This window comes from Caenorhabditis briggsae, assembly GCF_000004555.2.
Source record: "Caenorhabditis briggsae complete genome, chrIV, whole genome shotgun sequence".
Taxonomy (NCBI): domain Eukaryota; kingdom Metazoa; phylum Nematoda; class Chromadorea; order Rhabditida; family Rhabditidae; genus Caenorhabditis; species Caenorhabditis briggsae.
The window spans coordinates 11,741,204-11,804,260 of NC_013487.2; the positions used below are offsets into that span (position 1 = coordinate 11,741,204).

At 38.7% G+C, this 63,057-nt stretch overlaps 16 protein-coding genes and 2 non-coding genes across 18 annotated transcripts in view; 7 read left to right on the plus strand and 11 right to left on the minus strand.

Moving 5' to 3' along the window:
- The window catches only part of CBG17660, a gene marked incomplete at both ends in the record, with an annotated part of 10,985 nt that extends 2,087 nt beyond the window's left edge, over positions 1–8,898 (plus strand). The window contains 16 exons of the mRNA XM_045235961.1: positions 10–186; positions 517–577; positions 724–823; positions 2,290–2,332; positions 3,393–3,503; positions 3,554–3,842; positions 3,888–4,052; positions 5,207–5,297; positions 5,342–5,467; positions 5,515–5,644; positions 5,694–5,830; positions 5,875–6,197; positions 6,247–7,573; positions 7,635–8,131; positions 8,173–8,542; positions 8,569–8,898. Coding sequence (XP_045096280.1) covers positions 10–186; positions 517–577; positions 724–823; positions 2,290–2,332; positions 3,393–3,503; positions 3,554–3,842; positions 3,888–4,052; positions 5,207–5,297; positions 5,342–5,467; positions 5,515–5,644; positions 5,694–5,830; positions 5,875–6,197; positions 6,247–7,573; positions 7,635–8,131; positions 8,173–8,542; positions 8,569–8,898 — 4,277 coding nt within the window. The remainder of the gene's footprint in view (positions 1–9; positions 187–516; positions 578–723; positions 824–2,289; positions 2,333–3,392; positions 3,504–3,553; positions 3,843–3,887; positions 4,053–5,206; positions 5,298–5,341; positions 5,468–5,514; positions 5,645–5,693; positions 5,831–5,874; positions 6,198–6,246; positions 7,574–7,634; positions 8,132–8,172; positions 8,543–8,568) is intronic.
- Cbr-col-14 lies at positions 264–1,288 on the minus strand (the record flags this gene model as incomplete). Its single annotated transcript, XM_002634273.1, has 2 exons — positions 264–972; positions 1,017–1,288. 2 exons carry the CDS (start codon positions 1,286–1,288, stop codon positions 264–266), a joined length of 981 nt encoding a protein of 326 aa, XP_002634319.1.
- A 271-nt stretch (positions 8,899–9,169) lies between the features above and the next one.
- Positions 9,170–14,238, plus strand: Cbr-klo-2 (the record flags this gene model as incomplete). Its single annotated transcript, XM_002634271.1, has 7 exons — positions 9,170–9,257; positions 10,139–10,404; positions 10,458–10,711; positions 10,772–10,916; positions 10,963–11,104; positions 13,454–13,840; positions 14,036–14,238. 7 exons carry the CDS (start codon positions 9,170–9,172, stop codon positions 14,236–14,238), a joined length of 1,485 nt encoding a protein of 494 aa, XP_002634317.1.
- CBG28885 lies at positions 9,845–9,916 on the plus strand. Its single transcript has one exon. It is a non-coding gene (tRNA).
- Positions 13,865–13,936, minus strand: CBG28684. Its single transcript has one exon. It is a non-coding gene (tRNA).
- A 304-nt stretch (positions 14,239–14,542) lies between the features above and the next one.
- CBG17657 lies at positions 14,543–16,800 on the minus strand (the record flags this gene model as incomplete). The annotated part of the gene is made up of 6 exons (XM_002634270.2): positions 14,543–14,714; positions 14,764–14,891; positions 14,938–15,090; positions 15,140–15,322; positions 15,368–15,597; positions 16,509–16,800. 6 exons carry the CDS (start codon positions 16,798–16,800, stop codon positions 14,543–14,545), a joined length of 1,158 nt encoding a protein of 385 aa, XP_002634316.2.
- Positions 16,801–23,178: 6,378 nt separating this feature from the next.
- CBG17656 lies at positions 23,179–23,859 on the minus strand (the record flags this gene model as incomplete). Its single annotated transcript, XM_002634269.1, has 1 exon — positions 23,179–23,859. One exon carries the CDS (start codon positions 23,857–23,859, stop codon positions 23,179–23,181), a length of 681 nt encoding a protein of 226 aa, XP_002634315.1.
- Positions 23,860–25,413: 1,554 nt separating this feature from the next.
- On the plus strand, positions 25,414–26,563 carry CBG17655 (the record flags this gene model as incomplete). The annotated part of the gene is made up of 4 exons (XM_002634268.2): positions 25,414–25,547; positions 25,594–25,738; positions 25,784–26,037; positions 26,086–26,563. The coding sequence occupies 4 exons, from the start codon at positions 25,414–25,416 to the stop codon at positions 26,561–26,563; spliced, it is 1,011 nt and encodes a 336-aa protein (XP_002634314.2).
- A 244-nt stretch (positions 26,564–26,807) lies between these two features.
- On the minus strand, positions 26,808–28,243 carry CBG17654 (the record flags this gene model as incomplete). The annotated part of the gene is made up of 5 exons (XM_045235962.1): positions 26,808–27,066; positions 27,115–27,449; positions 27,513–27,947; positions 27,996–28,110; positions 28,221–28,243. 5 exons carry the CDS (start codon positions 28,241–28,243, stop codon positions 26,808–26,810), a joined length of 1,167 nt encoding a protein of 388 aa, XP_045096281.1.
- Positions 28,244–28,919: 676 nt separating this feature from the next.
- CBG17653 lies at positions 28,920–30,654 on the plus strand (the record flags this gene model as incomplete). The annotated part of the gene is made up of 3 exons (XM_002634266.1): positions 28,920–29,031; positions 29,077–30,111; positions 30,434–30,654. 3 exons carry the CDS (start codon positions 28,920–28,922, stop codon positions 30,652–30,654), a joined length of 1,368 nt encoding a protein of 455 aa, XP_002634312.1.
- A 129-nt stretch (positions 30,655–30,783) lies between these two features.
- CBG17652 lies at positions 30,784–33,151 on the minus strand (the record flags this gene model as incomplete). Its single annotated transcript, XM_002634265.1, has 7 exons — positions 30,784–31,002; positions 31,045–31,414; positions 31,456–31,544; positions 31,674–31,810; positions 31,859–32,186; positions 32,240–32,334; positions 33,106–33,151. The coding sequence occupies 7 exons, from the start codon at positions 33,149–33,151 to the stop codon at positions 30,784–30,786; spliced, it is 1,284 nt and encodes a 427-aa protein (XP_002634311.1).
- Positions 33,152–33,397: 246 nt separating this feature from the next.
- Positions 33,398–34,810, minus strand: CBG17651 (the record flags this gene model as incomplete). The annotated part of the gene is made up of 4 exons (XM_002634264.1): positions 33,398–33,502; positions 33,606–34,264; positions 34,309–34,629; positions 34,750–34,810. 4 exons carry the CDS (start codon positions 34,808–34,810, stop codon positions 33,398–33,400), a joined length of 1,146 nt encoding a protein of 381 aa, XP_002634310.1.
- A 1,150-nt stretch (positions 34,811–35,960) lies between these two features.
- Positions 35,961–37,879, plus strand: CBG17650 (the record flags this gene model as incomplete). The annotated part of the gene is made up of 6 exons (XM_045235963.1): positions 35,961–36,092; positions 36,140–36,191; positions 36,233–36,538; positions 37,079–37,169; positions 37,221–37,470; positions 37,541–37,879. 6 exons carry the CDS (start codon positions 35,961–35,963, stop codon positions 37,877–37,879), a joined length of 1,170 nt encoding a protein of 389 aa, XP_045096282.1.
- Positions 37,880–38,031: 152 nt separating this feature from the next.
- CBG17649 lies at positions 38,032–41,888 on the minus strand (the record flags this gene model as incomplete). The annotated part of the gene is made up of 5 exons (XM_002634262.2): positions 38,032–38,208; positions 38,725–38,859; positions 39,343–39,483; positions 39,744–39,854; positions 41,667–41,888. 5 exons carry the CDS (start codon positions 41,886–41,888, stop codon positions 38,032–38,034), a joined length of 786 nt encoding a protein of 261 aa, XP_002634308.2.
- A 5,930-nt stretch (positions 41,889–47,818) lies between these two features.
- Cbr-grl-21 lies at positions 47,819–48,571 on the minus strand (the record flags this gene model as incomplete). Its single annotated transcript, XM_002634261.1, has 2 exons — positions 47,819–48,001; positions 48,218–48,571. The coding sequence occupies 2 exons, from the start codon at positions 48,569–48,571 to the stop codon at positions 47,819–47,821; spliced, it is 537 nt and encodes a 178-aa protein (XP_002634307.1).
- Positions 48,572–49,404: 833 nt separating this feature from the next.
- Cbr-cyb-1 lies at positions 49,405–50,606 on the minus strand (the record flags this gene model as incomplete). The annotated part of the gene is made up of 4 exons (XM_002634260.1): positions 49,405–49,497; positions 49,543–49,645; positions 49,693–50,501; positions 50,550–50,606. 4 exons carry the CDS (start codon positions 50,604–50,606, stop codon positions 49,405–49,407), a joined length of 1,062 nt encoding a protein of 353 aa, XP_002634306.1.
- An 854-nt stretch (positions 50,607–51,460) lies between these two features.
- On the plus strand, positions 51,461–53,438 carry Cbr-orc-5 (the record flags this gene model as incomplete). The annotated part of the gene is made up of 8 exons (XM_045235964.1): positions 51,461–51,604; positions 51,650–51,789; positions 51,835–52,055; positions 52,105–52,220; positions 52,270–52,518; positions 52,692–52,862; positions 53,005–53,114; positions 53,393–53,438. 8 exons carry the CDS (start codon positions 51,461–51,463, stop codon positions 53,436–53,438), a joined length of 1,197 nt encoding a protein of 398 aa, XP_045096283.1.
- A 3,415-nt stretch (positions 53,439–56,853) lies between these two features.
- Positions 56,854–57,218, minus strand: CBG17645 (the record flags this gene model as incomplete). Its single annotated transcript, XM_002634258.2, has 2 exons — positions 56,854–56,968; positions 57,037–57,218. 2 exons carry the CDS (start codon positions 57,216–57,218, stop codon positions 56,854–56,856), a joined length of 297 nt encoding a protein of 98 aa, XP_002634304.2.
- Positions 57,219–63,057: the final 5,839 nt, after the last annotated feature.

Here is a 63,057-nt window from a genome sequence, read left to right on the forward strand (position 1 = left end):
GAATTCCAGGAATTTCTACACCTCGATCTAGTAAATCCGGTCAACCTTTGCCATCATCTCGTGCTCTATCAGCTCTTTTCACTCCATCTCCATCTGGACATGCCACGTGTTCTCTTCTGATTGCTCCGTTCCTTTCATTCATCTATGATGACATTGTTCATGTTCCGAGCAATAGAATTTTCAAGCGTAAGTTCTTTGGATTCGAAAAAAAAACAACAAAAACAAAAAAGATAGAAATAGAAAATACTTTATTCGATTCAAATCTAATATCCTGGAGCCAAACGAGCTGGTGGGCAGTGATCGCAGCTTCCTGGAGCTCCATTGTCTCCTGGTTGCCCAACCTCTCCTGGTGCTCCATTCTGTCCTGGTTGTCCTGGTGGTCCTGGAAGTCCAGATGGTCCTTGTCCTCCTGGCTTTCCATTCTCTCCTGGTGGCCCAGCTGGTCCTGGTTGTCCCGGTGGTCCTGGTCTTCCTGGTGCTCCAGCTCTTCCGGCTGGCCCAACCTCTGTCTTGTAGGTTCCTGGCTCTCCTGGTGGTCCTGGACGTCCTGGTTGTCCTGGGGCTCCTGGGATTCCAGGTGGTCCACGTGGTCCTTGATCTCCTGGTTTTCCGTCTTCTCCTGGGTTTCCTGGTGCTCCTGGTGGTCCATCTGGTCCTGGTTGTCCAGGTGGTCCAGCGTCTCCTGGTGGGGCTTCGCATGGGCATTGTGGTGGGAACAAGGAGTGTGGATCTGGTCCTGGTGGGGCTGGTGGTCCTGGTGGTCCGATCTCTCCTGGAGTTCCATCGACTCCATCGGCTCCATCGCGTCCTCCATCTCCAGCTGGTCCTGGTGGTCCACGATGGCAGGTACAGCAACCTCCTCCTTCAGAATTAAATGATTCAACTCCAACGGATGGGTTGTCATATCCGACGGGTTGATCACGGAGCTCTTGATCGTGAAGACGACGAGCCCAGAAGTCTTGAAGAGTATCACTGAAATATGATGGTTTCAAAAAGTTAAAAAAGGAAAAACTAACCGTTTCTCGAGCCTTCTGTGGTTAAGAACAATATTAGCCAACTTGGCGGAATCCTTCTTTCCTCCAGTCTCAATATCCAACATCTCCTTCCACATATCTCTTGCTCTAGCTTGGCAGAACTCCAAATCAAGTTGAACTTGACTTTCCAAAGTTTGAATGTAATGTAAAATCAAAGGGAAAGTAATAAGGCATGATGTGATGGCAACCGTTGAGAATACCACAGCCACAAAGGCAACTGGCCGAAGGGATCGTTTTTCTTTCTCGTCAGACATCTTCCTATAAAACCTTGAAAGGTGAGACGAATACCACGAAAAGAAGAAACACTTACATGCAGACCAATTTGGCAAGAATGAAGCAGTCAGAAGATTCGCGCGGTTTGCCCTCATTTATATACTGGAATCCGTTCCGCCGCACCGTCCGTTGAGATGACGTCACGCTGCGTCTCTCCGCGCGGAACGGTATTTCGGCGAAACGGCAGCCCGTTCACTTCACACTGTAGAAAGAAGCATAGGAATAAGAAGTACCTGACAGGAGTAGGCAGAATATGAAAAAGTCAGAGAAATTTGTTTGAGGGATGATGGAATCAAAAGTTAAAAAAATTAAGATGGAGAGTGAATGATTTAGTTTGTACTAGCATAAAACTTGAATAAATCGTTGTACTAGGATCAATTTTAGAGTGCAGAAATTCAAATAGTTCATCAGTAAACTGGCTGAGTTTCAAGTTATTTTATCAATTTTAAGCTGGGTTATTGCTAGTCAAAGTTGCTTCATGTCAATCACAGCGACATCTTCGGAAGATCATAAAAATACATTTTTTTTTTGGAAATTTCAGTAGCTTTGCATCAATTGTAAAATTATATTTCTACCAATTTTTGTGCTTTCAAGATACTTATGTCAAAAGATATATCCGTTTTATCAGCCCCTGTAATTTCGAGCTTCAATTAAAAAGCTAACACAATTTTTCTCATGGAAATTGTTTATTTGAGATAGAAAATGATACGAAAAAAATATGGAACCGAAACTGAATACGAAATATAGTTAATTGCGACGTTTTGGTTGTTGGACAACTCCGCCGAACTGATTCTTCTTCGAGAAGATGTTGCTGTTCGATGCCTTCGAGGCAGTCCATAGAACTGGAACTTTCTCCGAAATCTTCCTGCTTTTCGAGACACGCTCCTTCTTTGGACGTTCTGGAGTCACTGGTGGACTCATCGAATCTCTTCTCTCCACTTTCACAACGTAGACGTCGAAGTCCTTCTTCATTCGATTGTAGACGAATCGACGAAATGGACGCATGCTGTCCGGTTTTGGTTTTGGCTCAACGGCTGGAGACAAGATAGCCTGGAAAAATTCGATTTAGTCAGAAGATGATAGCATTATTATTATTCTGGTATGCACAATGAAGATGTGGAAGAGAAAATCTGGTGGCTACGTCCCGGCCGAACTACCGTAATTGACTAATATTTTTTACTTCCACAAATTTTTATCGATTTTTGTCCGTTTTCTGGCATTTTTTAGATTAAAAAAAATTTTATTTTTCGACTTGTTTGGGCGAAAAATCTCCTTAAAATAACCGGTTTCTGTTGTGGGACCTTGGGCAAAGCTCACTAGCTTTTCTATTCCACGGCTCCGATTTTTCCATACAAAAATATTAGACTCACCTTGATTGCTACCTGGGAACAGATTCCTACTGCTTCGAAAAACTTCCTGATGGTTTTCTTGTCTTTCACAATAGATCCGCCGTACTGATCGATGGTAGCCATTGTATTGATTAGTACAGATAGAATAGAGGACAAGGAACAAAACGAGACGATCTTCCGGTGAAGAATGAGGAGATGAATGAGAAATAAAGTAGTCTACCTTTTTGATCTCCAGGTGGGGCGCGAAAAAAAAATCAATGAGGAGAAACTTCCCATCGAGACCTAATAGTGCTCCTGGGAAAAAGGGTTATTTGAGGGCAACCTGCATGGGAAAAAACAATCTTACAGAAGTGTAGTAGAAAAGTAGAAGAGGTCCTTGTAGTCCTAGAACATCTTTATTTGGAAATTTTATTGAAAAATTGGAGAGCAGAGAACAGTATACCGTACTTCTTCTAATAGAAAGCAGCCCAAATCGTCAACTTTGAGTCCATATATCTCATTTCCTGTAAGAGATATCAACAAGTGGTTAACTAATAAAATATTCACCATAATTTCAAAAATATTTCATTAATTGGCAAACTTTTGATATCTTTTATGGGAATTGAGATAATTGAGCTCGACGTTAACGGTTTGGCTCCTATCAGAGGAACTACGGTGACTGTAATCAATCAGAAACAGTTCTCAACATTCTCGATGACATCTAGAACACACAAAATCTTATTCAAAAAAATTTCAGGTGACTTCTACGGAAATGAAAAAGCGATGCCACTTCCATGCTGCCGTGGAAACAACTCGCATCCGGAATGCTTTGAGATTCCCGTTCCGGACGATGACTCCCTTCAATCAAGTACATTTCGATCTTCTCATCATCGTAAAAAGATATTTCCAATCTTCCAGAGAATGTAAAATGTTTACCGTACTCCCGTTCTCTTCTCGTTCCAAACCCAAAATGCTCATTTGGTCAACGACAACAAGCCAACATGGCAACATCCTATCTGGATCTCAGTCAAATCTATGGAAACACAAATGGGTTTGTTAACCGAATGAGACTGTTCAAAGATGGAAAACTTGCACTTCGAGCTGTGGGTGGATTCAATAATCAAATGGGTGTTCCGCCAGCAAATTTGGATAACTCCATTTGTAGATCAAGCACTGGGAAGCCTTGTTTGTTAGCTGGGAATAATAGGTATCAGAAGACTAGGTGAAAAAAATGAAAGATTAAAATTTTCAGAATAAACTTCTTGCCAACATCCGGTGCTATGTACACGATCTGGATGCGTCAACACAACCTGATTGCTGAAAAATTGAGCTTGGTGAATCCCCATTGGGATGATCAGAAGCTGTTCGAAGAGGGTAGAAGAATCACTATTGCTCAATTCCAACATGTCACTTTTAAGTGAGTTAAATTGATACCGTAAGACCTGTAATAGAAGGGTCCTCTAACTTTTAACTTTGAGCCAATATATTTCGCTTCCTGTTAAAGATATTTAAAAAAGTTATCAACTGATAAAATGGTCGTGATCTTATTTATATGTTATATAAAACTAGGCTTGGTCATGCTGAAGGCGCACCAGCCATTAAGGTTTACAAAAATTTATTTTTCAGTTGATTCTTATCCATTTAGACTATTTTCAAAAGTCTGGAGCTCGGCCGATTACTTCAAAATTTTTGGAGTGATCCGACACTTGATAGGCGAGTTCCAGACTCTAGAAAACTGTCAAAACCAACTGAAAAACACTGTTTTATGAAAAATAACAAATGTACTGATTAGCCAGACTTTCGTCTGTTGATCCCTTTCGCCGCGTAGAGGCTTAGTACATGAAAGGGTCCCCGTCCGTGGCCTCCGAGGACCATTGTTGGATAATTTCCAAAGTTCCTTTTCCCTTGTAAGAAGTTATGCGTACGCTTTGTATTGTTATTTGTTCATTTATTTTAATTTTTGATTAAATCTTTTGTAAAAAGGGGACCTTCAGTGGAAATGATTTTACCTAGCCATGAACCCCGAAACATGGCGACCCTTAGGGCCTTCTTGTATTTTTTTCGCATTCGACCAACCAAAATATCAAAAAGAAAATGAACCAAAAGAGTAAGCTTATGCAAAGAGCTTCTAACCAGAGAGAAAGTGCTTGTGAAAATTATCCAGCAATAAAATTCAAAAAGTGGGATTTCACAGAGTGTTTTTTTTCAATGCGTGGACTTTTTTCAACGGAGACAGAAGGAGGGGATGTGAAATTATATTGATTGATTTATAAATTTTTGCGTCACGTGAATAAAAATAATAAATTTTTTTGAAAAGCTCGAAAATTAAATATAATTTAACGTGAACTAAATAGGTCAAAGTAAATTAAATAGTTTAAATCGCGCCGAAGGCGCACCTGTCAGCTTTTTGAACTTTTCGGCAAACATGCTGGTGTTATGATAAATAATTCATTAGTTGACCACTTTTTCATATCTTTAACCGATACAAATTGGCTCAAAGTTGAAAGTTAGAAGGCCCTTCTATTACAGGTTTTACGGAAAGTTGTACTTGGGCTTATGATAGAGTTTCAGCGAGATGGTGCCAGTATTGGTTGGAAAAGAACAATTGAGAGTAATGGGAATCAAATTGCAAAACAGTGGATATGACTCGGGATATGATATTGTGAGTTTGGATTCCAAATCAGAAGAAAAAGTCCTGAAATTCAGAACATTGATGCATCTGCTTCTAACGTGTTTGCTGCCGCCGCTGGTCAATTCTTCTTGACTCTTCTTCCAAGCAAATTCAGCATTGAGGATCGAAAGTTTGCTTCTCGAAGCGAATCTCTTTTGAAAGTAACTGTAGTCAGAATATGTTTTTAAAATAGACAAAAATATTCCAGCACTTTAATGATCCTGCTCTGATCTACGAGAAGGGGAAGATCGATGGAATGCTAAAGTTCTTGTTGAATGCTCCGATTGAAAAACCAGGACTTCATAGCTCTCCACTATTGAGAACTGCTTTCCAGAAAAGTTAGTATTATGCTTTGGGTTTTTCGTGAATCAGAAGGATTCATTTCAGAAGACGAAGCAGATTCCGTGGACATCATCGCAATGGTGATTCAAATGGGAAGAGACCATGGACTCCCCAGCTATCTCCAATGGAGGCAGTTCTGTAAACTCGAAGATGTCAATTCATTCCTGGCTCTTCAATCTATTGTATAACTTCTGAATAATCTCTCAAAATCAAGTTTAATTTTCAGTTCAAACCGTCCGTCAACATCTCCGACTTTGAACGTTTGTATGAGTCTCCAGAAGACGTTGATGTATTCGTTGGAGGGCTCTCCGAGCAACCAGCCAAAGGATCTCTCCTCGGACCAACATTCGCATGTCTCTTCGCTCATCAAATGGCTCAAACCAAAAGAGGAGACAGGCTCTGGTATGAGAATTTTGTTTCTCCATCAGCGTTCACTGCTCCACAAATTGATGAGATTCGGAAGACAACGATGGCAAGAGTGGTTTGTGATAACACGGATACAGTAACCCATGTTCAGCATCATGCATTCTCCCTTCCGGATGACTATGGGTAATTGAATTAGGTTCCATTTCAAAAATTAATAATTCATCTTCTACAGAAACTGTCCATTGAGTTGTAACTCTACCGGAATCATCCAACCATTTGACGCCAAACCATTCAAAGACGATGAGAAGCTAGCAACCCTTCCAATCACCAAAGAAACAATTGAGAAAGCGATTCGATTAGGACTCAAACAGTGGCAGAGGTACGAAGAAGGAGAAGGTAGAAGAATCAGTGCCCAACTTTCTGATTCCTCACCATCTGCTCTTGTATCTCATGCTCTTCTGATGGCTCCAAAGAAGGAATCAATCGATATTGCAAGAACTGCGTCAGTTCTTCGAGAAGCCACAAATATTTTGGTTACTGGAAATGGGTTGAATAAAGATGAGAAATTGCCGGACCTGGATGTAGAGACACTTCAGAAGATTCTACCACAGATTGATATTGGAAGCGTTATTGGAAATTTTACGCCGTTTTTGGGTCAGTTTAGGTTAAGGGAAACTAATCTTCCACTAATTTTGTTTTCAGCTCGAGATCCCCTTCCCAAAGAACAATGCCTTCCTGAACCCCTTCCATGTGATCATACATCCAAATATCGTTCCTATTCTGGATGGTGTAACAATTTGAAAAATCCAAAGTTTGGAAACGCCTTCACCCAAATGCGACGTCTTCTGGATCCAGCTTATGATGACGGTTTTGACACGCCACGAACTCGTTCCGTACTTGGATCGGAACTCCCTTCCGCCAGAAAAATCTCAAATATTGTTCATAGTGACGCTCCAAAGTTCCACGTCAAATTCACCCACATGTTGATGCAATTCGGTCAAATTCTAGATCACGACATGATGCATTCTCCAATTTCTCGTGGACCAAAGAACACAATTCTGAATTGCTCATCTTGTGACTCAGCTCAAACTCTTTCCATCCATTGCTTCCCTATTAAAATCGAACCGGATGATCCGTTCTTCCCAGCACGACACAGTGACGGAAGACCCAGATGCATGCCATTCGCTAGAAGTCTTCTAGCTCAAGTTTCTCTCGGATACCGTAATCAGTTGAATCAGTTGACATCATTTTTGGATGCGTCTACGATTTATGGGTCCACTCAATGCGAGGCAAATAAGTTGAGATTGTTCAGTGATGGAAAGTTGAACTTCACGGATTTGGGATTTAACAAAGAGGCTCTTCCACAAGGAAATCAGGAGAGGGATTGTCGTTCGATTCTTCAAAATCGACAAAGAAGATGTTTTGTGGCCGGAGATGAAAGGAGCAATGAGCAACCAGGACTGACGGCAATTCATAATATATTCTTAAGAGAACATAATAGGATTGCAAGATATTTGAAACAAATCAACAACTTTTGGAGCGATGAGAAGTTGTTCCAGGTAGGAGCTTTAAGGAGCTTCTCAGCTTTAAAAAAATTCAAAACGTAAAATCATTTTCTAGGAAGCCCGTCGTATCAACATTGCACAGCTTCAAAACATTGTCTACAAAGAATGGCTTCCAGTAGTTCTTGGATGTCAGAACGTGGAAAAATGGGGCCTAATGCCGCAGTCATCCGGATACTTTGAGGGATACGATGATCAGTGTGATGCCACGATTTCCCAGGAAATGTCAACGTCGGCATTCCGATTCGGACATTCACTAATTCGTGGAGTATTCACAAGAATGAATGATAACTTCCAGAATATGACAAATCATGTGAATTTGACGGAGACATTCTCCAACCCATCACCAGTTTATGATAAGAACTCAGGACATATGGAATCGATACTAATGGGATTGATTGGAGCAAGCAGTATGGCATTTGATAGACACATTGTCACTGCTGTTCGAAATCATTTGTTTGCGAAACCAGGAGGTCCGTTGACTGGATTAGATCTACCAGCAGTCAATATTCAGAGGGCTAGAGATCATGGTGTACAGGGATATAATGCTTACAGGTATTTCAACACTTCAATTCAAATTAACTAAATAAATTCAGAAAGTATTGCGGTCTTCGAAAAGCATCAACCTTCTCGGATCTTCGTGACACGATGACGTCTGACGCTGTAACTGCGCTCGAAACCGCTTATGCTCATGTAGATGACATTGATTTGTTCCCTGGAATTATGAGTGAATCGCCAACTCGAGGATCTCTTGTGGGACCAACACTTGCTTGTTTAATTGGAGAACAAATGCAGAGATTGAAGAAATGTGATCGATTCTATTATGAGACAAATGATGCGATGGTCAGATTCACTCCGGATCAATTGGTAGAAATTCGGAAAGCGAGTCTTTCAAGGATCATTTGTGATAATAGTGAATATGCAGCAAATATTCAACCAAATGTATTCTTAATGCCGGATGACTTAGCGTAAGTTGGACTCTTGGGTGCTAGTTTGTGAACCTCCGCGTTGATTCCATAAATATAATAATGCAGCTCGATATTTTCAGAAACTCGCCAATGTCATGTTCGGAACTGCCAGAAATGGATCTGAATAAATGGGTGGATCGTGACTACTGTCTTGTGGATGAACGAGTTGTAAACCGCGGAAAAACCAAAAGAATAACTCCATGTGTTACCTGTACTTGCACTCTTGAAGGTCCCGAATGTCATTCGATCACAATCAACGACTGTTCCCGTCTGTTTCGTGATTTCTCACTTGCCGATGTTCAAAAGGATCCCGTATGCCTCATTCAATGCTCTCAGCAACTCAAAAAGCTTTGAAACAACTTCTTTTAATTTATTTATTTTCTCTGATTTCTCTGGTATACCAAGACATGTACATAAATAATTTATTTTCTTTGAAAACACTTGATTTGCAAAAGATCATACATATAATCCCATTGTGTCCCAAAATCAACCAAACAAACAACAAACATTTTCATTTGCATAACCCGATTTCGATAACGGAAAAAAGGTTGTGACTGGCCACCAGTCGTTGTGTTCTCTTATCAGTTTTCTAGCATCATTCGTGTCGATTTGTTGTTGAAACTAAATGTCGTTGCCAACTAGATTCCCGAAGAATTTCCAGCTGGCAACTGCCACCGCTGCATACCAAATTGAAGGAGCCAAAGAATTGGATGGTGAGTTTATCGAGAATCGAGGAAATCCTGAAGTTATAATATCTCTAGTTAGCTGATCTAAATGCTGAAATTTATGACCCGGGGTACCTATATTGTACTCCAGTCATTATGTCATCATATTTATCAAATTCCTGCTAATACTGTTTTAACAAATTGCGTCATTAGGAGTCTAGACTACAAAAAAAAATTTGAACGGACGATTGGCGGCTGAACGGCGGCTGAGTAGAAGCCGGGACATGCAGCTACGGACGGGTGAAAGTCGATAGTCGTTAAAAATATGAATTTTTAGTTTAAAAATAAGGAAATTTCAGAATATGCTTTAAAATTTGTCTTCTCTGGTGACTCAAAATCCACACAACAGATTCCGAATCTCAACTCGAATCCATCATTCCATTCGAGGTTATACATAAGAGTCTATATGACTTTGCATTCCTATTCGGTAGCTGAAAAGAAGAATGGTCTTTTTAAAAGTCTATAAAATATCTCTTTTTATCAATTTTCTCTCTTCTTCCTCTCCCAACACCGATATCATTATTTTTCTTCTTTCTCAATCTCTCCTGTCTCCTTCTCTTTCTTTTTTTTCCGTGTCCTCGGTAGTATAGTGGTGAGTATCCGCGTCTGTCACATGCGAGACCCGGGTTCAATTCCCGGCCGGGGAGAAACCTTTTTTATGCGTTGTCAGTTTCTAAACCCTCACACCTTCTTCAACAGTGTTCGAAAACCCATTTCAATTACCCGGAGAAAACTGTCATACTGTAAACACTATAATAGGACGCTAAAATATCTTGCACTGGAACCGAGATAAACTGGCTCAAAGTTGAAAGTTCTTGAGCATACTCAATTAAAATATTCATTGCCTTCCAATAATTAAACTATTCCAGGCCGTGGATTCAGTACTTGGGATGCAATCCGCTCGGAATACGGGCGAATTCGTGATGCTTCTGACCCAAATCTCTCTTGTGAAAGTCGTCTGAAATACAAAGAAGACATTGCGCTTCTCGCGAAAATCGGCGTCACGAGCTATCGATTCTCGATTTCATGGTCCCGTGTCCTTCCGAATGGAACACTTTCTGAAATCAGCGAAGAAGGCGTCCAATATTATCGTGATGTTTGCCTCTTGCTTCGAGACAATGGAATTGAGCCAATTGTATGTTTGATTCTAAAAAAACATGAAAACAGAGAATAAGGAAAACATTTTAGGTCACACTTTTCCATTTCGATATGCCTCTGGCTATCTACGACAATGGAACATCATGGTTGAACAAGGAAAATTGTGATCATTTTGTCAATTTTGCGGATTTGTGTTTCCAAAAATTCGGGGATTTGGTGAAGACGTGGATTACATACAATGAAATCAACATGCAAGCATGGTCTTCAGTTGTGAAGCTTACAGGAGAACAATGGCTTTGTCCAGATAGACCAGAAATCGAGAATCATAATCAATCGCCATACATGTTAGTCAACTATTTGAGATTGAAAATACGCAACAAATGCTCTAATTACCGTAGTTTCAGAGCTCTCAAAAACATGCTTCTTGCTCATGCGAAAATCTACCGTAACTATGAGAAAAACTACAAGAAGATCCAAAATGGAGTTGTTGGAATCACCAACGGAGGTCATTTCTGCTTCCCGGCTTCTCATTCTCCAGAAGATCAAGCGGTTGGTTTGTTCTTTCTTATTTTGAGTTTTACGTTGAAAAGTTTAGGCTTCCGAGAGAGCTCTTGACTGGTTTTTCAAGAGCACCATTGACCCGATTCTCTCTGAATCTGGAGATTTCCCAGTGTCTATGAGAGAGAACCTTTCATTTTTGCCAAACTTTACCGACGACGAAAAGGCAATCCTTAAAGGTTTGTGAAGAATGCTAATTGGTATTGAACACGATTTTTTATTGAAATGATGATTTAATCAATTGGAAATATGGCTGAAAAGGTGGATAAAATATATAGATTGTTAGTTATGAAGTCTCGGTTGTTGAACAAGTCCGTTGAACTGTTTCTTGCTCAAGAGATTGACTTTTGGCGCCTGTGGAGCAACCCATAAAACTGGTGTCTTCTTTGACACCTTCTTTTTCAATCCTCGCTTCTTTTTTGGAGCTGACATCGGTTTGGCTGGTTTTTTCATTTCGATTTCAATCTCAATATCGAATGCTCTTTTCATCGATTCATAGATGTGGAAGCTGATTTCATTCTTCTCGATTTCGGATTCCGATGGAAGAATTGTGGATGGGGTGTGACGAGTCTAGGAAAAAGAAGTTTCCGTAAAACCTGTAATAGAAGGGTACTCTAATTTTTAACTCTAAGCCAATCTATCTAGGTCTCTATCAAAGATATAAAAAAGTTATCAAGTGATAAATTGTTTATCATGATATAAGACGGTAGAAATTTGAAGAATTTTTTTCTCATTTCTGAAAACCGCAATTTCTCAAATTTTATGTACAAAAAGAACAGAGTTAATAGAAAGAACAAAAGTTTTTCGAAAAGTTTGTCTGTTCCACAGACTTCGTCCAGTTTCGCCTTGGCTTTTTACAATTCAAAAATTTTCTGTATGAATATTCCAGAAATCAGTCAAAGTTATAGAAAATGTTTATTTGATGGATCTGAAAATGATCTTGAACAGAGAAATAGGTGGACAAATTAAAATTGGACAGTGTGCACAGTTGGGACAGTGGTAGTAGTTTGCTCAAATCCGGGTGACAACCAATCTTCCTGCATTTTGAACTTCTTGATGCTCTGTGTCTTCTTTTTTTCTACAGGTACAGAATCGGTTTGTCTCCCTATTTTGTACTTTTTTAAAGGAAAAAGTGGTCATGCCAAATTCAAGTATTATTTGAATTGTGCCACGAGAGGGGACAAAATCGGTAGGCAAACCGATTCTGTACCTAGTGAAACAATTCAAATTTTCTCTGATTTCACGTGTCTTTTTGTGGATTTTGAAACATTACTCATGAAATCCGATTTTGAACCAATTTTTTGATCGACACTAACTTTCCACAATACGCTTATTTGGATGAGAGTGATATCTGAAATTTTGGATATTTTGAGACTGCTATCCAATATCCAATCAGCTAGCCAACAGTCAATCCGATATCAACAACAAGTACCATCAAAAGATGAGAAAGAATTCGGATCGAGTTTACTTACTGTTAACGTCGGATTAGCTTCAAAATATCCAAAATTTCAGATATCACTCTCACTCAAATAAGCGTATTGTAGAAAGTTAGTGTCGATCAAAAAATTGGTTCAAAATAGGATTTCATGAGTAATGTTTCAAAATCGACAAAGACACAAGACACGTGAAATCAGAGAAAATTTGAATTGTTTCACTAGGTACAGAATCGGCTTGCCTACCGATTTTGTACCTCGTGGCACAATTCAAATAATACTTGAATTTGGCGTGAACACTTTTTCTTTTAAAAAAGTACAAAATCGGGAGACAAACCGATTCTGTACCTGTAGAAGAAAAGCAGGTACAGAGCATCAAGAAGTTCAAAATGCAGGAAGATTGGTTGTCACCCGGATTTGAGCAAACTACTACCACTGTCCCAACTGTGCACACTGTCCAATTTTAATTTGTCCACCTATTTTTCTGTTTAAGATCATTTTCAGATCCATCAAATAAACATCTTCTATAACTTTGACTAATTTCTGGAATATTCATAATTTTTGTACAGAAAATTCAGACATCTGGTGAAACTGAAATAAATGCTACATGGTACATGAAATCATCAATTTGAGCTGTTTCTATACACGCGAAAAAAATTCTTCAAATTTCAACCGTCTTATATCAACAGTGTTTTTTCAGTTGACACTTTTTTGATATCTTGCACAGGAACTGAAATAATTTAACTCAAGCTTGACAGTGTGGGGCCCTTCTATTACAGGTTTTGCGGTATTTTTGAAAGAAAAAAAAGATGCTTACCATGATTTTGACGAGTTCGAAGTATCCCTTGTTACGTTTCTTGACATGATCTATGACTTTTTGAACAACAGGCATCGCGATGAATCGACCGATTAGTACAGATAGGGAAATACAATAGAAAAGAAGAAGAATAATATTCTCTGGCGGACTGGAATGATGATTTTGATTTTTATTACAAAAACGCGCGGGGAGGTAGATCAACAGGCGGTACCACGGTAGATCAAAACTTCAGTTTTTGATCTAGAGCAATTTCTGAGATTACGATAAATAATTTTCAGGTAGCACCGACTTTCTTGGAATCAACTACTATTTGAGTCATGTGGTCCGAGGTGTTAGCGATAATGAAACCCCACCATCGCAATCCGAAAGAGACGGATCATATGCATTCGTTGAAGGAAAATGGGAAAAGTCTCTAGTCACCGTGCAAACTTCAATAAAAAATAGAAATTTCAGAATCTGCGGTGATACTTGGATTCGTTATGCTCCAGACGGATTACTGGCTCTCCTGGAGTACGTCAAAGAGAAGTATAACAATATCCCGGTGTTTATCACGGAGAACGGATGTCCAGACATCGTTGGAGAGGAGAAGAAACCTGTGGAGGAGATTCTGAACGACACACATAGAATCAAGTACATCACTGGACATTTGGAAGTGGTAGCGAAAGGTAAAAATCAGGTGAAAAAAATTTCTCCCCGGCCGGGAATTGAACCCGGGTCTCGCATGTGACAGACGCGGATACTCACCACTATACTACCGAGGACACGGGAAAAGAGAAAGAGAAGGGGCAACAGAAATAGAAAAAATATGATAACGATGTTAGGAGAAGAAGAAGATTGAAAATTGATATTTTCCTTTTAAGCCATCGACGAGGGTTGCAACGTCATCGGCTACACATTGTGGACACTCATGGATAACTTCGAATGGGATGACGGATTCGAATTGAGATTTGGGATCTGTCGTGTGGATTTTGAGTCTCCGGAGAAGACAAGAACCATGAAACAATCGGCGAAATTTTATCAAAATTTTATTCGCGAATTCAAGAAGCATCATAATCTCTTGTAATCTTTTTTCTTCCGAAAACTTTTTCTGATTATAGTAAAGTAATTTTTTTTCGTTTTCATGTCAATTAACACGGCATCGCGGAAGGGAACTCGAACAATTTTGGGCGCGTCGCGTGTTGGCGTAGCGGTCGCCCGAACTTTGCAACAGGTGCAACAGAGAAACATTTCTTTAGGTGCCAGTCCGCGATGCCGTGATATTCAAGCGATAGGAAAGTAACAACACGTTTAAGTCGAAAACCGTAGCAATAAGAATGGAAACGGGGTGGTTAATTAGAAAATAAAAATTTCTAATAGAAAAAATGAAATTAGCAATCAGACACAGATCGTTCTACTTGTTTTCCATCTGGCTCAATTAGCAAACTAGATGCTCCACACAGATTCGTTGGCTCTGCTCCAAAATTTGACATTGAAATTGTCGCCGTGGATTTGCCACCTCTAGAGTGCCGTCGAAGAATCGTGCTCCGGACCCGTTCATATCTAAAACTTCGGAATTTTACTGTCTGAATGTCTGGAGTAGCTAGCTCACCTCGTTTTGCATGGCATCAAAAGTATACTTTTGAAAGCTCTTCTATATTTATGACTGTAGGCAATATAAATTATGGGATTCAGCGAGCTAGATAATAGGGACATCCATTGAAAAATTGGGCGGATCAGCTGAAAATTTTTAGATTCATATTTTCAAGTTTTGGTTCCTATTTACCATAGAAGTGATACGAAACACTTCGGATCTCTGATCGGCAAAAAAGAAAAAGTAGGTGAAAATACAGTAGAGAGGAAGCCAACAACAAGCGAACACAATGATGACAGTGAGCATCATTGTAGCTACCCGGAGCTTTACTCGGTCTTCTCGCGCCTGAAATTTTTTTTTACAAAATAAAAAATTGTAGAGAGAAATATAATACCCTTGCATCAACAGCTAAACTTCTATGAGTGGATACGGTAATAAAGATTTTCGTGTAGAGACCCGATATTAATCCGAACGGAACAATGAAAGCCAGAAGGAGATTCACAAAAAGGAAGTATAATTTTTGATCTGTTTGTGATGTGCATAACCGATAGCCGTAGTTACCCTCCTGCCATACTATCTGAAAACTTTCCTAATTAAAAAAGAAGTTATCATAAAGACCCACCAAATCATAGTTATACCAATTGGGGATTCCGAAGATGGCAGCCACAAACCAGACAGTGAAAATGACGTATTTTGTGTACTCTCGATCCCAGCTAGTATTGTATTTCAGAGTATGACAGATTGCCAGATATCGATCAGCTGTTACTGCGACCAAAGTGTAGACAGAAGCGAATGATGTTGATGCATTCGCCCACGTGGATAGACGACAGAAGAATTGACCCCAAAGCCATTCTGGAAAACATACTCCGACTTTTTGATTGTAAAAAATGATGGAAATTAGGTTAACCCTAACAATGATACATTGTCCTTAAAAATCTTTCGATGATTTTTTTGAATGTTTTTTGCAATAGTATTAGAAAAATATATATTTAACTTTTTAAACATTTTAATGCATTGAAAATTTTTGATAGCCCTCTTTGAAATCGAAAAACTAGCTCTAGATTACCTTAAACATTCCAATAGAACGCCACCAAAATCGTCAACTTTAAGCTCAGTTATCTCACTTCCTGTAAAAGAAATCAAAAAGTGATAAACTAACAAATGTTTATCATAGTATCAAAAATATTTTATCAGTTGACACATTTTTGATATCTTTCATAGGAACCGAGATAATTGAGCTTAAAGTGCACAGGGTGACATTCTAATAGAAAACCACTTTAACAGAGTGCCACCCAAACCGCTTTGATACCTTTGATACCACATACCACTTTGATACCACATATATGATTTTCTGTGGAAGATATCAACAAGTAATCAACTAGTAAATTGTTTATCATAATGTCACAAACATTTTATCAGTTGCCCAATATTTGATATCTCTCAAAGGAGCCGAGATAAATTGGGTCAAAGTCGACGATTTGAGTGGTACTCTATTAGAGTGTTTACATCTCAATCGCAACACTAGAAAACGTTTTAAAAAGGAAAACCAAAAAAAGTTTGACCCCGGTAGGGTTCGAACCCTTGATCTCTAGATCGCCAGTCACCCCTCTACCCAATTGAGCCAATAATACAAAAGCCGGCAAGAATGTAATTGCGATGAGGAAATTTATGAATTTTAGTCCAGCTTTTTGATAGTAATGCAAATTGAATCAAAAATTTGAAGTTCCAATATTCAAATGAAAATATTCAAATAAAAAAATTACCTGTGAATATACTGTTGATCAGAGTTGTCGGAAGACAAATCCACAGAATGAACAAATCCGCCAGAGCCAACGAAAGAATCAAATAGTCAGTGGTGATGTTGAGATTCTTATGAGCCCACACTGCCAACACGACAAACGTGTTTCCCAGAACGCCGGTGAAGAATACGGCTCCATAGGCTACAGTATACAGAACAGTGAGTTGATAAGAGTGTCTAAGCAATGGGACACCGTCGAATTCCTCTTCAAACAGTACAGTAGGCTCAGTCGATGAGACGAAAGACGAAGAGTTCATAGTAGAGAGGAGCCGTCTTCAATTTGACATTGGTATAGAAGTTTTTTTGTCTGGAAAAGGAAAGAAAGAGTTGATTGAAGAGGAGACAAAAGAAGAAGATGAAGATAACCCAATGACGAAATGCATTAGTCGGGGCCCCCAGAGGCATGTTTCTCAATGAATTAAGGACAATCAGAGGGAAGAAGGAGGATTGGGGCGGCGGTGAGCTCACAGAGCCCAGATCACTTTTAGAAAAAAGAAAGAAAAAGAAAAATTTAGTGAGAAGAAGAAACCGCCTTTTTTTCTCGCCGCCAGGAGGAGGACAAGGGGGAACTATATTGAGGTAATTAGGCTACTGACTAATATTTAGAGAAGAAGACACTGGAAAAAAGCAAAACATTTATAGAAGGAAGAGAGTTTGTCCATGCGGTCATGATGGGATAAGAGAGAAGGAAGCGTCATCCGGAAGAAGTCACGGGTAAATTGATTACTGGTCTCGGAAGAAGAAGACGAAAAAGAAGGAGAAGAAGAAGAAGATATCGGTCTCTCTTTTCAAGCGTTCGCTTTTTTTCGGGGTAGCAGTTTTCAGCTCCAAAACGCAAGAAGACGTACATTTTTTCAAAATTGGACACTACAAGTTTTTTTTGGTTCGGAAAAAAAAGAAGAAAAATATGTCATATGATTTGGGGGATAGTTTTTAGCCACGACTGATATAGATGGTTGGGTTGGGAAAACAGGAAATTAATGAACTTTTTGGATTTATAGGACAGTTTGATGAGGTAAGAATAATGATAAACAAAGAAAGTTCTAGAATGAGATAGGTGAATGGTTCAGAGATGAGGATATGAGGGGGCTGGAATAACTGGAATATAAGGAAAAAATGGTAATGAAAAAGAAGGAATCGAAGTACCTAGTCGGGATTTTAGACTACATGGAATGGGACTTTTCAGAAAATCCAAACTATGGTTTGCCCTCAAACTTTTTCATTTTTTAAATACAGGGTCTCGGACTGATAAAAAGGTATATCTTTAAACATAAGTATCATGGAAGCACGAAAATTGGGAGAAATATAGATTTACGTTTGATTCAAAGTTACCGAAATTTTAAAAGCGATTACTCAAGTCTAAGTATTTTTATGATTGTCCAAAGATTGTCCGAAGAACAGCGCAATGTGCACGCCGTTGTGATTTTCATGAGACGCATGTCTCAAGAACCAAAAACTTGTGATTTTCATGACACGAAGCAACTTTGACAAGCGATAACTCAGCTCAAAGTTGATAAAATAATTTGGAACTTGGTCAGTTTGCTGATGAATTCTTCGAATTTTCGTACTATAAGTTTGAGAAAAGAAGAACGCTTTACTCTAACTTCATGCTAGTACAAACATTAGTCCAGGTAATTATGCGCAACCCTGTATTTTTGAGCGAATAATTAACATATTAGGTTGGCAGGAAAGTAACTGTCCCTTGTTTTATTTGTGAATAATACAAAAGCAGGAATATTCCAAGATTAGCAGTATGCACCGTCGTGGTCCACGACATGATGGCAATGTTCTGATAACTTGTGGATACAATACCTTCAAAAGCCAGCTAGCCGCGAATCAAAGTATTCATTTTTTTTTCCTGTTTTTCACATAAATGGTGCAAAATTTCGTATTCTCTAGATGAGGTTGTATCTCTCCGAATATCTTATAATCTGATAGAGCTCAGTCGGGACTATAAGTAGGTAAGGGAGAACGGTCCCGCTGAAGCTGCTCAGGTCTGACTTGACTGCAGGTAAAAAATGAAAAAACCTCATGTTCTCGGAAAGTCACGCCGTACCTGAGCCGCTTTGGCTGGACGGTTCTCCTTTACCCCCGTTAAAGACCTGATTCAGCTCTATCAGATCATTGGTTATTCAAAAGTATACGACGTCATCTGGAGCTTAAGGGCTTTAACACAATTGATGCCTGAAAAAATGGACTGGAGGGATACTTTGACTTGCCACTAGCTGGCTTTTGGAGGGATGGTACCCACGAATTACCTGAACATTGCCAACATGTTGTGGATCACGACGGTGCATATTGCTAATTCTGGATTATTCTTGTGTTTGTGTTATTTACTAATAAAAAAATGGACAGTTACTTTCCTGCCAACCTAATAATTTTGCGTTGAATTCAAGCATATTTTTACCAGTTTAGGCGGAGATTCGAAATTCGTCCAAATGTTGCGAGATAAAAAATCTTACATGAGGACATTAAAAAATGCGGGCTCTTGGATAGATACGGGCCAAATTTTTGTGTATGGTTTATAGGAAAAAATTCCGTATTCTGACATTTTTCAATAATAATTAGAGGATGGGTTGTATGAAAATTTTATAATACTTTTGCTCAAAGTGAAGGGAATTATGGTTATTTTAATCCATAGCATCGTTGTAAAAAAATTTCAAACATCTGAAAATATGATGCTCAAAATTGCCGGAAATGTTATAAGGTATTAATTTTTGGCCAAAACTCGAGTCTTAAAATTAAACATGAATTTAAAAAGTTACACAAAAATATGATATCTACAGATTATCCTACTGTTCTGACACTCCGAAACCTATACTAACGTATACTGTAGTTAGCTAACTCCAATGAAGTTCACCAGGAAATAAAGTTCATTTTTTCTGTTTCAAAATTTGTCCTCTTTTTCACAAAAAAAAACTGAAGAAGAAACGAAAATGGGTTTGAGACCTTTCTCTATTTTTCGTCAATCCGCTTTCTTAGTCACCTTCTTCTTCTTTCCTTAATTTCCATATATGGACTCCCAAGAAGAAGAGTTTCTGCCAGATTCTCAGATTTGGGCGGGAAACGAAGGGGGGCGAGTTAATGATGGAAAGGGAAGAAAAAAGAGAAAAGCACAAGGTGAGAAAATGGAAAAATGTTTGGAGATTTACCCCGGGAAACTTCTATTGTTTCTCGACATTTTTAGAGAAGAAGAAGGGGGTCAAATAGTAGAAGAAGAAGTCATGAAGTGGTCCCCAATGGGAGAGAAGAGCTGTGAGGGTATGTGACATGTACACCTTTTGATGTATTGGTTCTTCTTCTCATTTTTGGCAATGTTCTAAAATATAGAAGAAGAAGAAAAAGAAATTGGTCATATTTTTGGGAAATGAGGCACAAAAGAGGAGAGTGATGGAAGAAACATTTTTTGTATGACTCTTTTCACAATTATTCAGGACACGGAGTAACCAAAAATCAGAGAAGAAAACCATTGCAAATCTGATAGAAAATACTGTCTCCACAGGGTTCCAAAAGTTCGAAAATTCGATCAAAAAATTATTAAACAGAACTCTATTCGGCTTCTTGACATTCAATCAACGCAAAAATGTCAAGTTCGTTGCAGAAAAACAAAATAAGGGAAAGACAATTTTGAGAACTTGAAGATGTTTTTGCGGACATTTTCAATGGTTCTGATTGTGAGAGAATCGAGTGTTTAGGAGCATTTTTTGAACGTTTTTTATGAAAACTTTTGAAAAATCCCAAACTTAAAAGTGAAGAAAATATAACAAAATTTTATGCGACTTTCTGGAAGATACTGGATTTTTAGGCCAACCGCACACTGTCAACTTTGAGCTCAATTATCTCGATTTTTGCAAAAGAAATCGAAAATGTGTCAACTGATAAAATGTTGCTAATATTATGATGAACAATTTATCAGTTGACTACTTTTTGATATTTTTTACAGGAAACGAGATATATGAGCTCAAAATTGACGGTTAGGATGCATTTCACAGGAGGTTTTTATAGTAACAAGGCTTTGTGGACGATATTGGATTTCAAAGCCTAAACCAATTTTTACAGGCATTTTACCAATTTACATGTAGAATGTCTTCCAGAACCTCTTACTAAAGATAACATCAAATTTTGAACGCTCTAATCTGTCAATCATTTTGTGAAGATCGATTAAAGTTTTGTTTGAAATTCCGTTCATATGAGTCCCTCGAAGGGTTGAACTTGTGGGCGCATTGTTGAAGGTGCCGATGCTACCAGCTGAGCTAGCTGAGGCAGCTTAACGATGTAATTTAAAAGCAGCAGGCCAACATGCTGTGTGAAGACTAAACACTGTACACCATCATGTCAGAATGCATATCCTAATTTAAAAAAAACTCCGAAAAATTGTTTCTCTCTTCGATTACAGTAACCCGGAACTTGAATCATACAGTAAGACTGGTGTCATCTGGACTTGAATAGAGTTTTCGCTAGAACCTAATGATTCAAGGATTCTTTGAATTCAAGTTTGATCATTTTTATTATCAGAATTTCCCTCAAATTCAACCTCCATGCCTGTCAATGACACTGAGATTCCCGTGATCCGTTTTTTTTCTCTCGGACCCCTAAAAAAGGCGTCCAAACCGAAAACGTGGATTTGAGAGTAGCTCGCGCAGTCACAAAAATTCGACGGGCATTGGTGTATATGTATAGTTACTACAAAATCTAGTTATCCACCCCACATCCGCTTTAAAAAAAATGCGAGTAGAAAAAGGAAGAAAAGTTGCCGGGGTGTCTTCTTCTTCTTTGTCAACAATAACCACCGGAGAAAAGATATCCTGAGTTTTTTCGAAAAAAAAAAGAAACAGACAGGATAAAATATGCTCGGGTATCTCAGAATCTTGGGGGAAAGAGTAGAAAAAGGAGTAAGAGGAGAAGAAGAAGAAGCTGAAAGTGGCTTCGTTATGACGATACATGATTCAGATGAAGCTGACGGAGAAGAGTGGAGCAATGTGATGAGGTTGAAAAGTTTAATTAAGTTTTGGTCAGAAACATACATACGGTTCTATGAAAATGTATAAGATGTTATCGTTCTCAGAAAGTTTGGTGGGAGATCCGCCCACTTGGGCATTTCTGAAAAATCGTTTGGTATTTTCTTACTAGATTAGATTGAAAATGAAGTTATAGGTGCAGAGGAAGTATTCCGATAAGTTCAAAGTTTCTTTCCCACCTACATGCCAGGTCTCACTAATGCAGAATAATGAGATTCAAGACGTGCAAAATAAAAAATTTTTGAGTGAAAAGGGAAGAGTATTAGGAGATGTTACATTGCTCAGTTAAAGATTTTGAGTGAATTTTCAAGAAATTCAAGAAACCCAAAAAATTAAAGAAATCTATAAATCCAAAAAATACAGAAATTCAAAAAATTTACAACACTTTTCTAAAAAAAATCAGAAATCAAAAAATTCAGAAGTTCAGAAATTCAGAAGTTCAGAATTACGTAAATTCCTGTATTTCAGAGTTTTTTTGGTTTGTAGAGTTTTTTGAATTTCTGAATTTCTGAATTTCTGAATTTCTGAATTTCTGAATTTCTGAATTTCTGAATTTCTGAATTTCCGAATTTCTGAATTTCTGAACTTCTGAATTTCTGAATTTCTGAATTTCTGAATTTCTGAATTTCTGAATTTCTGAATTTCTGATTGAACTCGAAACCCCTGACATATGTATCTCTATCTTCCTAACACTTCATATATATTTTTCTTTTGATCTTTATCAGTTTGTTTATTATCTCTCTCAAAAATAAAATCAGCTAATCAATCAATCAGGAGGACTCCAAGGGGAAAGATGAGGCATGAGAATCAACTCTTTGTGGTTTTCTTCCCGAATGAACATTGATCATTTCTTCTCAAAATCGAGTGGGCGGAGCTTATGGATTGAAACGTGGCGCGATGAGGCAAAAGGGGAATGGTGAGCAACAAGAAAGGAGAAAAAACAAAAGACAAAGTTTCCTTCTGAAGAAAATTCTCTAATGAATCCGGTCGAATCCGCGTGGGGCCGAATTGTTTTGTTGACGATTCCCATGGGAGAGACTCCGCCCCTCATTCGAAAGGGACTACCATTCTTCGAAAAGTAGGTTTTGGTATTCGGTTTGATTTGATTAGAAGACGTTGGTAAGGGGAAGAGAGGAAAGTGTATCTTCTTGATTCGAATAGAAACAAGGAAAATGAAAATTGGAACAAAAAAGAAAGAGAATAGAGAGGAAAATGCACCGGAAATAGGACGAAATCGGGTTCAGGTGTCATTTGTGTTTGCTCATTTTCCATTCTGAAATTTTATTTAATACAATTTTGGTTCTGACTCTGACTGGTTCCTTCTTGCTGGAGCATAAAAATCAAATCAATAAAAATTAATTTATTATTTGATTTGAATTGTGTAAGTTCAAAAATGGTTGGAAGTACAGGTGTTGCTAGATGTTGCAGAATAGAGGAAGTTCTTCAGATTCGTTTGTATCCGGGATTTTGTCAAATTGATATTACGAATCAATAATTTCAGAAGTAAGGAATATTGAAATTTGGAAGAATCTAATATCAGGAATTATTTATTTCACAAAAACTTTGAAAATATTACAAGATTTACAGAATTAAAAAAAATAGCAAATTGTGATTCATTTAGAACGGTGGTGGAGATCCTGAGCCTTCTGGTCCATCGGACGGCGGTGAACCGGATGGTCGTGGTGGTCTTGGTGGTGGTCCTGATGGTGGAGCTCCAGATGGAGGAAGTGGTGGCTCTCCGGATGGTTTTGGTGGAGCTCCCGATGGTGGAGGATGTGGTGGCCTCGATGGCTTTGGCTTTCCGAATATCCACTGGAAGAATGAAGGAGCAGCAGATGGTGGTGGACCAGATGGCTCAAATGGTCCTGGAGGTTCTCCGGATGGTGGTGGACCCGATGGTGGAGCTCCAGAAGGATGGAATGGTGCTGGAGGCTCTCCACTTGGTGGGGCACCTGATGGTGGTAGATGCGGTGGTCCCGATGGCTTTGGCTTGCCGAAGATAAAGTTTAGAACAGAATCAGATGGTTCTTCGGATGGTGGTGGTCTCGATGGTCGAGGAAGTCTTGTTGGTCGGGGTCTTCTGGAGAAGTGTGGGTGTGGTGGTGGACCGGACGGTTTTGGTGGAGCATCCGACGGATCGAAAGGTCCTGGAGGTTCTCCGGATGGTGGTGGTCCAGAAGGTGGAGCGCCGGAAGGATCAAATGGGACCGGTGGTTCGCCGGATGGAGGAGGCCCCGATGGAGGAATCGCATAGGCAGCTAGCGCCAAGACTAACACACCAAAAACTTTGCAGCACATTCTGAAAAAATAAAGTAAAAAGTAAAAAAGAACGAGATTGAAAATTGGATGCCTTCTCCAGCTTCCAAATTTCCTTATATACCAATTTCCAACGTCGGAACAATAATCACGAGGAAGACTTATGGATACACCCACAACTCCGACTCAAAGTTCTACAACATTTTTTTTTCTCTAATCAATGATTGACAAATCAGACTGTTTTTCACTGATGAAAATAGTTTTAACCTATAGGTGAGCTGATGTCACATATAGATGCTTCCCGCTCATTATCTTACTGTAGACACCAGAGATTCATATGACCTGCCTCAATTTTTGTTTGAGGAACAAGATCAGAATCAACAACTTTGCCCTTTTTTGGAAGTGATAAAAATGTGTTTATTTTTGTAAAAATGCTCATTGGTGTTGCTTCAACTAGTAAATATTTATGTTGTGTCAGTTTGTTTGTAGCAAAATAGCTTGACTCATTAACATGTCAGTCTAAAAAAACAAGCTGTGGGAAGAAAACTCCGGTGTCTGTGGCCCCAGGTCTCAGAACGAAAACTCCCATAATTTGGAAATACTTTGGTTTTGACGATTTTCTTGCAATTCTTTCTGGACCAAGATTTCTCTGTTGAATATAAAAATTGTTTCCGAAAAATTTACATACCTTAAAACCTGTCTTCACACTTCACACTGTCAAGTTATAGCTTAATCATCTAGGTTCACAGGAAAGATATCAAAAATGTGTCAACTGTAAAAATGTTTGCCATATTATCATAGAAATTTTATCAGTTGACAAATTTTAGGTATATTGCATATAGGCCAAGAATAATCAGATCAAACTTGACAGTGTGGGGGCCTGTCTGTTGATAAGAAAGCCATTCAATTTTATCTGATTTACTTTTAAGTTGGAGATCTTTCAAAAAATTTTTGAAGACATTTTCAATTGGTTCTCAAGGAATCGAGCCCATCGGAGCATTTTTCAAGCGATGTTTTAATTTGAAAAGCATATGTATTTCAGAATTTCAGATTTTCAGAATTTCAGAACCTCAAAATCTTAAAATGTCAGAATCTTAGAGTTTAAAAATTTCGGAATCTTATAATTCCAGAATCTCGGAATATTTTAATTGCAGAACTTCAGAATATCAGCATGTTAGAATTTCAGAAACTCAGAATCTCAGAATCTCAGAATTTCAGAATCTCAGAATTTCGGAATATCAAAATCTCAGAATCTTAGAATTTTAGAGTCTCAAAATTTCGGAATTTTGGAATTTAAGAAATTCAAATCTTCTGAACAATTCCAGAATCCCATGGTCCGAATTTCAATATTTCGAAATCTCAAACTCTCAATATATGTCAGACACCTAGCCACGTTACATGTGTTTGCTCCACGTTGTCTCCAAAAGTCTTCGGGGAAAAAAACTCGGTTCACAATCCTCTGCTCTCCTCAGCCATTTCAATTACCCAATTGGAAGGCAATTCTCCAATCAATTGCATTCTACTAGTCGAATCTTCATCCCACACGATCCACTCGTCTTTATCATTCATCCATTCAAAATGTCGTTCAGTCTCGAAATGGCTCAAATGCTTCCACCAGCTCCACGTGATAGTTATGCGGTTCCTGGAAAGCCAGGAAATTCCGATCCGTTGACAGTTGTTGGATGGGAGCACATGGATCTGAAGCTCTTTTATCCTTCGGCGCTTCTCAGGTAGAAAAGAATGAGATCGATGGGGACACAGACAACTTTTTTGCAGTACATGGAGTATTCGAACTGCTCTCTATCCCCTAGCCGTACTTCGTAGTCAACTGCAACTGCAGAAACAGAATACGGTGTATAGAAGTACTCTTCACGCGTATTCGGACATCTCCAGACGAGAAGGATTCCGTGGATTGTATCGGGTATCTATTAGCAGGCATACAGATAAATGAAGATTTTTTTCGTAGGGCTTCTGGATTACTGTACCCCAGATTGGATGCTCATTCATCTATTCGACGATCTTCGAGAAATGCCGTTCGGTTCTGCACGAACAAGGTGTCAAATCAGTTGGAGGAGCCGCCGCAGTGGCTGGTGGTCTAGCTAGTTTTGCGACCCAATCGATTTTTGTACCGACTGACATCATTGCACAATACATGATGATCTACAAGAATACTGATAAGTTGACAGCTGGACACGATAAGGCCGTTATTGAGAGAGTCGCGTAATGATTGAAAGTCACTGCAGAATTTAACAAAAAATTAAAATTCAGAACCCATGTGAAAAATGGAAATGGATTAGGAACGAGTGTGATCAAAGCAATCTATCAAGCCGACGGAGCACTTGGATTCTACCGTGGATTCTGGGCGTCGGCTGCTGTCTATATCCCACAGATGCTCACTTTTTGGCCGAGCTATTACTGGATGCTAGGCCTTTTCAGCAAACTGAATCCAAACACCGACCGAAGTCTTCTTATCGATCAGGCCATTGCAGCAACCATCGGAGGATCCATCTCAACAATCGCCACCAATCCGATGGAGTTGTTCCGCGTCAGACTTCAAGTTCATCGTAGCAGCTATGCGAAAACTTTGGAGACGATGCTTCGTGATGAGAAGACGGCAATCTTCACCAAGGGACTCACTCCGAGAATCATTGCCAATTCGATCTACGGTGGAATGGTTGTGGTTGGATACGAAATCGTGAAAAGATTATGTGCAAAAGAAGAGTATAAGCATCGTATAAAGTGGTAAATTCATGAATAAATTCACCGATAAAACCTGATCGGGCCCCATCAGTCTTAGATTGCACACATGTATGGAAAAAAAGAGAAAGTAAAGAACAAAAACACGACACAATACATTGGAAAAAAGAAGGGGGCAGTATTGATTAAGGCTATTATGAACTAAGGGGGTCACTAGTAGAAGGGAATGAGGATGGGAACTGTAAACCGGTTAAATTTGATTATGAGATGGGAAATGGAAACAATAAAATATTTTACGGGTAATGGGGCATATGACCGTAATAATTTGGAGGGTACATTGGTTGAAGATTGAACATGGCGTTGAAAGGGTTGTGGAAGTTGTTGTTCGTTTCGGAGACCATGAAGGCGTGGAACATCTGCTGATTTCGAGCGAACTGCTGCTCCATATCACGTCTTTCTCGTTGTTGTCGCAAACGTTCGATTTCAGCTCGTAGTTTATCTTCTTCTTGAAAACGTTGTTCACTTTCTCGTTCGAGTTTCTCTGCAAGCTCTCTGAAAGAATTCAAAAAATTATGTGATCCATCCACATTCGCCACTTACGCCTTGAATATATTTCTCATCTGATACGGGAAAATCTGTGGCCATGGCGGCAGTGGCACTTCCACAATACAATCTCCGTCGACATATCGCTCGAACTGCCCTTTGTTCTTATCGAGAAAGCGCTTTGGGTCATTTCTGAACAATTTCATGTTCTCGAAAGCCGGAATGATTTCGTTTTTGTAGAAGTTTTTGATGGTTACTGTATTTAGCTTTTTCGTCACATCGCGATCGACGAGTTTCAGAAGTGGAATCAGCGAATCTTCGTGCTTCTTATTGAAACATGTCAGACTAGTGATCTCTTCAATCACGCGTGTGAAGTCGAAGTTATCGTATTCCTGGAAGCATTTCATGGGAATTAAGTGAGATTTGATGGGAAAATAGTGTTAAGTCCCACTTACGATGGCAATCTTTCCGAAGACTAACACCGGATGAGACTCTTCCGTTGAGTACATTCCACGAATCACCATAGCAGTTTCCAGATCTTCTTCTGTTTCTTCCTTGTCGAGTTCATCATCAAGAGCATCGAAAACAGCTTCATCGAAATCTGCAGCTATGTTGAACCCATCCATATCTACGTCAGTGACGGAATCGTCGAAAAGTGATGGCGGAGTGAAAAACACAGGTGGTGGCACATTGTTGTCATGAATACGATTGGCTTTCGGTTCAGAGCTATTCACCAATCCTGGTTTTGGCTTCTGAGAATTTTGGTACACCGAAGGAGAAGTCCGAACAGACGGAACTCTTGTCGCTGGCTTCCTCGCAGGCTGTTTGGCTGCACCATTACTATTCCTGCGTGCTGGCTTCTGTTTTACTGGTCTCGGTTCCGGCGAATACTGAAAATCAATTTTTATAACAAGAGTTCAGCGGCTTGGTGATCTCACATCAATTCGAGTCCGCTTCAATGAGGTACGTGCGTTATTACTATACGCAACAGAGACGCCAGAATACTCGCATATCGTGAAAAGAGCTCCTTTCGATGTTTGTCGCGTGGTTCTTCTGAAAATCATGAATATTCAACTTATAAATAAGCATAAACTTGCCTAGTAGAACACAGTTCTGACTCGTCAGCTATTTTTTGGTCTTGCCGCCAAGGAAACCCATCTAACAGTGTGCTCTTCGGTTTACTCATTGTTTCCCTGAAATTAAAAACATGAACACGGCAGAACGGAAGAGTATTAACAGTGCCAGACGCATATTTCATTTCAGAGCCTACGTTCGCGTTGAAAGTATGTGTTGTCCGATTAGAAACGAGTACAAACGTATCAGACATGATTGAGAGTGAGAAAGTTCATGAAAATCGGATAACATTCCGAAAGTTTGCCGGAGACGACAAGGAGACTGATCGAAAATGAAACAATATTTGCAAGCAAAATATTTGAAACAAAATGCTGAAACAAAAGTCGCTGCAGGACCCGTTGATATTCTGACATGCTCCTTTAAAGCGATACGGTATTTTGCAAAATTTTGTTTTCAAAATTCAATTTTTGTCGATTTTCCCCGATTTGTATCAATAGATATTCATAGATCAGTTTTTTTTCAAAATGAGCTTTTTTTTTATTTTCAACCCTTTCTCTTCTTTCCTTCTTTAGAGTTTTCTTCTGTGTCATTTTTTTTGAATTTCGCTCTAATTTATGCTGTAGCATTCACGCCCTACTGTTCTTTTTTCTTTTCGAAATGCTCTGCGTCTCTCGATTCTACCCGGTGTTTCCTTTTCTTCTGACTCAATTTCCATCGTTTTGATTCTGAATTTTAGAATTTCTAAAATTTTCCTCACACTCTAATTGAACTTCTTGAAATTACAGAGAATGGTGGAGCAAACGACGTCTGTCACTGGCTCGTTGCCTAAAATTTCCTTCGGTGTGAAGAAGCGAGAGGACACAAAGTTCCAAGCTCCAGCGCCTGTTGCAGTTATTAATGGTGAGAATTCTGTTTTTAGAAAATCTCTATTATTTTTATTTTCAGTTGACGTTGACAGTGATGAAGAACGCGAGAAGGAGGAAATGGAGAGAGCAGCCAAACGGAGGAAGATGACTCATTTCGAAGACGGAGATATCAGAGGTGATGTGGATAATGTCAAGGAAGCAGCTGTAATCCCAATGGTAATTGAACACGATTGGCGTACCCAAAAATTGCTAGAAAAAGAGAAAGCTGGAACATTGACAGAAGAAGAAAAGGCAAAGCTAGCACTTGTGTTACCAAATGGTGTTAATGGAGAGGATGGCACGGAAGGATCTGGGGAGAAGATTGTAGTTGAAGAAGGTCAAGGAGCCAACGAAGACGCTGATTATTCGGCAATTTCTATTGAAAGTTTCGGTTTGGCTATTCTGAGAGGATGCAACTGGAAGGATGGCGATGGAATCGGTAAAAATCCACAGAAAGTTGCATTGAAACTCCCAAATCGACGACCACCAGGACTTGGACTTGGAGCAACACCCAAACACCCCGCGGGTGGTGATAAGAAGAAATCTGCGGCGGATAAAGGAGAGAAGGAGGAGAAGATTGAAGAAATCAAAGTAGGAAGTTTTATTAAAGTAGTCGATGGACGGAATAAAGGAATTTATGGAAAAGTGGAAGGACGAGATGATGATTCGAATTCGTTTTTCATTCGAACTGCAATCGGAGGAAAATCCATAAAAGTTAGCCAAATTGTAGTAATGGCAGTTAGTGCGAAGGAATACGAACGAGATTCAAAATGTCTGAATAAGAATGAATACGATAAAGAGAAGGATAGAATCGAAAAGGAGAGGAAGAAGTACGAACAACCATCCACATCATCATCCAAAGATTATAAATCGTCGTCTTCTTCGAAGTCTTCCAAATATGATTACGATGACAATCGGAAAAACGAAAAGTTATGGGCACGAACAGACCTCCTAGTCCGATTCATTGATGAGGACTTCAAGAGAGGATCACTGTTCAAGCAGAAAGTTCGGATAGTTGATGTAGCAGGGAAGGATGAGATCACAATTGAGGATGACCGAGGCAACACCTATTACAGTAAGTCTATATACTCAGTTCAAAAAATCGGGGCGGTGGAAGGGAAATGCGGGTGGCCGTTTTTTTCTGAGTTTATTTTCTCGATTTTTGTCAATTTTTTTTCAAAAGTTTCTCTACTTTTTTACGGAAAAAAAACAAAAAATTCGAGAAAGTTAGTAAAAAACGAGAAAATAAATCTAAAAAATCAAAATGTATTTAGGTTACTGTAGTTGTCGTTGCTGGACCTTCGGCCATGGCCACCGGAGTTTCCTTTCCACAGCCCTGTTTTTTTTTTGCACCAACATACCAATTTCTTGGAAATTCTATAACTATTTTTTTTCAGATGTCCGTCAATCATATCTGGAAACAGTGATTCCTAGAGATATTGGAGAAAAATTGATGATTGTCGCTGGAAAACGCAGTGGAAAACTGGCTGTGATGCTGGATAAGGACAAGTATAAAGAGAAGGTGACGGTTCGTTTGCTGACCACGAACGAAGTGGTCACTTCATATTTTGAGGATGTGTGTGCGGTGAAGATACGACACGAAGAAGATTACGAGTGAATTAAATTATTAGTGTTAACCCAGTGATTTTTATTGTTTTTACAATTTCATGTTCAAAATTCAATACAACTAATTAAGAAGTTTTTTATCACAATGACTAGTTGTTTATTCGGGTGCCAATATAATGTATCACAATTGTGCCACAAATTTCTTATAGACTTCAACAATGGTATCCAGATTCTCATCGGTCACATTCCAGTTGAGAACCATTCGAATGCGTCTCGCATCGAACGTCATGGCGAGGATGTCGTGTTTTTGGAAGAAATCGGTAAGCTGTTGAACAGACACCCCATTCTCACAGTGGATCAGAACCATGTTGGTGATGTCGTTCTCCTTGGCGTATACTTTCTGAAATATCACATAGAATTTGGATTATTATCACTATCTCACAGTTCTTAATGCTTCTGGTGTTGCCTCATTAATCATTTTGGAGAGCTTCTTGGCTCTTTCATGATCAGCCTTGATGGTCGCCTCCGCATGATCCAATGCCACGTGTGCAGCAGCAGCCAACACTCCACTCTGTCTCCATCCACCACCCAATGCTTTTCTGCTGTGTCGAGCCTTATCGATAAAAGCTTTGGGTCCAACAAGAATCGATCCGACTGGGGCTCCGAGACCTTTAGAGAAGCACATTTGAACGGTGTCGGCGAATGAGGCAATGTGTTTGACGGTCGTGTTACAGGAAACAGCTGCGTTGTAGATTCTGGCACCGTCCATGTGAACTTTAAGGCTTCGACGTTCAGCGAGCATTTTTACGGATCTGTAGAATTTGAGTGGATGTGTTAAAATAGATAATTTAACCTCATCCAGTCAATTGGAAGAGCCTTTCCACCGGTATAATTATGAGTGTTCTCAATACAAATGAGCTTCGAAGCGGGCATATGGCAATCCTGAAATGAAATCAGTTTTCAGGTGAATTTGTTTATAGGAGTAAGCCTATTGCTCTCTCCTTCACTTACAACTTGTTACAGTATTACACACTCAAACACGACTAACAAAGGGATTCTAAAATATCTCACGGGTATACTTGTCACTTCAGTATCACTACTCTCATCATAAATTTGAATATAACCTCCCTGGACACGAATCGCCTGCTCGATATCGTCCAAATCCATCGTTCCATCTGGCTTGACTTCCAGAGTTGTTGCCGAGATTCCTGAAAAAAAAATTATTTTCAGATTTACCTTAAACTTATTGGATTTACCAGCCAACTGCGCATAATTTCCCTGCTCCCAACGATGGATATGGTTGTAGCGACCGACGATGATCTCCTCGCCACGCTGGCAATGAGCCATAATCGCCAGAAGATTTCCCATAGTTCCACTGGCTACGAACAATCCAGCTTCTTTTCCAAACAGCTCCGCACAACGTTGTTCGAGTCTAACCGTAGTTGTGTCTTCTCCATAGACATCGTCACCAACTATAGCTTCAGCCATGGCTTGGCGCATTTCTAGAGATGGAACGGTTACTGTGTCCGATCTCAAATCGATGCTAGTATGGGTTTTATTTGACTTTTGAGTGTAGGCTGATGGCTGAAATAATATTTTATATTATGATAGAATGCACTGAAATTCTTAAGACCTACCGTATCCAAAAGATCAGTGGATGCTGAGTGGCCATTTTCATTGATTCCGTTCGTTGTTTGAGTCATTCTTGCCGTTGCAAAGTTACGGAAACTGGCTAAAAATTCTACGGATGACTGGGAATCATGTTTAAATTAGCGACTTTTGTTGAAAAAAAAGGTTGTTCAGCCATTTTTGAGCTCTAATAAACATTATGCTGCTTGCAATTCGAAAAAAAAACGCTAAAATTAAAAAAAAATTCCATGTGTGCTGAGAAACATTGCAGCTTGAAAATGCAGATTTGAGAAGGGGTTTTGATGATATTGCGTAAGAAGATAAATGAGTATCAATGTAAATAGCTAACTTTTGATCTTAGTTTTGCGTCAATTGGCGAAGAATACAGAAAAGTTTAGATGAGATGATGACAATGTATATGCTGCACCTATTTCCTTCTTTTATTAGATAAAAACGACGATGATAACGAAGATCAAACATTGACCCAAAATTGACTGTTAGTATACATTATCAATAAAACAACTTTTCATGCTACTTGGATTTTTATTTGTTATGCTAAAAAGTTCAATAAAATCGAAGCGGAAGGTCCCCCAACGACAACTACAGTAACCTACAAATATTGTTTTCTGAGTTTTTATATCGATTTTCGTGCGTTTTCAGTCAATTTGCTCGCTATCAAAAATTTTACTTTTCTGACTTGTCTGGGGGAAAATACCAGAAAAATCGACGAAGTGTTTAGAAAACGAGAAACCTAATTCGGAAAATTAAAATATTTATAGGTTACTGTAGTTCTCGTTGTAAGACCTTCGACCACGGCCACCGGCGTTCCTCTTCCACAGCTTTTGTACTAGAATTTTTTTGTTTTTTTTCTTACCATTTTTTGCTAGAACTAAAACCCGTCGAGTAAATTGTGAGTGCATCTGAAAAAGACGAACTTTTGATTTTTTTGCGATTTAATAGAAGAACTTACGTTTACCGATAGACAAGACAATCGAGAAAAGATAATGAATGAATGTAATTTTTCTTTCGACGCACGATTTTATTCGACACACTGTACAAGATAGGAACATCAAAAAAATATGGAATAAAGCAATGTACAGTAAAGTGCAGCGTAACGGGGGCTAGTAGTTATAAAGTACATGTTGAAAACAGAAAAAATAATGGACTCAAGAAGAGAAATCTTCGAGAACTCCGAGTTGACGGCACTTTTGCTTGAGACTGTTGATGACCTGCTCGTTCGATGCGAGCATACGGGTGCTTTCCACTTGGTCCTGAAAATTTCGATGTTTGCAAAAATTTCTATCAGATTTGTTCAAAAGCACACAGCTATGTGATTTTTTATTGTTAAAAAAACTCTGGATAAAAACACCGCACCTCATGCAGAGCACTAACGATCTGATCCTTATTACTGGACTCTTCAGTAGCCTTCTTTAATGCTTGCTTCGACTCCTCCAATTCTTGTCTCAAAGTAGTCAACTCTTGCTCCAATCTCAATGAGTAATCCGTTCTATCTGCCAACTGACGAGCAATCAATGAAGCTGGTGGGTCGAACACAGACCCTCCTCTGGCTTCTTTCAATTGCTCTGTAAGCATTTTACGGTGTTCGGTTTCCTGCATACGACGAGCGACTTCTTCATCCACCTGACTTCTCAATCTCGAATTCTCCTCGAGAAGTCTATCAACAGTTGTCTTCGAATCACTATATGACGCGATGCTGTTCTTCTCGGCTCCTTGCTTCCACAAATCCGCTACCTGTTGGCTTTGTGCCAATTGCACTTTGAGCTGCTCGATAGCCGAATCTTTCTCTGCCATTGTTTTCTCTACACTCATAGCTGATTCTTTCATTTTGAGTTGGAATTCGTTCTTCATTTGCTCCATGTCAGAATTCGAGCTCATGCTTCTCTGGAGACTTTCGGCCATTTTTGAAGCTTGAGCGTTCAGTTGAGCTTTAAGTTCACCGACTAGAAGAAGAGAAGTACGGAGAGCAACTTCTGTGGATTCGACATCAGCAACATTGATAAGCGAAGAGTTGTCTGAAATCAAGGCTTTTATGAAAATCGTATCTTTAAAAACCTACTGGAGCATTCAGATTCCGAGACAATCGACATATTGTGGAGAGTTGGAATGGCAGTTGACATGGGATCAATTAGAGAAGCGAGTGGAGTAGACATTGGAGTATTATCCTCCTTCAAAGTTTCGGTTAAAAGTGGAGTTTCAACGAGAGAAGCCTCTGGAGTACGTTCTGGATCAGCGATGGATTCTGGAGCTTTCGATCCAACTGGGGATAACGAGCGCTCTGGTTGAAGAGTTTTAGGCATCAGAATGGAGATTGGTTCGATTTTGATGCTCTGCTGCATACTCCATTGATCGTCATGCTCTTCGTGTTCTTCGGAATCTTCTGGAAAAAGACTTATTAATTTCGATTGCGAAAGAGTGATGCAAGTTGGAAAAAAAAACTCGAGAATATTATTCTAGTTAGCAATCATAAGTTTAAAAACTGCTAATTTTCCAGACTTACCGTCGAAAGACTCGATGAACTCGAATTCATCATTAGGTAGCGAATCCAAAGCGTTGTTCATTTTACCTTAAACTATATGATGAATTTACAGAATCAATTTGAGAAAAAAAAGATTAAAAAGCATCTTCGAGAAAAATAAGTAGCTGAGAGTCGCATGACCTAGAAAAAAAATGCAAACACAAAATAACTAGCAGCACTGGCTGGTAGTAGCAATATATATTTGAAATAAATAGAGTCAGATAATAAATAGACACATGGTGAGCGGAGGGCCTGATTTCGAAACATTCTGGGTCTTGTCTTTAACGTCTGGGTGTAAAGGAGGCCAGAGTAAAATCATGTGTTTTTAAGAGTGAGTCAGCGCACATTATGGAAGCGCAGACGGAAAAAGTTTTGAAGAGAAAACAGCTGATTCGGGTGGCAGCATCGTTGACCATGATGGCCCGAGTGAAGGACACTAACACTTTTAGACGAGATGATAGAAATTTCGAAACCCAGTTAAAAGAAATTGAAACGAAAAGTGTTGAGTTTCATTTTTGAGAAAAAGGTTTATTGGAGAGAAGAAAATTCGTTGTTGAGATCTTGATGGTTCATGATCAAAGAAATCGAATGAATGAGATAGTGACTTTTGACCTGAAGAATAAAGTTAGAAAAGAAACGAGAGAATGAAGAAAACAAGCAAGAATCGTGGCTGAAAACACTCATGTTGAAGAAAACTGGAAGCGACTTTCTGTTTTTAAATATGAGAGGCTATTGGGGAAAAGGAGGCGCAGGTGGTTAGAGAAGACAACGACACTCCGGAAGAACGGTTACTTTTGGAGGAAATTTGAATATTGTTTTTTCTTGATACGAATCAGAACAAAACTTGATTAGCGAGCAAACAAGAACTTGGAAAAAACAGTAACATCAGAACTGCTCGTCGAAAAAGCATAAAAATATCTGAGGAACCAGTATGACGTTCTTATTTCAACTATTCTTAATTGATTATTCTTCTCAAAACCCTTATCAGGCACTCCTTGAACATTCGATCTTCCCCCTCCTCTTCTGAATCTCGACGATAAATAATGTTTCGTTCAAATTTTGTACAACGTGATTTGTCTAACTTCGCATTTTTCTTCTTCGTCTAAATTGATTTGATAACGACTACGTCTTCTTCTTCTTCTCCACATGCAAACCGTCCCTCTTCTTTCTATTCATTCAATCGTCTAACGAGAATGCGTCGTTGTTTCTCAACTGCAACTAATTATTTTGAGATTCATTTGAAAAATGAGTTGGCTGGAATTAAGAATGCAGGCACATTTAAGAATGAACGAGTCATTCAGGGAAAACAAGGCGTATTAGTCAAGGTTTGTACACTTTTTCTAATTATTCACAACAAGATAACAATTGTTAGGTCACTGGATCCGACAAGCCAGTCATCAACTTTTGTGCCAACAACTATTTGGGTCTTAGCAGCCACCCAGAAGTGATTGCTGCTGGTCAAAAGGCTCTAGAAACCCATGGAGCTGGACTCTCGTCGGTCCGTTTCATCTGTGGAATCAAGATATTCATAAGGAGTTAGAGCAGAAGATTGCAAAGTTCCATGGAACAGAAGACACGATTCTGTATGCGGCTTGCTTTGATGCTAACGGTGGAATTTTCGAAGTGATGACTGGAGAGCAAGATACGATTATTTCCGATGAATTGAATCATGCTTCAATCATTGATGGAATTCGATTGAGCAAAGCAAAACGATTGAGATATAAACATTTGGATTTGGATGATTTGGAAACGAAACTGAAAGAGTCCAAAGGTTTGCATTAGAAATTTCCATAATCACTCTAATAGAAGGCCACACTATACTTGCACTTTGAGCTCAATTAACTCAATTTCTATAAGAGATAACACAAAGTGTTCAACCGATAAGAAAGTTATCATAAGATCAAAAGCATTTTATCAGTTGACACGTTTTCGATATCTTCCATAGAAGTCAAGAAAACTAGCTGAAACTTGACAGTGGCCCGTCTATGTATTACAGGTTTTACGGTATCCAGGAACCAAGATTTATGAAATAGACTGACCCTTTTCTCAACAAAATTATTTTACTTTATAGAAAAAATATCAGAAAATTTAAAATGCGATGATTAACTAAAAAGTTATGACAAAAGGGTTAAGTAAATCCCCCGCCACTGAGCCGCCACTCGTCCGCCAAGCAACTTTCTGACTGACAATAGACTTTTTGGCCTAAATATGTTTTATTTATTGTGAGCTCTTGTTCAAGCAGTTTGCATATTTAAAGAAACTTTCAGGATTTTATCGGAATTAAGGCATGCATAATTTTATTCATCTTCAGAATCACGGTTCCGTCTTATTGTCACTGATGGCGTCTTCTCCATGGATGGTGACGTGGCACCGCTAGCTGATATTTCCAGTTTGGCTGAGCAGTGAGTTTTTATGTGTTATTTTTTTAAATCTCCAATTTCCAATTTTCAAAGATACGACACTCTTCTGTTCATCGACGAATGCCACGCCACTGGATTCTTTGGGAAAACTGGTCGTGGTACGGCTGAAGCCGTCGGAGGGAACCCCCACGTCATCAACTCAACTCTCGGTAAAGCACTTGGAGGATCAATGGGAGGATACACAACTGGACCAAAACCACTAATTGATCTATTGAGACAACGATCCCGCCCGTATCTATTCTCGAATTCTCTGGCTCCAAGTATCGTGGGAAGCAGTATTAAGGTAGGGACTCCCTGCTAGGGAGGGGCTCATATTTCCTATTCCTATATTTAAACAACAAAGTTTTATTCAGGTATTCGATTTGCTTATGAACGATTCCTCGTTCATTGGCTCACTGCAAACAAATGTTGCTCATTTCCGTAAAAGTATGGCTGCCAATGGATTCACCATTCTTGGAAACGATCCAACGCATCCAATCTGTCCAGTACTTTTGGGAGATGCAAAACTGGCTGCCACTATGGCTGATGAACTTCTGAAGTTGGGAATCTATGTCATCGGATTCTCATTCCCAGTGGTTCCAAAAGGAAAGGCTCGTATACGTGTTCAAATTTCGGCTGCCCATTCAAAAGAACACATTGATCAACTGATTGATGCTTTCGCCAAAGTAGGAAAGAAATTGAATGTTGTCTGAATAATCCATAGTACAGAAAATAAAGCATTTTTATTGAATTTTAGTTGTAAACAAGAATAAAACAACCCGTTTTGTGAAACATGAGAACGGAAGGGAGTGGTCGAGAAGAGAAGAAACACGTGGAATGTATGAGAAAAAGAGCAATTGGGTCTTTAAAAGAGCATTTTTGCCAGTATTAATATTAGAAAAGCAGCTAAAATATTGATACTTAAAGATTTATTGGTTAGAAGATGTCGAGCTTCTTCGGCGCTTCCACACCATTCTTTGGCACGGAATGTTTCCGTGACGGCGTTTTCAGTTAGTATTCGGAGATACGGGAAGACACATATCTGAAAATATGGTTTATTAAGTTTTGGGTTTTCTAGCTCAGAAAATGAACTTCGACATCTTTTCTGACTTTCAGATTCAAATTTGAGATTTTCCGAGTTTTTGATTTTCTAAATTTCTGAACATCCGAATTTCTGGACTCCTGAATTTGAGAATATGAAATTTTCGAATTTCTCAGTTTTTGAACTTTCAAATTTTGAATTTCCGAAATCTTGAATATGAGAATTTCTGAATATTCGAAATTTCAGAATTTCCAAATTTGAAAACTTGAGAATTTCTAATTTTTGGGGCTTTTCCCTGTCTAAATATTCAAATTTGAGGATTTCCGAATTTTTGAATTTCTAAATTTTTGAACAAAGAATTTCCGTATTCTCGAATTTAAATCTCTGATATTTCCGTATTCTCGAATCTAAATCTCTGATATTCTGCTCATTTTCATAATTTTGGGATATTCTTTGATGACCTGACTCGATAGATTTTTAAATTTCAAATTTTTTCAAGCTTCTCAAAAAACAAACCGTGCTACATTTCCTATCTTCCTTTGGCAATTTTGATAGATCAAAATGAAACGAGGCATGTTGGATAACTTGCTGTGACACTGGACTTAACACTCCTTTTGAACATCGAAGCTCCGGAACTATCACTGTTGAGATCTGCAATTTATTAAATTTCATTTTTTTCGATGGTCCCATATCTTTTGGGAATCTTCTTCCCATTTTTTTCTCATCAACTTGTTTTTCATGACTTTTTGACTATTCTATTCATTTCATTCATCACGTCTTCTTCTTCTTCTTCTTCTTCTTTTCCTTTTTTATTTCCTTCTCCAACTTCCAATATAATATACGGATAGAGTGAGCAATCTCTTGGTATAATAAGAAGTAATAACGTGTGAAAATTATAAGGGGAAGAGGAAGAAGAAAGACTCATTCAAAAGTAGAAGAAGAAGAAGAAGAAGAAGAAGGAGAAGAGAAGAAGTTTAATTATAAATATGTGGAATTTCATTGAGAGATCATAATTTATGCTAATCCACAAATACTAAGGAATGCAATATTGAAAATATTGGGGAACTTTTTTGACAAAAGTCTTTAAAGGACAATATCCTTTAAAGGATCAGTTCCAAGAATTGAATCCTTTACCTTTTTAATCTCTTTAAAAACCGATCCAACTCCAATATAAATATTATCCTTTGTCACAAATAAATCATCAATGAATGCAACCATCTGATCGATTTTCTTCGGATCGTCTCGACTTGTCTTTTTGGTTTTCACTACCATTTCCTGAAAAATTACTGTGTTCCAAGACTACCGTGAAACCTGTATTAGAAGAGTTAACTATTTTTGAACTTCGAGCCACTTTATCTCGGCTCCTGTCAAAAGTATCAAAAATGTGTCAACTGATAAAATGTTTGTGATATTATCCTCAGCAATTCATCAGTTGACAACTTTCGAATATTTATCACAGGAACCTACATAAATCAAAGTTAAAAGTTGAGGGCCCCTCTATTACACGCTTTACGGCATATTCGAAAAAAGCTCACTTGTTTAGTCATTCTTAAAGCGTTGTCTGTGATGTCGTCAGCAAAATTCAGGCGGTATTCGATTCGTACAGCAAACCACGTATCGGGTTTCAGACCATCGAAAGAGAGAAGCTGGAATAGAAAAAAATCTTAGCACCAGATGATCGTTGAATTTATCACTCGAAGTTTTGAAACTATCAATCGAAGTTTTTGAAATTTTAACAACTCTATCTCTTTTAACCTCGCAACCTCAAAACTCTAGACCTCAATAGACACAGGATGGCAAATAATTACCATGACTAAAGTTTGTACTTGCTACTATGCTCAAATATGGAGTGCTGAAATCCAAATATTTCGTCAGTAAACTGGTCAAGTTTAAAATTACTTAATAACTTTGAGCTGAGTTATCGCTTGTCAAAGTTGCGTCATCTCATGAAAGTCACAAAACCATTACGCCGTTCATCTTTGAACAATCATAACAACACCTAGAGTTGAGTAATTGCTTCAAAAATTCCAGTAGCTTTGAATCACACGTAAAATTATATTTCTACCACCTTTCGTGCTTCCAAGATACTTATGTCTGAAGATATACCAATTTTTTGCAGTCCGAGTAATTGTGCGCTCCTACTATGAAAATGTTTCCTATCATTCGTGGGTTTCATTTCCAAACCTATCGGATTCTTCTGACCATCACCACCCAATAGATTACTCAATCAAATAAGTCCATCAAAAGTCATTGCCCTTTGTGTTTCCCTTGATTGCCCACAAATTGTTGATGCTTCCCTTACTAACATGTCAAATGGGTGTTGGGTGGTGAATGTTCATTTTCCCACCCGCCCCAAACATATTTGTTTTACTCGATTGTCTTTCCCTCAAACCCCCATTTTGGTAATTGTGTATCTTCTCCCATTTCCTTTCCCTCGGACCTTCCAAATGTTGGAAAAAGAAATAAAAAGAGGAATATCAAGAATCATAAAAAGACATTTCCCTCTCATTTTTTCCTTGTCAGAATAATGATGATGGTCATCATCGGAGAAGGACCACCAGATCTTTTTTATGTCATCCTCTATCAAGTGCAACGACTTTTTTATTTGAAAAAAGAGCATGTTACTACTCTTTTATGAGATGAGACCGCCCATATATTTTTTTTTGTCCTAAAAGAGATGACACGTGTCAATTGGTACTTAGCAGAAGAGGGAAGTGGACCCCACCCTAAAAAGACATATGTTTTTAGAAGGGATTAGGATAAGTGAGGGGTTGGTTGGACAGTCCTATCCAGTGACACCAATTGGTTGGTACGTCAAATAGATGTAAATGGACCAAGATTAGTATTTAGTCGTCAGCAGAATACAAAACAACAGAATATTACGTTCCCACGGATACAGAACTCGTTCAGAATTCTGAAGATTCCAAAAATAAAATGTACCCCCTCTCGCGTCAGATTGTATTTATCTGGAATTTTTGTGGGTAGAAGACGAAAATGAACTGAAAAATGTGGGAGAATGATGAATTTTGAGGGAGTTCTGTTTTTGGGAGGACTGGAAGACCAAAAGAGAAATTAGGACACAGGAGCCAAATGACCGAAATATAGTTTCAATATTTTGAAGTTCTAAAACACAATCCAATTTTTTGTCTTATTTTTGTACAGAGACAGACAAGAATTTTTGAGAATCAGAACATTGAGAATCAGAGCCGAACGATCAAAACACAAGATTTCAATTTAGCCGATCGACCGCCTACACAGCTGACCGTTCGGTCGGCTTCGCGAATGTCAGAGATTGTTCGCTTACACAGCATTTTATTTTACGACGCACAACGCATTTTTTGATTTTGCGAATTACAAAATGCTGCGTGCACAAACACTCGGCCGGCGGTCGGTCGCCATTCGACAATTTTCGACCGACCGAAATTCCGAGTTCTACAATTTCAAAATATAATCCCTACCTGATCATTTTTCACATGATCCAACTGTGTCCTTCTAAACAATCTCTGTTTGGAAAGATCGAAAATCTGCACAGTAATATCGAAATTTGTCACATTCGCCGCTTCGATCATTTTTATCACCAAACTGCTATCAGAAACTGATATCACTTCGAATTTGGCGACACATTCGATTTGAGTGGTCCAAAAGAAGAACAGGTAAAGAAGCAGACTACGCAACGTCATCTGGGAAAGTAAAAGTATTTTAAAAAAATACCGAAATTCAAAAAAAAAAAGAAGAGGTGAGGGTGGAGGGGGAAAAAAGTAATAATAAGCTTCGTCTTCTGAGAAAGCAGAAGACTTCGGAGGAGGAGAGAAGAGATCCTAAATTTGTACTTGGGTGTGCAAATGACAACATGAAGGTGTGATTTAGTGTAGAAGAAGAAGAAGAATGGGTGGGACCGGAAATGGACTCCCTCTATTCTTCCAAACGTTTTCTTCGTTTCTTTCAAATTGACTTTCTTCTCTTCAAGTCTATATAATTGGAGCATTTTTGATGGAGGATTAAAAAAAAGGGAAAAAGAGAATAGTATGAGAATTTTGGCTCTATCAGAAAAGGGATTAATTCTGGCCGAAAGAAAAAAATAAGAGATTCTGGAGTGGTGGGATCTGATGTGAAATCAGGAGCGCAGAAAAAGTAGCTGGTTGTGTTGTCTCACGCTTCAAGAATTCTATTATTTTCATTCAACCAAATATGGGGATGGAGAAAATGGAACACACTGCTTCTGCCGAATGAAAAAGGGGCGGAGCCTATTGGAGGATTCTGTGACCGCGCCCCTTCTTTTTCGTAGAGAGGTTGCTTTTGATGGAGGAAAGGGATGTTTGGGGGATATCGGAGTGAACAAAAATGTCCAAGTTTTCAGACATACTACATGGTAATTGCTAGTCTATAAATTTCAGGCTACGGTATCACCAGATTTCCAGATCATCGAAAATCCAGATGTTAGGATTTCAAGATGGAGAACAATTTTTAAAAAATAGACAACAAGAAGTATAAATCTTCGAAAATATCAAAATACAGATATTCAAAATCATCTCACTATCAGAAATGTATTTTTAAGATACTCTAAAACCTATAAAAGAATCACTGACAAGTTTGAGCTCAATTATCTCCACTCCTATGCAAGATAGCAAAAATGTGTCAATTGATAAAATGTTAGTTAGATTATAATAAACAATTTATTAGCTGACAACCATTTTATATCTCTGACAGGAATCGAGATAATTTAGCTCAAAGTTAGAAGTTAGGGGTTTTTCTATTACAGGTTTTTCAGAAGCTCAGAATCTAATGATCAAGCAGATTTGATTTTCAGACGGAGCATTCTGGTCTACCAATACAAACTTCAATTCTCTTATCACCTAAATTTCATCCACTCCCTTTTAATCCGAACTTTATATATCCATGCTTCCCATCTCCACTGGAGAAAATCCAGTAAAAAAAACAAGCGCAAAACTTTTTTTTCAAATTCAAAAGAAAAAAAACCAGAGTGGGGGTCTATTTCCCTTCTCTCTTTCTTTTTTCAAGATGATTTGAATTATGAGCTCCAGGACGTTTTATTGGGGTCGTCTTCTTCTTTTTCTTTTCGTTCGTTCGCCGAAAAAGAGCTCCAGATAGCTCACAAGAAAATAACTGGGTTACGCGCGGGTCTCTCTTAAGTTGAGATGTGATTGATGGCTTTTTGAGGTTTTTGGGATAAAAGACGAGAAGACGAAGAAAGAGGATTCGTATAATATACAGAAAGTCAGATGAGAATGAAGTGTCAGAAAAGAGAGAGAATGAGATTGATCAGGTGGACTGGTCAAGGATTAAAAATGAGATAAAATACGGAGATGATGTAGGAGGCTTTTGAAATTGTAATCAAACTTCTATTTGAATTTTCATCGAAAAGAAGAGGTTGTTTTTAGTTTTGGCCCAATAGGAAGCAAAATTATCGGTTTAAGAAAACATTTTGGAAGAAAGGCGTTATTTACTAAACGGAAAATGTTATTTGAGGATTCCTTTAAAAGTGGAGGACATCAAAAATTTCAAAAATTTTCGGATTTTTCTCAAAAATGTAATTCTAAAGTGAAATCATGGAAAAAAATCTCATTGGCGAAAAAAAATGTTTCTTTTTCTTACCGTAATTTTTTCAACCGCTTAACGCCAATCTCGTGGTGTAAGTGGGTACGCTCTAGGCTAGTGTTCAACAGGTCACAAGTTCAATCCCCGCTTGTGGTTTTACTATTTTCTTTGTTTTTTCTTTTGAATTCAACTTTTTGAACTTGAAAGTTTAAACCAGTGTGCCTTCAGAACATATTTGGGAGAGAACATTTTGAGAGAATGCAATAAATTATACTGGATTTGAATAGCAAGAATTTTGACCAGCTTGATTTTTGAAATTGAAAATGTCCGGATAATCCAAACGCCGCAGAAAAAAACTTATTGAGAAACACAACGTCTTCATCTTATGAAACGCAACGTCTCCACTAGACATATTCCACGTTTTTTTGTGCTACACATACATTTCTTCTCCTTTTTTTCTTCTCCTTATTCTGTTTCGTTTTGAGTGGCATTGTGGACTCATAGTTAGTTATATTAGTGCTTATTCTATGCGCCAACTTCTCGATTTATGCACACTTGAATGGAAAAATAGAAGAAGAATGGAGAAGAAAGAAAAAAAAGTTAGAGTCGAAGAAAAAAGGTCATTTGGGTGCAGTAACAAAATATGAAAAAAGGAAGTAGAGAAGTTGAATGGACTGGAAAATTGAGAGAATTGGGGGTACCTTTTTAGAAGAGGGGAGAACTATAATTTAAAGATACTTTCAGAATGGGTTCCGAAGTTTAAGTTTTGATTCTTTGGTCGAAAAAGTTTGATCTGAAAAGTATAGGCTTGGGGTGCGAACACAAAGGAAGAAGAATAGGATGGGAAGATCAAGAGTTCGAAAGTTCAAAGGGATACTGTAGTTTATTCAAAAAATGAGAAAATCATAATTGTAGGATCCAAATAAGTGAATTTTGACTGTTTTCAAAAAGTAAAAAAATGATTAATTGAAAAATGTTTTCAGAGTTGTGTGTTTTCATAATACTTCTTTTTAAAAAACTTGCAATTTTTAGATTTTTCCTCCGCTGAAAATACATAAATTTGAGAAGATTTTATATTTAAAAAAATCTAAAAAATTGGTCGGAGTCCCAGTTAAATCTTTAAATATCTGGAATTTGCAGCTTCTTTTTCAGAATCATCAAGAATTCTGAATTCCCCCATCCCAGGATTCTAAGCATCTATAGAATCGAAAATCGCTCACACATTTTCCTACGATTTTCTCTATTTTTGTCATCTCTTGTTTTTTTTCTGCGAGCTCACAAGAAAAATGAAGAATGTGTGAAACAATTTCATCCATTCTTTCTTTCCCTCTGGATTTTCTTTCCGAGTAAAAAAAGACAAAGGCAGTTATATCTCAAGTCAAAAAAAACTCCCTCGAATTCATAAACTTTTTTTAGGGTGTAGATGAAGTTGTTGGAATGAAGAAGAAGACTGCACGACGTCTTCAAGAATCCTAGAATTCCCTCGACAAATCATATGGTTCTATGGGGTAGAGAGAGTTGACCCATGACCCTCGAATTCCCTCGGTGTTCCCGGAGACAGTGAAAAAGACAATTGACAAAAAAACAAAGCAAAAAAAAGAAAAATAAGAATAAGAAGGGAAAGATTGGTATCGAACGACGACAGCTTCTGAAGCAAACATGATGAAAAGTGGGAGGAGCCTATTCACGTGAAGACGTGGGAATTCTGAATAGAAGACGTCGTCGTCCGGAGTAGGCGGATGGGAGAGATGAATAGAGGACACATCAAGGAAGTTTTTTATTGGAGGAGTGTGTGTTGTTATAGTTTTCCTTTTTGTATGGGCCTGGAAAATGTGTTTTCCCGAAAATTTTCAAAAAATTCTGCTTTTTTGAACCAAGAGAAAAAGTTTCAAAGTTCTCAAATCTCAGAGGTCGGCCGGGTGCAAAGTATGGGAGTGTTTCTGACAGACTTTGTCAAAAAAGTTTTTGTTGTGTTTTTGTGAGAAAAAAATAGTTTTGAAGAAAAAAGACTTTTGAAACAATGTGTCTGGGATTTGAGTTGAGTTTTCTTGCCACAGAAAAACGGCAAAAAACGAGAAAAAAAAGGAAAAAAGAGTTTAAGATGGATGGATTTGATATGGTGGGAATCGAAAATCTCGAGAAAAAAAAGTGGGATAGAAGACAAGTAATTTTTGTGGGAAATTCAGAATTTTCGGAAATTAATTCAATTGAAGTCAGACTTTTTTTGAATTGTTAAAAATGGTACAAACGGCGTTGTTGAGCTTGGGTTTTCCAAATTGAGCTAGCTCTCTGAAATTTGATACGGAAACCACATCTGTGTAGTTTGTTATTTTTATTAAATTTCAGCTTTCTAGAATTACTGTACATTAACAATATTTAGGACAAAAAAGTAAATTTTCCGCCAGACAGTTGCTCGACGGACGATTGGCGGCTGAGTGGCGGACCACTGGCGGTGGATCTTATATTATCTGTATCTTATATTTTACGTTAATCATCTAGTTTTAAATTTTTTGATATTTCTCCATGAAACCAAACCATAGTTTTCAAAATAAAGTCCGTTTGTTTCATAAAAATTGGTTTCTCGATACCGTAAAACCTATGATAGACAGGCCCACTTACTGTCATGTTTGATCAAGTTTTTCTCGGCTCCTATGCAAGATATGGAAAATGTGGCAACTGAGATAATATTTTTGATATTTGGATAAACAATTTACCAGAAGATAACTTTTTTGTATCTGTGGCAGGAGCCAAGATAAATTGGCTCAAAGTTAAAACTAAAGGGGCTCTTCTATTAGAGGTTTTACGGTATCTGTGCTCTCCAATTTCTCGATGTATCTACTGATATTCGTATAAAAAATTATCTCCAATCCATGAAACTCTTAGAAAATAAATTCAGATAGAAATGCCAAGAATTCTACCTGAATGAATATTGACTAGTCACCGGAAACTTCTAGAGACTCTTGCGGAGGGAGAGAAAGAGAAAGCAATGCTTTTTCGACGTTCTAAGGTGGCACAGGAAAACTAAAAAAGACACGAAGAAGAAGAAGAAAAAATAAGTTTGGGGGATGTATAGAATAGGAGAGAACCTTCGTAATGACTCGAGGAAAAACAAAGAGAAGGTGTCTTCGTTCGTTCGGGACGCCCCAAAGACAAAGAAAAAGTATTCTGAAGAGGTGTGATACTGTGCAAATATGTCAGAAGAAAGAGATGACAGGGAAAAGGATGAGTGGCACATTTCCTCCTTTTTTGGTATATTTACGGACATGGTTGAAAGATACGAGAGAATATGCACTTGAGTCAGTTAGTGTTCCTTGCAGATAGGAATTCGAGAGGAGAAGGAGACACGGAGAAGGAGAATAAAATAAATTAGAAATTTAGAGTCTTGAGATGTCGAAAAACCAGAGAGAAAGATAGAAAGGGAGTACAAGATGAATGAAGGAAGATTTTCCGTATTTTTTGGAAAAAAAGTGCATAATGTTTTAGATTTTAGTGGTCTTTCAGATAATCTGAGGATCTCAAAAATCACCATTTTTTAATTTCTAAAGAAGGGGGAACAGTAGTTTAACTTTTATCTCGATTCCTGTGAAAGATATCAAAGAGTTGTCAACTGATAAAATGTTTATCATAACATCACCAATATCAATTACTACTTTTTTGATATCTCTCATAGGGACCGAGAAAATCGAGCTCCAAGTTGGGTGAGCTTCTATCAGAGGAAAGTTCTGTTTCACCACTTAAAAAATTGTATTTTTTGAATTCCCAAGTTTCTCACAATTTTTTCAGTATCCTTTCAATACAATATTTTTCTCCAAACAACAACCTCTTCACACTCGAAAACTACTGCTTTTGGCGGTCATTTGGAACCACTTGAGAGCATTTCTTCCCCATTGTTCTTTCTCTTGATGAATTATTACAAATTCATTATAACAAACTTCTTTATTATTTTTGTTTATATTCATAAATTCAACATCATCACATAAATTTGAGATTGTTTCCTGAGAGATTCAACGGGGGTATGCATTTATACTAGAGTTATACTAGATTTCACATCTCTTTAGAAGACGAATGACGAGCAAGTGATTCCGGCGTCGTTGGTGACGGAACAGAAGTCAGAATCCGACGAGGCGAGGTAGTCGAAATGTTGTTTGGAGCAGATCACAACGTATTCTCGCTCCATTTCAGCCTTCAGAAGAGCTACGACGGTTTCACGAGACTCCTTCTCATCGCTGGTCATTCCCTGGAATCATAGTATTGTTAGAAAAACTTCGTCCAAACGTTGATGGCTTAGAAACCCAAATTTTAGATTTTCCAGGCTATCTGAAAATGTGATATTTGAATTTGCCATCGTCGATTTAGTATACCCGCCATTTTTCAGTTCGATATGAGTGATTTGACTTTTCGGCCCCGCCCACTTTTTGGCAATTTTGCGGCGCGCTTTTTGAATTTTCCTTACCTTCTCAATGATATCTCTGACTTGAACACTGTTGCACAACACATCTCCACTTGACGCCTTCAACTCCATAGATCTCTTGGATCTTGCCCTCTTATATGGTCCAGCTGCTCCGTAAGATCCAGCATACGATGGTCCGGTAGAATATGGTTGTGGAGGTGGTGGTGGTGGGGGAGCATATGCTGGAGGTGGTGGTGGAGCTTCATATCCCCCTCCGCATGGTGGTGGTGGTGGAGGTGGTGGACAGCAGCATTGTTGTGGTCTCGGTGGAGCTAAACCCAATCCAAGGCCTTCTAGAAGGAAGGCTGACGTGGCAGTAGTCAGTGAGAGAATCACAAGAACCGAATTACGAACCATATTTAGATAGAGAGGAAATGGAATGTGTGAAATTCTAGAGTCGTTTGGTCACTTTTGTAGTATTTACTAGCCGAACAAGACATTAACCAAACTGAAGAGACACAGACACCCACAGCTTCATTATTACACTTTTCGTTGAAATTTGCCGAGAAGTGGCCGCCCGTGCTGTAACAAACCCATGATGAGTAATTGCTGCTTGACCCCTGTTCGAAGTCTGAAACTCAAGGTTAAATGGGGCGGGCACTTGCTGACCGGTTCAAATGTTTTTCGCGCTGCAGTTAGTCATTTGGAATTCAGAATCAAAATGAGAAGGTCACACAGATGACGTTGTGGAGAAGCAGTTGGGAGAGAGAGAGAGAGAGCGACTAGTTATTCAGTACAGATTTTATGATATTTCCATTTAACAGTTAATATATAGGCCACAGATTTCATCAGGAATCTTTTGAGTCCTTCTAGTTTTAAGCAACATAGAAAAGACAATGAGGGATATTGTCGTGATAATTAAATATGAGATCGATACAAAAGAAGGCGCGAAAATTGTGTTATAAACTTTTTTTTAGAGAAATTCTTAAATTTCGGTAGTGATAGGGGAGAAGAGGGTAAAAACAAGTGCGGTGGTGTCGCTCAACGATTCTTCACCAATATACAAACTTTGTGCTTGGGGTGACCAGAGGAACTTTGAGACGACTGGAACAATTAAAACATGGGTGGATTGGGGCCGAGAGAGATGTGAAGATGGAGACAGAGAGCAATGGAGAAAAGGACACAAGAAGTCAAGGGGTTTGAAAGACAAGTAATTTAAAAAAGGGTTTATTGCCGAGGACAAAAAGTTCTCAATTCTGCCTTCCCATGGCTTCGATCTTGTCCAAAACCTCATCGGTCAGGTGTGTCGAGGCACTTCCGAGCTTCGTCGATTGGTACTTGTTCTGTGATAAAAATATTATGATGATGCCCTAGAATATAAGTATTACCTTAATGGCAACAAGCTTTGGCTGCTTGAAGTTCTTGAAAGCAACCTGGGCGAGAAGAGAGATGGCCTCATTAATATCCTCAGTCTTGGCCTCGAGCTGGTTGCTGAAAATAATGACATAATTGAACCGCCAATAACCCTGGTAACCTACATCACAGCCTCCTGAGCCTTCTTTGGGTCGATTCCGGCGACTGGGTGAGCATTGAGGGCAATGATCATCGCAGCAATGGCAATGTGAGACTTTGGGACGGATGACATGACCGAGTCGAGGAGAGCGAGCTCTCCGAGCAACTTGCTGATGTTATAGGCGTAGTAGAAAGCTTGTTGGTCGACTGGGTTAGACTCATCCTCGGAGAGAACTCGGGAGAGGCAACGGGCGAAGACAAGGGATGATGGGCATGAGAGATCGAATTGCAGGGAGTTGAGGATAGTCTGTTCCATGGCCAGAATCTGTTTTTTGGTGAAGGTGTTCTCGGTGATGAACTCGTAGTCGTAGATGTCCGGAAGAAAAACCTCCTCGAACTTCGAAGCGACGAACATGGCAGAGATACCGAGAAGTTGAAGGTCAGACTTGGCGATGGTCTTCTTGGCAAGAATACGGTCCAGGATGAAGATGGTCAAATGAAGAGTCTCTGGGAGAAGATGGAATCTCAGATGAACTTGAACGAGCCAATCCACAAGAATACGACGCATTTTGCTTGTTGGCTCGCCGCCGTCCATGTATCCTTCCGCCAGAACAAACTGCTTCTCGTGGTACACAAGGTACTTGTATATATCCGGAGCCAATTCAGCGCACTTGATCTCATTGTCCTGGATGTTAATGCGTCTCGTCTTCAGCGTCGATTCACCGGCAGCCTGCTGCTGGATGTGGGTAGTTGGTTTGGCGACGATCTGATGCTGCTTGGGGCCCTGAGCGTTGACTGGCTTGAGTGGGCCATTCCCCATCGGCTTCTGAGCCATCTGAAATAAATCGATTGAACTGTGTTGATTTTCGAAGTCTGAAATCACCTTCAAGTTTTCCACATTGTTTGAGGGCCGCCTCGTATTGTTGCCGGCCCGCAACATTTTATTGAGACCTTCGGCTGCAAGATTCAATTCGTTTGTAAAATTAAACGGCATGAAAACGGTTAGATTCAAGAAATGAAAATACAACACTATTACCTTGGTTAGTAGATTGGTAAGTAAGATGCATGTTAGCGAAATAATCGAGATTGCTGGGGAAGATTTGCGAGGAGATCAATTGGAGATTCTATCTATCTAAAATACGCTATAATTTACGCTTAAATTCTGAAGGATCACGTTGAAAATTGCCCGCCTAAACGAAAAGAAGTGACCTGAAAACTGAACAACTAGGGGTGCGTAAGGGTGCGCAATGGTGTCCGATTCGAACGTTCCGCCGGCACTTTGTGTACACTAGAGCACGTTTCGCGGTCACCATGCAACCCGAATATCGATCGGAAAGGCACCTAGGAGGGTGGTAGACAGTTGTTGGTGTGTGATGGAAAGTGTAGCGCTTCTATTACGATGCGTGTGGGTGACAGAATACAATGTGACTACTAGCAAACAGGGAACGTTGATTGAGTGAGATAAGTAAGCGAAACTTTGGATGAAAACGACTCATTGAAACTGACAGAATTAAGCAAATGATTGAAACGATGAACTCGGAAGTGTGATTTGCCTTATTTTACCCGGGGAAATTCAAAAACTACCGCTCAAAATCCATAAAATGTAGGTCGAAAATGTTCTTAAAGCAGGCCTCATTTTTTGAAAACTTGAAACTAGCGGCGTCTAACGACACTCCGCAATAACGCAGTGCGCCTTGTTTAGCAGGTTTCAAAATTTGCCGCTAACTCAAAAATAGTTTTTGAACTGTCTCTTTTTTAAGTTTTCATCGTTCTTTCACTCTAAATTACAGAAAAATGGATTACAACGAGATGAAGAGGCTGAAAATGTTGCTTTTCAACAATTCAAAAGCAGTTTCCCATGTTCACGTCTTCGGGGAAGATGAAGGTAGTCGCAGCGAGATCGTTCGTCAAGTTCTCAAGAATCCAGAGCATGATTGGGTTAGTTTTAGGACAATGAATGCAGAATTATTGAACATATTCTAGATTTGTGTGTCTGGAGACTTTCTATACGCAGACGGATCTCTGAAATTGCTCCTCGAGTCGTTGGCAATCAGCCTTGGTTTCAAAACGAGAGGAGACAAAGCAGAACACTTTTTCAGTAATATATACTCTAAAGTAGAATGGTTTGTTGTAGATTTCATATTTTGTGAGCTCTATTGATTTTCCAGGCCTGACGAGTCGTCTAAAAAGCTAATTATCTTCCTGGATAATGCTCAATCAATCGTTGATTATCCACCAGCTCCGATGCAATGCTTTCTCGATTCCTACAAGGCAATCAACGATATGACAGTTCGATTCGTGACCAGTGCTCCGTCATGTTTCACACAGTATCATATCAATCTTAGTCACCTTTCTGTTATTGATTTCCACATTGCCACACCATCAATAGGTATCAGTAGAGAGATAAAAATATAGAAACAATAGAAATATCATTTCAGACACTACAAAAACTCTAATCACTAGAGCGAATCCATCAATTGATTCCCAATTTCTTAACTTTGCCATCCAGACGTTGGTAATTTACTGTAAATCACCCAACACACTTCTCGGAATTGTAAGGATTTTCCAACTCAAAATATATTATACACATTCTAATATTTCAGATCTCAGATGCATGGAAAATGTATGATAATCAGAGTTCTGGAGAAAAATTCGAGCCAACTCTGGCGAATGAGTGTATCGGAAGAGCGTCATCAGAGAAGCTCGGAATCGTTAGTGGAGAGAAGTCAGGAGAGAGAAAACCGGTTGAGACAAGTTTTGAGACAATGCCATTAGCGATGAGATATCTTTTGATAGCAGCATTCTGTGCCAGCAACAATCCACCACAGTCCGACAGTCGATACTTTGCAAAAGTAAGATTAGTTTTCCTCAGGGACGTTCAGAATGGGCTTTTCGGAGACGTCGAAAAATTCGAAATCGAATTCTTTCCCTTTTCGGAATTCCTTTGACGTAGTCCAAAAAACTCCAATTCCGAAAAAAATTCCCACAAAAAAGTGCCTATTGACCTAAAAATTTCGATTTTTAGAATCACGGAAGGGACAAGCGATCGGAGAAAAAAGAATTGCGTGCCGAGGAGCAGCGTCTTGCCAAAGAACTTGGACCGAAGGCGGCGGAACTTCAGAGAATCGTCTGTATTTATGAAACACTTTTGAAGCTGACAGAATCAACGAGTTGTGGATTTGATTTGAAAAATGTGGTAAGTTGCTCGGTAACCTATTTTCAAAATTGTATCTGGCTTCAATTGAAAATATAAAAATTGAAAAAATTGATCGGAAAATAGTGGATTCACACAACCTACAAGTTCCTGAACACAAAATCCCACGTTGTTCTTATTCTAGATCGCCTCGCTCGACTCGATGGGATTGGTTTCTGTGACGAATCGAAACAATTTGGATATTCCGAAAATCAAATGCCTGATCTCATTGGAAACTGCTCACAAAATATCCGGGTTAGTACCGTACCATATCCTGAAACATTTTGCTTCGCACGTTTGTTCTATGAGCATCTTGCATAGTTCCACCTGTTTTATTCTTCCTCCCTCACGAGTTATAGATTCCGAAGAGAATCGACCATATATAGTGAAGTAGTAGAATTTCAGCTGTCTCTTCCTTGCTAACTTCTCCTCACGAGACATAGTTCCAGAATGATTAGTAATTATTTTTCTATTTTTGCCAAGATCCTATTACTCATTCTGTTAAAAGCGTATTTTATGCATTTTTCTTGCAGATCGCTCAATCTGGAACTGCGGAACTACCTCGAATATGCCACCTGAAAAATATACATAACTTTTTCTCTTGTCTTTTGCAGTTTGAAATCAGAAACTCGAATAAACTGTTCATATTTTGTGCTGCTGTGTTGATGACGTGGGTGCAGAACTGCAGAATCTTCCGAATTCACCTGTCAATGTTGATCTCTAGCTCTTGTTTTATTGTGTCCCAAAAGTTCCCATGATCCCTCTTTTCAAGTCACCAGTTTTCATAATCAACCTATTTATGTTGTTTCATCAAAATAGAAGCAATTAAAACACTCAGCTGCTGCTCTTTTGAAATTCCACTCCTTTTCCAGACTTTTCCAATTAATGATGTCAGTGCATTTCTGCACACAAAAGGACTTTTCCACGTGCTCAGAGAGCAGCAGCCTCAGATAAAGAGCTGTTAGTCTTATGAGCTGCACTGACTCAAAGAGAAGATTAGATCATTGGATTCCAGTTGTTCGATGTTCTTGGTGCTATTGTGTTGAGAATAAAAAACAGGGGAAGTCTATTTGAATGTTATCAAAAAAAATTAAGATAATGTTCTTCACAAATCAGAATCAGTCTAGGTGTCTCATCATTTGATCTGATTGGGTTGGTGATTTCTGATCAGAGGTAAGAAATATTTTGAACTTGGAAAGAGTTAAAGGGGTCCGCCACTCAGACGCCAATCGTCCGTCAAGCAACTTTCTGGCTGAAAATTGACTTTTTGACATAAACATTTATGCTTATGGAATTATTCAGGGAGTCGGCAAAAAAGAAAAAAAAACTCCGCGAAAACTCCGAGAGTGTTCCAATCTGGCTGAAACTTTGGGGGGAAAACTGGAGAAAACTATAGTAAACATTTTGCCAAAGTTTAGGGTCAAAATATCGACGTTGAAAATTTGGCTGGAATTTTAGTTTTCCCCAAATGTTTCAACCAGATTGGAACACTCTCCGAGTTTTCGCGGAGTTTTTTTTCCTTTTTTGCCGACTCCCTGAATAACCCCATTATTGTGAACTCCACACTCGGAAACTCAAAAAATCGAAAAAAAGGAGTCTAAACGTACGCATTAAGCTTTGGTATCGTTTTCGAAATTTAACAATGTTTTCGATTTTTTGACACTTTTCGAGTGTGGGCCTATTTGAATATTCAAAGTACGGTAGACGGAAACAAATGAAAATTCAGATTGGTGTACAAAAATCACTATGCAAAAATGCGAAAAAGTTCTGAAACGTCGGGTTCTGAAATGTCAAGTCCTGAAACGTCGTTTTCTGAATCGTTCAGTAGCTGTGAAAACTCTGTCAGGCACTTAAAAATGGTCTCCGGGGTCAAGGTCTACGAGGTCTCACTACGAGGAATTTCAAATCCTCGTCCCCACTTGCCTTCCTTTTTAGAAAAAATTTCACTTTTAACGGTGCTTTTAGAAGATTTCTGAATTTTTAAAAATTTTTTCGCAATGATATAGGAAAATACATAACATTAGAAACATCTTGGTGCAATAAAATGTTTTGGTCGGAGTCCTCCTTTTATGAAAATATTAAGAATTCGGAAATCGAAATTTTGTAGGAAAGTACCAAAAAAAGGAAATCCAAAAGGTTTACAATTCTAAAATAAAAATTTTTTTTCGTGTCTATGAACTGGGTTACTGTAATATTTCACCTATTCCGGCTTGTATTAGTCAACGAAAACGCTACAAATTAATTTCCAGACGACGTCTTCTATTTTTTGAACAAACACACAAAAGTGCACCACAACAAAAACAACGAAGAGCGGGGGTGAGAAGAAGTATCTACGTGGATGAAGAAGCAGAAAAAACTCATTTATTACCACATTAACGTCATCCCGCAGAATTCAGATGAGAAAAATTGGAGTGTAGTAGTAGTAGTAGTGGGCTGGAAATTTGTTGCGGAGGCATAAATACATGTGCAGCACAAAAATAATTGAAAGTCCAGAATAGCATCCCGAATTTTTGGGTTTCGATAAAGAAGACAAAAGAAAGCGGGGGAGAGAAGAATTATACTAAATTTTGTATAAATTATTTTGAACTTTTTTTTGTGTGCATCTTGTTTTGATCTCAAGATGTGCTCATTGAAAATTAGTGAGAGAAATTCAATTGACAGGTTCCGAGAAAAAACACATTCAGCAGTGTGATGTTCAATTTAAAAATAGAATTTTGCTGAGAAGGTTCAGAAGGGTCATGCCTGGAAATTGACATGGTATTTGAACCGAGTATTATTCTGGTACAAAAATTGAAGCTGTGAAGAAAAGAAATGTCTTCGACCGTGGCCGAAGGTCCCAGAAAACCAATACCGTAACCTAATGTAAAATTATTTTCAGGATTTTTTTCGCCTTTTATCGGGGTTCAGAATTGTAGGAAAATCGAGAAAACAAATCCTGAAACATAAATATTTTTAGGTTACTGTAGTTATCGTTGTGGGATCACGGCCACAGCTTCTATTTTTTCGTACTAGAGTAATAGTCCCCGTCTCCTTCTTATTGGTTCTATGAGTTCTGCAGATTCCGAATATTTCGAAATTCCAGCCCACTCACTTTTTGCTCCACCCAATAAAAGCTCCAAACTTTTTTTTCTCGAAAAAAATTTACTTCCTCTGAAAAAAAGATTTTAAAAACGATTTCAAAACGGCTCTCTCTCTCTCTCTCTCTCTCTCTCTCTCTCTCTCTATCTCTCTCTCTATCTCAATCATCTGGAAATGGACCATTTTAAGTGGGGACCATTACCCGAAGAAAAACTTTCCAAATGGCCACTTCCTTCCTCTTCACTGGTTTCAGTTTTTTGTGCGCACGGACAAAAAAATTGACTTGATTTCTGAACATTTTCGATGGAATCCGTTGGCTTTTTATTATTTTCCGTAGATATGAATCTAGGAAGAAGAAGAATAAGAAGATCCCAACCAATAAAACAATGACGTCTAGACGTTTTTTGATTCCTCTTTTTCATTTTTCGTAAAAACGACTTCCGCTGTTCTTATTCTTCTAGTTTTCCAGATGACTTTGAAAAATAACGAATTTCAAAAACTCTTGCTTTTCATTCGCCCAAAACAAGGAAGATTGGATTCTAGCATCAAGCAAAATTTATTCATACAAAAAAGAAGGGGAGATCATTTTTCGAACGAAATTGCAAGAACTGGACTGGGAACAAAGCTGAAAAAGAAACTGGCTGAAACTGGGGGTCAAATCCACGTATATCACAACTTGAGAGGGCGAAAACCGGTAACACACTTACAAAAAATCCGAGACTATTATCGAAATATCTAGCGAGGACTACGGTAATCAAAATATACAAAAAGAGAGTAAAAACTGAGCTGGGGAAAAAGCAGGAACATGAATACAGTACCCGGAGAATACGGTAAGACGAAGAGAGATTCTATTCAAGACGTTTAAACCGTTTAAAAGAGCACTTGTTGTAAAGAAGGGAAGAAGGAGAAGAAGCATTTAGAAGACGTTCAATCCACGTACTTCAAATTTTTGTCGGAGGTGTCGAGTGTGACGACGTGGTGTGAAGAGTTTCAGGCATTCCCGGAATGCGTCAGTTGTGAAACAATCAGCTCTGAAAATCAAAAAATTAGGATGCTTCAGGAAATTTTTAAAAAATTAATAAAATCAAAAATATCTAACCTGCACTCGATCCTCATATTGGGCCTTTCATGGGAACTTAATTCATGACACATATCGCAAATTCTTTCCATAACTTCTCCAACTGGTTCATCTTCCAGCGCAGGACAAGATGGTAAATTATCTTCAGGCCTAATCGTTGCATCTTCCAAAATAATACGGCATTCCGTTACAGTAGTAGCCATAATAAGATACATCAAAAATACTTGAAAATGGCCAGGAATCATTATTTAAAACCTTAATAAAAGCTTTGTTTTTTGAAAAGCTGAGAAATTGTTTGAGTGATGATGAGGAGAAAGGGCACACCAGGGGCGGTATTTATATTCTCCAATCCCTTCTCAGAGGCTCCGCCCCCTTTGGAATTTTCAGTGAAAACCTTCGAAGAGACGCAGACAGGGGGTAATTTTTTGCGTGCTGGCGGCTTCCGCGCGGGCTTAACCCCTGGGAAAAGGGGCGGAGCTTGGGGAATGCGGCGCAGGAGTGTGTTCAGGAAAAGGCGAACATGGATTCGGTGGATTTTTGATCAGGACACAGAAAATTAAAATGGAATTTTTGATATTTGGTAGGGTAAGAAAAGGGCGCTTTTGGTTATTTCAGCTGCGATCTGATCGAAAGTCTGGAAGTTCGAATAATGGTTCTGGCTGTCTAGGGCAAGGCGTCTCGAGCCGTGGGTATGTTGTAGTGGAACCAACTGTTAAAATACACTTCTAAGGCCACTAGGTCGCGGAATCCTAATATGGGATTTACACACCTTTCAGTAAAAAAGGTTCTTACTAAAATTTCGTATTTTGAGCGAAACAACAAGGGAGGTCCATGGGAGTACTCTAATTTCAACTTGAATCTTTTAGCGAGGATGCAGGGTTTTTCTTCTGAATGGAACATTCAAAGTAGTCCCGTTCTATCTGTTCAACCCAAAATGGTTCTCTTCAACATCGTCATCTACGGTAACCCATATTCCCCTTTTTCCCTTTCATCCTTTCCTTCCAATTCCAAAGATCCAAAAACCACTCCAACAACCTCATCGAACAGTCTAGTCACTTGGAGAACCTTTCAACCCTCTCCAGATGATTTTTAACAAGAGGCATCAAGACATTTTTCGGTGACGTATGATTGCGACGCCCATCTTTTTGAATGGGTCGTATCGTCAGTTTTGATGGAGAGGTTTCTATGTGGACACTTCAGGAATTTCGGGTGGAGCGAAAGATCAGGCAGAGAATCGAGAAGAGACCAAAGGTTTCTCGAGAATCCAAGATCGGATGGTTTTTTGTTTCCTGAAATTCTTCTTCTCTTTAAATCAACGTACTCACTCAGAGTTCACATTTGCAATATTGGATATCAATATCAAAAGTTTCCACCTGTTTCCATTTAAGACGTCATATTCAGGTTCCAGGTTCAATGAAGTCAGAATTCATTGTCTACTTTAGAGTACTTGTCATCTGAATTCCAGAATTGCCATCGTTTACAGATAGAATAGAAAATATAAAAGTTTGATTTACCGAGAATTGTTATTTTCATCCTTTTTTCTCCCCTTTTGAATCAAATAAGGAACACATTGAGCTGTGTTGTTTCCCGCGGTACAGAAGCCGAAGAAAAAGATGAAGAAGACGTCATTTCAGATTCCCAAAGAGTAAATCATCAAAATTTTGAAAATGCCCTTTAGAGAGTCTTCAGAAGATCTTAAAACGCTGAAAATAGAAAAATGTCAACTGATTACACAGGTGAAAATATACAAATGGTGAAGGAGGAAACTCTGAAAAAGTAGCAGTAGTAAATTTTTTTCTGTGCACAAAAAAGATCAGTCTGGTTTTACAGGAATCAGACTACATTCTCCAAAAATACGAAGGAAAAGTTTCAAAAATTTTCAGATGAAAAATATTTCATATTATCATGTTAAATCTATCATTAAAATGTCTCTTTGGGGCCTTTAGGATTCTGAAATGTTCTAGAGCTTTGCATCCGGTTACTCAGGTTGGGGATTTTCTCGAATCTCAGGTTTCATTTTATACTCTAATTTTTGGTTCTCTTATACCTCCTTGAACATTTTTGTGTATAAATTCGAAATTGGATTTTTACAAACAATGGGAATATTGATGTCACTTTCTCTTCCTTTATTGCAACTCTATGATGATATCATTGAAGAAGGCTCCATCTGATGATGTTCCTGGATTCTCAATTTGCAACAAACAAATTCAGAGAAGCGACACAATTTCAAAATGTCAATTTCTCTTAATTTCAGGTGGCTCACTCAACTTCCCAAATGACGTTTTTTGGCTCTTCTTCTCGGTGACCTACTAAATTGAACTTAATTTTTTTCACGGAAATTTCTAAAAGTGTGTGTGCATATTCCTCTCTTGAAATGGTCACTTGCTGTGGTGGTCACTTTTTCTTCCTGTTCCAGAATTAATTTTTTGTGTGAGGGTGGTGTGGACAGATTCAGATGCCGATTTCACGCCATTTGAAGTTTTGCTCCATTAAGTATTCAGATGCAACAACAACAACAACAACGAAGGAAGGAACTAATTTAAGAATTGGATGGGTCCATCTATTCTAGGCGATTCATGGAAATTATTAAAAATGGAGAAGGAGGAGGTGGTGGCTGATGTCAAGGAGTTCAAAGGCTATTCTGGGTCTGGATGGAGTCCAAAGTACTGGGAAATGATTATCTAGGATGTTAAAAGTTCCAAAAATCAGAAAGATTCTTAAGACAGTGTTTCTGATTTTTCTTGATTTTTCTCTTTTATCAGTTGATAACTTTTTTATACCTTTGACATAAATTGGCTTAAAATTGAAAATGAGGGGGCGTTCGATTACAGGTTGTAAGGCTGCTACAGTAACCCAAAGCTGTAGAAAAAATGTTGTATAGTTTAGTGGCCGAGAAGCCTAAATTCGGATATCCTAGTCCGTCTCATCTAATCCATAGATCCCTTTTTCCTCCGTCTCCTTCTTTTGGCAAACTTCTAAGAACACCACGCTCCCAATTGTTTTGTTTTTGCACAAACTATCTTAATCTCGCAAGCACTCCAAGAATTCAGGAGTCATCATCATTCCAGAAGACGTCACACCGAAAATTTTTGAATCTTCAAAAATACATTGCATATTCTCGGAATGAGTCACTTCCCGCCCCTCTAAACAGAGAGAGTTAGACGGACAGAGAGAATCCCGGGGTCGTTTTGAAACAGGAAATAATTAAAGAGGCGAAATGAATAGAGATGATCAAGAGGGGGCAAACATAAAGATAACTTCTTTATATGATCATCACATGGCCTGTATAACACGTAGTGTGTAAGGGTGTAACACTGAAAAAAAAATACTGTTTCCTCTCTGTGTCAGAAGACAGGTTGAGGTCCGGAATGGGGAATTAGGGGTTAGTTGACGAATTGACATTTGAACGGGGAGAATAGGTTTTTTTTAATGGTCACTGGAACATCATCACTAGATCATCTCTCGACAACAACCAATACACAAAAGACTACAGTAATCATTCAAAGTCTACACGCGGAGTTGAGCTGAAGGAAACCTCTCGTTCTGACTTGAAGATTTTGGATCACTTCTCTTGAAGAGAAATCCTCAAGTTTTCGAAAATTTACAATTTTCGTCATTTGTTTTTTGTTCTTAAATGCACGACGTTGTTCGACGCGAAACAATAGGGCTTCAGGGGAAGAGAGAGCAAAATATTTTATTCAAAATTTTAGATTTTGAAGTGAAATTTCTTGAACTGACCAAAAAATAGTTCCAAAAAATAATGTAAGCCCCTAAGCCCTTCGAGGAGTTGGACTTGTGAAACCAACTCTGGAGGTGCCGTGTCACTGCCGGCTGAGCTACGGTGGCGCAAGCTGAGGCATTAAGTATTGTACAACATCACGTCAAAATGAATACCGTAACTCCAGAAAATTTCCGAAGTCCGTTTCCTTTAAAATGTGTCAAGGTTTCTAAAGTCAACGAATAAGATCAGAACTCAACTGAGTTCTGAAATTCATTTTGGAAAGAATCGAGAATTTACAGTTGTGACATGGACTAGGAGATAATAAAATCAGGCCTGGGAAGGATTTCCAAAAATTATGAATCCTGGTAAACAATAACTCCTAGGTAAATCCTAGGTAAATAGCTCATTTGCGTCTGACCTGAGTCAAAATCTATTGTTATTATTTATTTTCAACTCTTTTTCTGGGTAACCCACCCACCGCAATACCACGAAAACCTTTTGAATAAAATGACTATTCGGCCGATTAATCCAAAAATCTTCTCTATTGTGCTATTTTCAGAAATTCTCATGTGCTACGCTGATTTCAGGGGATTAACATCATTCGAGTGGGTGAATATCTTATTCAAAAGGGATCCCCGAAGAAGTGGGTCGCCATCAAACATCGATTGGCCTTATGACGTAGAATTTCAGAATCCACCTGTCGTCGGATACCGAAATGTTTCTGGCTTCTTGTTGACCTTCGGAGCCATTCCTCCTCGCCCGTCGGCGTTTTCTGATCATATACAAAAGTATGTGAAAAACGCGAAAAATGATGACGGGTAATTGTTCTCGACCATCACCAAATGCACTGTTGTGATTGCCTCCTCCGAGAAAGAAAACGTTCTCACCCGTTTTCTATTGTTTCTCTTGTTCTTCATGTTCATTTGCATACCTTTCGTTTCTCTATCTCAGCGTCATTTCCGTCTGTCTTCTCTAGCCAACACTCTCTACAGACAGTACTCTTTCGGAATCACTCGGTTCGTCTCAAGAAGAAGATTAAGCTGCGCATAGAGATATTAATGTTTCGAATTCTTCAAATTTCTTCCATGCCAATCGCAAATTTTAGTACCGAAAAGAAACCCGGGAAGAGAGAGGGATAGGGGGGGGGGAATGTGGAATTGAGAAAAACAAAAAACTCGGGGTGTATGGATTTTGACTGGAATCGGGCGAGAGGGATCAAGGATGGATGAGATCGGATTTTGGCATTTCGACTTCGGGACATCAAACTATACAGTTTCAGGATTCAAGTGTCCCAGCGAAGTTTCTGAGATGCTTTTTCAGAAATACAATTCGGAAATACAACCACATGGACATTCGAATAGACACTTTTTCAGCAACAAAGGTTTCTTTTTAATATTTCCGATGTCCAGAGATCCTATATTTTTGAACCGCTAGCCATTTTCAAGCCAAGATGTTTCGGGTGGAATCTTGAACGTTTAATTATCTTTAGGAAATAGGCCAAATACAATTTCTGATGAACGGAAGTAAACAATACAGATTCATGATTGTTCAGATACTTCAGAAATGTTAATCCAGATATTCAGATATTTGGGGTTTATGACATATAAAGATGTCAAAGTTCCGGATATCTCGTTTGAAATACATAAAGGGGAACTCTAACCAAAAAATGTTATTGTATAAAAATGCAAAAATAAATCCAAAATCACCGTCAAAAATTACAAAGGGTGGCGAATAGGGACGAAGGCTTGACTTTCGGCGCAGTGAGAAACCTAGGCCACGGCGTCGGGCCGGTTTCCTTTTAGGTGGCTGACAGTGATTTTTAACTTTTCTCATGTAAAAACCTCAAAAAATCCGAAAAAAATGCTACCAAAAAAGGGCGGCCCGCTGACATGGCCTGGGTTTCTGACTGTGCACGCTCTCCCACAGAACAATTCCGAACTGCAAATTAATTTTTGATCTACAGAAAAAAAGTTTGACGCGATCACAATTGCAGGTCTAAAACCATAATTTCAGAATTTTTTATCTGATTTTGTGGAGTTCCAAGATGATTCAAATGGTTCTTAAAAAATCAATTAGTGGTTATAGATTCATGTATGGTCGTTTTCCGGAAGAAAAAAATGTCAAAAATGGTCGTTTTGAAAGTTTTTTACAGAAAAAAATCTATCTCCTCTTTCAGTTTTTGACATTTCTAGGAGTTCTATAGCTCAAAAAAAAACGCAATTATTTTCTCTACATTTTCTATGGATGAATTTTTAATTCGTCTGATAAAACTTTTTTTATAATCAAAAAACAACGCAAAAATGCTATTTTGTGCAATTTCG